The 72089-nt window shown below is 41.9% G+C and overlaps 1 protein-coding gene across 2 annotated transcripts; it reads right to left on the bottom strand.

The window, feature by feature from the left end:
• Positions 1-26986: 26986 nt before the first annotated feature.
• On the bottom strand, positions 26987-57274 carry LOC145507501 (SLAM family member 9-like). 2 transcript variants are annotated; one of them, XM_081494079.1, is made up of 7 exons: positions 57126-57274; positions 55679-55804; positions 50633-51028; positions 31887-32183; positions 30172-30300; positions 29890-29972; positions 26987-29616 (listed from the first exon to the last, which is right to left on the bottom strand). In XM_081494079.1, exons 2-7 carry the CDS (start codon positions 55749-55751, stop codon positions 29524-29526), a joined length of 1071 nt encoding a protein of 356 aa, XP_081350205.1. In that variant the 5' UTR covers positions 55752-55804; positions 57126-57274; the 3' UTR covers positions 26987-29523. The 2 variants fall into 2 exon arrangements, with proteins under 2 accessions (XP_081350205.1, XP_081350204.1); XM_081494078.1 differs by lacking the exon at positions 57126-57274 and adding an exon at positions 56930-57125.
• Between the last annotated feature and the right edge of the window lie 14815 nt (positions 57275-72089).

The raw sequence follows: 72089 nt of genomic DNA, 5'->3' as shown, positions 1-72089 counted from the left end.
GTCCTTTTCAATGCAGTCGGTATTAACTACAGGGATTTTAATCTGTTGGCCTGTCACTTCCAAAGCGCTTCCCTCTGTTTATTTGGCTTCTGTTTGGAGGTCTCTTCAGTATCTAATTTCCGCCCTGCAACAAAGGGGTGGAGGTGGTCTCTTTAGGTTCGCTGTTCAATCGTGCTGTGGGGAGGAAGGAACACTGCAGTCCTGCCGTGTGTGTGTGGTGAGCTCGCAGTGTCTCGGCCGCACTGGGTTTGCCCCGGCTCACGGCGTGTGTGCTTTCCCCGTCTGCCCTGCTCAGGCTTCAGGTTACTTGGCCGGGGAGTGGGCCCTGAGATGCGTGCACTTCCCAGGTCTAAGCTGCTCAGGTTCAGGCTCCCGGTTACTCCACAAAGGTGCAGACTCAGTTTCGCCCGCGGCTTGTGCCGTTCCCGGTCGGAGCTGCTTTGGCGAGCGCACTCTCCCCTGTTGGGGCGGTGCCGCTTATCACCTCCCTGGGCCCCGCCTCGGTTTATGGGCGTGCCCGGCTCCGGTGTGCTTTGTGTCGGTTCTGGGGAGCTGGTCTCTGGCTGCGACCCTCCCGGCGGCTGTCGACCCTCCGGGATCTCAGGCAGTCTTTGCTTAGAAACTGGGAGCCTGTTTGCAGTTTGGTAGGGGGTGCCCTCTCTGGGGCCGAGTTTGCCCCTTTCCGGCTCTGGCTGGCCCCGCCTGCCCGCTGTGTCCGGCGGGGGATGGGGCGGTCCGCAGCCGGCTAGCTCTTCTCTGGTATCGCTCAGTCCTTTGTTCTGTGAGCGGGCCAGCAGTGCCTTAGAGTTGGGCTTTTCGCGGGATAGTTCTCTCTCTCTGGCTGTCCCACAGTTTAGGTTACTATCTCACGTTAGCTCCCTCAGATTGCCCTCAGGGCACTCGGGCCCAGTCCTTACCCTAGGCAGTGCCGCCCGCTCCTCTCCGTTCAGCCCCCACTTGCTGGTGGCGGATGATGCGAGCGTCTGGGGTTCTTTGCTGGGAGTTGCTTTAGGCACGTAATCTGTGGGTTTTATTTATTTTTTCTCCCAGTTACGTTGCCTTCCGAAGTAAGAAATCTTCCCCCACACCCGCTGGTGAGAGGGTTTCCTGGTGCTTGGAAATTTCTCCTCTTTTACGACTCCCTCCCCGGGACGGGTCTCCATCCCTAACTCTTTTGTCTCTCTTTTTATCTTTTATAATTTCTCCTACCTCTTTTGAAGATAATGCGCTGTCTTTGTGGAAGCCTGACGTCCTCTGCCAGCCTTCAGAAGTAGTTTTGTGAAGTTTGCTCAGCGTTCAGATGTTCTTTCGATAAATTTGTGGAGGAGAGAGTGGTCTCCCCGTCCTATTCCTCCGCCATCTTAGCCCCGCCCCACTAAGTATGCTTCTTGTGATGGGAGGTGATAGAACTTTCTCAAGCATTGGGGATTCAGAGGGGCATTTCTTCTCTATAGGTATAGATTCCACCTAAGTCTGTAAGACCTTATTATTTTACTGTTTTGTTAGACGAGTAGACTTTAAGGACATAGATGTGACAGAAATGAATCACTGACATCTTTGGAAGGGAATGAGATTGGCTAAAATAATGGTCACTAAAGGAGTATCATTTGGCCACCCCTCAAATATGAAACAGCTGAAGTATCAGGCAAGGAAAACATAAAAGGGTCTGTTGCTTTGTTACTAGATGGCTCATTAACAGTTATCGTTGCACAGATGTTATTGTAAAGGTCTGCTGATCAAAGAAATCAAGCTTTTACTAGAAATATAGGATAAGAATGATGCTTTGGGGTTGAACTGATGTGGATTTGAATCTTCTGTTATAGATCAGCCTTCAATCTTGGATCTACTCTTCTAAGCCTCATTTTTCTCATTTGCAAAAGGAATTTAACAATCATATCTGTTTCATGGAGTTGTTTGAGGATTAATGAGATATTGCATATCAAGTGCTTAGTCTTAGTGTCTGTATAGCAAGCACTCAATAAATGCAAAACTTCCTGAAATATGCCAGGGAGCACCTAGATTAGGGGAAAACATGTAGAGCAGATGTCAGGATATAAAAGACCTATTCAGACACCTAAAAATAAATTTTATTAGAACAGCAGATTTTGACCTTTGGTGTGGCCAGCTTTAGGAATGGGTCAAAACCATTTCAAGACCCAAAGTATAGCAACACTCAGACAGAGCCATTAGTGGTAGATATTTTTTCCATGTAGGGGTGGAGGCACTGCTCTATTGCTCAGATTCTGATTAGTTTTCCTTGATCTGCCAACCCTACAGAGAATGGGGAGTGGACTTGCCTCCTCTCCGCCACAAATTCCCCAGGCCCAGGGGAAAGAAAAGGTGAACAGAGCAGTGGAATAGTTGCATTATTCTAATGGCCAGAGGCCAGCTCTCACTCCAGACCTTGATTTGGATCAGAAGGAGATCTAAATAGATGGATAGGTTTAGCCCCGGGAAAGCCATCTCTGGGAGGGAGAGCTTGTTCTACCACCCTTGTTGGGAAGTTATGAAGAGTTTGGCAACAGATATCAGAATCACTTGTGGGCTCCCAAGGACTGTGATGCCTGTGGGGGAAGCACCATACACTTCTTGATGGAGATGGTATCTCAAATAAAGGTCATGGTAAGAACAGAGCTGCTCTCTCTCGATGAATCTCCCAATGGGATGGAGTGGCCTCCATCTCATTATCACACTGGTCCTATCTCTGATTGCTGTTTGGGTTGGTGAGGTCACTAGTGAGGATAGCATACACTCACAATTCTACCCCAGGGACAGCAACCCCAGGGGCAAACATTTCTTGATTGCCTCATGTTATGGGCTGAATGGTCTTCCCCAAATTCATATATTGAAGCCTTGATCCCCAGTGTAACTGCATGTAGAGCAATGACCTTTGGGGAGATAATTCAGGTTATCTGAAGTCAAAAGAGCCAAATGAAACAGACTCATAGATATAGAGAACAAGCTAGTGGTTACCAGTGCCAGCCAGTATTTTGTAATAACTATAGATAGAATATAACTTTTAAGAATTGTGAGTGTTTTGTATACCTGAAACTTATATAATATTACACATCAACTATACCTCCATAAGGGCTTCCCAGGTGATGCATTGGTAAAGAATCTGCCTACAAATGCTGGAGACAGGAGACACGAGTTCGATCCCTGGGTCAGGAAGATTCCATGAAGTAGAAAATGGCAACCCACTCCAGTATTCTTGCCTATGGAATCCCATGGACAGAGGAGCCTGGCAGGCTACAGTCCAAGGGGTCACAGAGAGTTGGACATGACTGAGCGACTGAGCATGTGTTGTAGCTCCATAAAAAGTCAAATAAAATTATTATGAAAGAAACGACTGAATTTTCATGTAGAAACAGAGTCCCCAAGGGAAAAAAAGTAGAGCTCGCTGTTCTGTCCGTCTGTCTCTCTGTCCCTGTCTCCCTCTCGCTCTGTGCATGAACGGGGAAGAAATTATGTGAGGACACCTTAAGAAGGTGTCCATCTGGAAACTGGGAAGAGAGGACTTACCAGAAACCAACCCTGACAGTACCTTTATTTTGAAATTCTGGCCTCCTCAGTGTGAGAAAATAGATTTCTGTTGTTTTAACCACCCTGTCTGTGGTATTTTTTAATGGCAGTCTGAGCTGACTAATAAACCTCATGTTTTTTCCTATTGCATGTGTGAAATAATTTCTTTTCTTGTTTTGTGATCTGGTTGTTCCTGTACTCTAACCGCATAATAAAATGTACTTCATTTGTGCATTTGCTTACGTTTAACGGCATTTCTTTCTGGTGAGTGAAGAACGCAGCATTTGTTCAGGCAAGTGCACTATTAATAAATGTTCACATTTTTGTTTCACTGTAAACAAGCTTCCGTGCGTGCGCACCAAGTTGCTTCCCTTGTGTCCAACTCTGTGCGACCCTATGGATTGTAGCCTGCCAGACTCCTCTGTCCAAAGTAGCTCAAGTTTAAAATCTGGAAATGAATTGGTAAAGGAATTAGTGAGTATCTATCCCCAACTGCTTTATAACCCTAAGGACGGTCTTACTTTTTAAAAGGAAATTAGGAAAACGTGGTGCCACAAGGGGGCGCTGCTGGAAACCTGCTCTAGTGGTAGAGCCAACCATTCATAAAAGAAGCATCTCCTGGAGAATGGGTTCTGGAGAACAGGTGTGTTTATGGAGCATTTGTGGCCTCACTGGACACATGCACAGGGCCCCACTTACTAAATCCAGAGACTCCTGAAGTGGGAACACATCCCCAGTGCTGTGACAGCTCGCAGGCTCAGATAAGTTCAGATGTTTGTCCAGAGTCACTCAGGTAAACAAGATAAGATTCATACCTAATGAGTAAATAAGATGTGGCACTGGCCTATCAAGGGGGATCTATAACCTCAGGGACACCGGTCAGCACTGAAACAATGCTGGTCACTGTGTGTCGTTGAAATCAGAGTCGCCAGCCAGTACAGGAAGTTCCCTACTTTGGGAGAAAGAGGCCCCACACCGACCATCGTGAGTCTGTGCCCCAAAAGCCCCCTTGGGGAGAGTCCTTGATAATGGGAAGGAGGTGTGTGGGGTTCCTGGTTTGATACCTCTCCCCAGGAATCTTTTCAATTGAAGTGTAGTTGACTTACAATGTTGTGTTAGTTTCAGGTGTACTGCAATGTTGTGTTAGTTTCAGGTATACAGAGAATTATCAATTGATAATCAATTGATAATTGTTGATAATTAATAATTGATAATTAATTCATAATTATCAATTATCAATAATTAATTACCAATGATTCAATTATATCTCTCTCTTCTTTTTCAGATTATTTTCCATTGTAGATTATTACAAGATATTGAATATTGTTTCCTGTGTTGCACAGTAAATCCTTGTTGCTAGTCTATTTTATGTGTAGAAGTGTATGTGTGTTAATCCCATACTTCTAATTTATCCCTCCCCACTCTCTTTCCCCTTTGGTAACTATACATTTGTTTTCTGTTTGTGAGTCCGTTTCTGCTTTGTATATAGATACACTTGTATTATTTTTTAGATTCCACATATAAATGATATGATATTTGTCTTTGTATGACTTACTTCACTTAGTGTGATATTCTCTAGGTCCATCCATGTTGCTTCAAATGACAATATTTTATTCCTTTTATGACTGAGTAATATTTCACTGTGTATATCTACAAGATCTTCTTAAATCATCTCTTGCTGGGCATTTGGGCTGTTTCCACATCTTGGCGATTGTAAATAGTGCTGCTGTGAACACTGGGACACATGTTTCTTTTCAAATTAGAGTTTTAATATTTTCTGCCCAGGAGTGGGATTGCTGGATCATATGGTAACTCTATTTTTAGTTTTTAGAGAAACCTCCATACTATTCTCTGTAGTGGCTTTACCAATTTACATCTCCACCAACAGTGCAAGAGGGTTCCCTTTTCTCTACCTCCTCTCCAGCATTTGTTATTTGTAGCCATTTTGATGATGGTCATTCTGACTGGTGAGATGTGATACCTCATTGAAGTTTTGACTTGCATTTCTCTAAATATTAGCAATGTTGAATATTTTTTCGTGTACCTGTTGGCCATCTGTATGTCTTATTTGGAGTAATGTCAATTTAGGTCTTCTGCCCATTTTCTAAATTTTTTTTTTTTGATATTTAGATACATGAGCTTTTGTATAGTTGGGAAATTAACCTATTGTTAGTCACGTTTTTTCAAATATTTTCTGGGGAGTCTTTTTCTTTTCTTTCTTTTTCCTCTTTTTGTTCTCTTCTTTCTTCTTTTTAAACAAATAAATTACTTAGGTTTTACTTTACCTATTATCCTTGATATATTTTTGTCAGCAAGCATGTGTCACCAAGAGTCTGCCTATTATTGAATTACTGTGAAGATTTAGAGCTCTGGGACCTTGAAGTACTGTGGATGACTGTGGTCTTTGAGATCCTTCCTCTCGGAGTGAAGAGAACCCTGAACAGGATTAAGAAGATGAGGCCAAGAAAGAACTACTAAGGGGACCTGTGGAGTCAGGAGGGCTTCCCTGGTAGCTCAGATGGTAAAGAATTCGCCTGCAATGCAGGAGATCCTGGTTTGATCCCTGGGTCGGGAAGATTCCCTGGAGAAGGGATAGGCTACTCACTGCAGTGTTCATGGTCTTACCTGGTGGCTCAGATGGTAAAGAATCTGCCTGCAATAGGGGAGACCTGGGTTCAATCCCTGGGTTGGGAAGATCCCTTAGAGAAGGAAATGGCAACCCACTCCAGTATTCTTGCCTGGACAGAGGAGACTGGTGGGCTACTGTCCATGGGGTCCCAAAGAATCAGACACAACTGAGTAACTAAGGGCAGCATGGCATGGGGGAGGCAGGAAATGATATTAGGTTCTGGGAAATGGGGCTGGGAAGAGGGGTCGAGAGCAAGCAGAAGGGCAACACTTATTGAGTGTGTTTGTTTATCTAATAACACAGAACTCATCTCCATTTTACAGATGAGGAAACTAAGGCAAATGACAGCTAGTACCTGGCAGAACTGTCACCTGAACCTGATACCAGTGCCCCATGTCCTTCCATGGTATCCGGCGGCCTCTCAGAAACCATGGTCTTGATTCTCACCAGACCCCCACCACTTCTCTTCTCTAAACAGTTTCCCTCAAATTCAGGAACAGGTGTGTGCCTTTTGGGCAATTCTGAAATCATCCATCGGGTGGGGATACTATCTGATTGTGGCTCAGACTGCCTCCCCTGGGAGGTTGGCAGTGGTGAAGTCTGTTGGGATTGCCCTGTGCTGGGTGCTTTTCACCATATGTACTTAGTTCTTCCAACAACTCTGGTAAATAGATATTATCTTATTTTCTAGAGAAAAATGTTGAGGATCTGCTCACAATTATCCAGCTTGTGGTAGAAGTAGGAATGGAATCAATATGTGTCTGTATGTAAAGTCCTGCCTCCCAGTAGGCTGGGCTCCCAAAAACAAAGTTGTTCTGTGCTCTCAGGATACACAGTCTGGTGGGCAGGGTGACGAGGAAGGGTACTCCACTTAAGCCTGGACTGGGGTGTCTAGTGAAGGAGGAGAGTTATCCAGGATGAGGGTTATCCAGGCCTTCACTTTGGCTACTGAAGGGATAGTTAGGTAAAATAGAGTTAAAATCACTCCTGTAAAAGATACATGCGCCAAATGTTCACTGCAACATTGTTTACAATAGGCAAGCCAGGGGGAAGGGATAGCTAGGGACTTTGGGAAGGTCATGTACACGCTGCTATATTTTAAATGGATAATTAGCAAAGACCTATTGTATAGTACAGGGAACTCTGCTCAATATTATGTGACAGCCTGGATGGAAGGAGGGTTTAGGGGAGAATGGATACATATATGTGTATGGCTAAGTCCCTTTACTGTTCTAGCACAACTTTGCTGAAACTACCACAACATTGTTAATCAGCTACAGCCCAATACAAAATGTTTTTGGTGTTAAAAAAATTAAAAATTAAAAAAAGCAAGAGAAAACCTCTTCTGTGAATCCCTAGGATGCTTCTATGGTACAGACCCATGGACCACCCTCGGGAAGTCGTCCTTCTGCCTTGGGAGAGACTGCCTTTTCCTCCTGGTAAACAGTTGTCTGTGTTTTTGGGCAACGCTACATGAAAAGGTTTCTGTAGACTGAAATGTTAGATTCCCCCCAGACAGCGACGTGCTAGAAACACCTGGAGCTGGCTTATGAGAGCTGGGTTTATGCATCTTTTCCTGAGTCTGTGCTCAGTGTCAGCATGCTGGTGGTTTGGAAGGAGCCACAGAGGGGGGTATCCACCCCACTGGGATTGGCAAATGCTAGGGACCAGAGCCTTCTCCTCCTGAAGAGCCAGCTGTTAAACAGTTCCTGGCTCAGACCTGCTTCTGGGGAAGATGGGTGGGAGCAGAGAGATAGACCACTGGACCCACGGGAATCCGTGGATTTACAGCTTCTATCTCAAGCTCACGCCAAGCCTTCAGTTTGTGAAGAGAGTAGACTGTCCTAGAGTGGAATTGCTGCACAATTGAAATTACTATTCTCCTGTCTCTGTTTTACTGTTACTGAGGGCAAATAACTGAGTATGGAACATGCATAAACTGTGTCTCCACTGGAAGCAAGATGGTGGACATGGACTGTAAACATTTGCTGAGTGGAAACTGATCATGGCTTCCATGTGCTGCTTAGCTGAAAGCTGCTTGTCTTATTTAAGAGCATGTGTGACACCCCAGCATCTTCATAGGAGGGATGGGACAAGGGTGAGTCAACAGGACACCAGCTCTCAGTGCTAGCCTTGACTTGCACCAGCCTGAGAGTTGGCCGACTTCTTTGCTTCTGTAGTTCACATGAAGTCCTCCCCCCACCCCCGGCCCCAGTTCCTCAGAACGTGACTGCATTTGAAGACAGGGCCTTCAGCAGGGCAATTAAGATAAAATGAGGTATGGATGTGAGAGTTGGACTATAAAGAAAGCTGAGTGCCAAAGAATTGATGCTTTTGAACTGTGGTGTTGGAAAAGACTCTTGAGAGTCCCTTGCACTGCAAGGAGATCCAACCAGTCCATCCTAAAGGAGATCAGTCCTGGATATTCATTGGAAAGCCTGATGCTGAAACTCCAATACTTTGGTCACCTGATGTGAAGAACTGACTTATTGGAAAAGACCCTGATGATGGGAAAGATTGAAGGTGGGAGAAGGGGACAACAGAGGATGAGATGGTTGGATGGCATCACCGACTCAATGGAGATGAATTTGAGTAAAGTCCTGGAGTTGGTGATGGACAGGGAAGCTTGGCGTGCTGCAGTCCATGGGGTTGCAAAGAGTTGGACGTGACTGAGCAACTGAACTGAACTGAGGTCATAAGAATGGGCCTAATACAATATCACTGATGTCCTTACAGGGAAAAGACATTGGACACAGACATTTACAATGGGAAGACTATGCAAAGACACATGGAGAAGCCCATCAACCAGATAAGGAAAGGGTCCTCAGAAGACACGAACCCTGCTGACACCTCATCTCAGACTCCCAGAATCCAGAACTGTGTGAGAAGATATCTGCTGCTTGGGAAGCCTCTCAGCCTGAGTACTTTGGTAGAGCAGTCCTAGAAAATGATTATACTGAGAGTGGGGCCTGCTTGCCCCTCCTGTTCACAGGCCTGGGCATAAGAAGAGGGCAGGTGGACAAGCTCCACTGATGCTTGGTTATATCACAAATGATCAACAACTTGCTCAAGTGCTACGGGAGCTCAGCACAGAGAGCACCTAATTCATCTGGGAAAGGATGGGGTAGGGCTCCAGGGGACTGTCTGAGCTGCATCTGGAAGGGTTGGTGGGTGTTTGGCAGGGGTGGGAGGGAAGGATCTTACTCCAGGGAGGGGAAGCAGGTCTGCAGGCTAGAGGCTGATGATGGGGGTTCTTTCTTAGAGCCATAAGAAATGTTGTGTGACCTCGAAAATTGGGAGGTTTTCCTGTTACCAGCTGACGCTGGGGCTATCCTTCCTCTCTGTGCCCCCAATGGGAGGGTCTCAAAGGTCTGTGGGCACAGTTTCAGGGACTGTGAATTGGGGATATTCAGAACCCACCTACCTCCCTGTGGGGTGTTTGGTGTGACATGAGCCCCAGGGGTGGGAGGAAGGTTGTGCTGGCTGTTGTGGTCTGTCCTTCCCTCGTTGGATGGAAGAGAGATGCTGAGAACATGTCCAGCCAAGAATCAGGAGGAAAATCTTGTAATAAAGGAAGCCCAGAAGAAGGGGCTCAAGTTTGCGGTTGGGATGAGATTACATGGGAGTGGTGCATGGGAGCTGGACACAAACACGGGGTGAGTGCAGTTTCTCCATGGGGGTGGAGGGGCTTCTCCAGGCTTAGGAGGTAATGTACTTGGTGTGACTGATGGGATGGATGTTAAGATTAAGATGAAAAGACCCTGTGAAGGCTGGACCATGAGACTCTCTAGGAGGACAGTTCACTGCCCCAGGGTGGAGGGCAGGTCCACCAGCTTGCTGCTCACAGATAGTGGGAATCTCCAGGCCCTGCTGGGAGACCAATCAGCTGAGGCTTCTCAGGCCAGCAGGCTTTGCAGGTCTGGGTTGTGGCTGGAGGTGCTGGCCTGTCTGTGACTCACTGAGTGCACGGGGAGGTGACTGTGGTGGGACGAGGGCTGTGTTGGGGACCCAGAGGAGGCTGACATGCAGCCACAGGCCTTAGCTTTTCCGCCTGTGGTGATGCAAGGGAGGCAAGAGGCTGCCTGGGACAGGCCTGGCCTTCCTCCCCCTCAAGGTCTGAAACCCTCTTGTGTGGGAGATTCAGTGCACCGAGAGGGACCTGAATCTGAAAAGGCTGTTGGTCTGAGAGGGCGGGGATCTGGTCTGAGGCCTGGTTTTGGCACATGCTGACTTTCTACACCTTGGGTTAAAAAGATAAGCTATATGCATCCTTAGTTTCCTCATCTGTTTAATGGGAAGGTAATCATGGTACATACTGGCCTCTCGCAGGTGAAAGATCTTTTGCACTGGAAAGTACTAGACAAGTGGGGGGCATTGATGGTTTAGCTCTCTGGGTGCCCCTGATGGACTGGACACCAGGGGAAATGTCTGTCGTGTAGATTCAGCAAGAACAGGTGAAGCCGTGCCCCATTTATCACGGGTCAGACTTCTCCCCTCTTTAACTCTTTAAAATTAATGCAGGCCAGGGGTCCAACGTCATTGCCATGGGCACAAGGACCTTTCACGCACTAGAATGGTTTCTGGTAGGCTGCTCAGCCTTTCAAAGACAGATATTTCTTTTTTTTTTTGACTGAAAGTAACTTATTTTATTTTTAATTTTTTAAGACTTTTAATTTTGTTCTGGGGTATAACCTTTTAACAATGTTGTGATAGTTTCAGGTGAATAGCAAAGGGACTCAGTCATACATATACATGTACCCATTCTCCTACAAACTTTCCTCTCATCCAGGCTGCCACATAACATTGAGCAGAGTTCCCTGTGCTCTACAGTAGGTCCTTGTTGTTTATCCATTTTAAATATAGCAGAGTGTATAGTTCCATCCCAAACTCCCTAACTATTCCTTCCTGCCATCCCTCCCACTGGCAGCCATAAGTTTGTTCTCTAAGTCTGTGAGTCTTTCTATTTTGTAAGTTCATCTGTATCATTTTATTTTTAAGAATCCACATATAAGGAATGTCCTACGATATTTCTCCTTCTCTGTCTGACTTACTTCTCCCAGAAGAGAGATACTTCTTAAATTGTCTCATACAGAGCCAAGCAATTGTTTCACCTTTTTTGGTAGCACAGTAAACCACATTCCAGATTTATTTTAAAAAGTACCTTACAAGCAAGACATGTAAAAAGTTAAAGTACCATATATAGCAGATTCTGCAGTGACTATCCTGAGACCATGCTTATATTTAGCATTTTATCTCCGCTCCATAAGTGTGTGTTGAGTTGAAGAGAAAGAAGTCACTGTAAGGAGTGTCCCCATCTTCCCAGCTGCTCTGTGTCACCCTGACTCTTTTGGGGGCCTGTGAAGGGAAGCTCTGAGCCCAGGCCACAGAGAGAGAGATCATGTTTCCTTGAGAATGAGCTTTGTCCTGGGGTCTTTCTTTGGAAAGGCCAGAGTTGTCCTGACTCTTCAGGTCAGCTTTGAGCCTAGTACCTGATGCTCTCAGCATCAGAGATTGAGCTGGAGAGTGGAGAGGGTGTGGGAAAGAGGCTGCCTGAATGGCCTGAGTGTGACCCCAACAGCCAGAACCTACGTCACATGCAGCTGTGGCTGTGCTCCTGACACAGGACAGTCCTTAGTGTTTGTGAGTGATGAGTATTCCTACTTTTGGGTCACTTCCTCACTGATTTCTGCCTCTCCTGAGCTCCTGGTCTGCATTACCAACCCCTGGTGGTCCTGTAGGTCCCTTATGCTTAGGTCCCCAGACTGCACTCCCCTTCCTGCCCAGAGTGTCTGAGGCCCAGAGCCCTCTCCCTGGACACTGGGTACCTTCTCGCCTTAACCCCTCACACCCAGTCCTTTGCTGAGTGATTCTACTGCAGTGGTGTCTCTCTCTCCTATCATCTCTGTGCTCCATCACTGCCCTGCCACAGCCCCCCTCTCTTGCCTGCATTTTACAATGTCTCCTGTCTGGCCTTGTGCTCCCAGTGTCTCCCAATAGGTGATGCCGCCCTGATCAGTCCTCCTGAAGCATCCTCTGATCCTATCTCACCTCTGTTCAAAGATCTTCACTGATTTCCAGTTATCCACAGAATTTATTTCAGATACCTCAGCCTGGCTTTCATCATCTGCAGCCCTACTACCTACAGTATGGTTCTCAGACCTGCAGCTTCAGCATCACCCAGGATCTTGTAAGAAATGCAGAGTCTCAGGCCCCCTAGAGTTACTAAGTCAGAATCTGCTCTTTAACAACATTGCCAGGTGAATTGTGTGCACATTCAAGTTGGACAAGTGCTGCTTTATAGTTTGATTATTTTCTTCTTAATATTGGGTTGATTACAATGTTCATTTGGGTTTTTCCATACCATCTTACTTTTTGGCCAACCTAGTATATTTAATCAGATATTATATATATATATATATGTATACACGCACACATAGCATACATATATGTATGATCAAGTTACTCATGCATACAGTTTTAGAAAGCATACTGAAAAGTTTCGGCACCATGCTGGCCCCAATTCCTCTCCCCAGAGGCAACCAATTCTATTATTTCTGGTTTTAGTTTTTCTCTGATTACCTCTGTGTCTCTAGGTAATACTTCTAAGGGTATTTCTGGAATTTTCAAACTGAAGCATTGCCTAATGACTTCTTGTTAATCTATGGGAGATTTACTCACTGATTCCCTCTCCTGTCCAACCTGCCTCCTGTTCTGCCTGTCAGTGGTTGGAATTGATCTTCGTGCTGCCAGCTTTCATCATGTGTCTGGCGGGTCCTTTGTTTTCCTCTTAAGTTTGGAAAGGAAGCAGGCAGCTCTGTGGACAGTCAGACTCCATCTTAGGGTAGGAAAAGGGACTGGCTTTTATGCTGGGTAACCCATAAATGTTAGAATGAGGAGGCTTTCCTGAGATCCAGTACCCACAGTTGTCTCCATGCCATGCATTCCGAGTTTTTGGGTTTTGTTTTTGTTTTAGAAGAGTCTTGTTGTTGTTGTATGAGAAGGTAATTCCTGGCTCCTGGATAGTCATGCCTGGGTTGGGGGAGGGTTGTAGGGTGACTATTTCATTCCCAGACCACCCAGTATGTTGGTCCCCTGTTTCAGCCCCATTCTCACCCCACCCTCCTTCCTACCTGGCTCTCTGAGCTTGGAGTCCTTGTGGTTCCTCTGGGCAGATGGCTCCATCCTCTGCTATGTCCATACATGTGTGTTCTAGGTTAGTGATTCTCAAACTTGGCTGCACACTGGGCTCATCTGAGTCATTAACAGAGCCTTGTTCCCTGGGCACGATCCCAGAGAATCTGATGTTCTGGGTCTGGCTCTTCCTTACTAGGCAACCATTTTCCTTGTCTCTCAGATTCCAGGCATCTCTGGTCTGCTGAGTAGCTGCTTCCCTGTCCCTCTTTGTGTGACTGATACTCCTAAAATACATTTACTATAGTTTTACAGTTCCAGGGAAGGAGAGAACACACATACATTTACTTGGTTCATGAATATCTTGAACAAGAAGTCCAAAACCTAATTTCAGTCTACACGTCCAACACCATCTCCAACCACTCCTTTATGCTCTGTAATTTAGCAAATACAAACTCCAAAACTGTTTTCTTTCACCCATCTTCACATTGTTCTTTCCCCACATCTGTGGCATCACTCTTGCCTCTCCCTTGTTAACTTCTAAGCCCAGAGAAGAGCTATGGCTCAGCTTCTGCATCTCCTGACCTTCCTTCTGCTCCGAAATGGCTCCAACAGATTCAAGCTCCTCACTCTCACACAGCCACAGTCAGAGGCAAAAGTCAGTTGGCAACTCTGGGCAGGAGTTTCTCCTGTCCCTCCTTCCTCTTGTCAGAATGAAAGTCATTCTCAGAAGCTCCCAGAAAACTTTTCTTACCTATCATTGGCCAGAACAGGGTCACCTGCCCATCACTCACAAGATCAGGCGAATACCCCACCTGCATCCCAGATGCCAGGTATCTCATCTTGGCAGTAGGACCAATCAGGTCTCTGTTAGTAAGAAGAGGGGAGGCTCTGAGGGAGGAAGTGGATGGTGTTGATCATAGTATTTTATCTCTCCATTCCTTCTGTGTCTTCCTTGGGGAACTAGTTATCTACATGTTTGATTCCCATTGTCAGTCCATTTTGCTCAATTGTTTCCCTCTTGTTTTCCATGTTATTTTCTCATCCTGTTTTGCACATCACTGATAGAGTTTTGTGTTGTGTTGATTCTGTTCTTTGTATTTTTAGATTCTGCAAAAGAATTAATTCTTTCCCCAATTATTTTCTGAGCTGCTGGGTCCTCCAACCCTCTTAATATTCTGATATTTTAGTTCATCTTTCATCTCTTGTTTCATCAGTCTTTTGCAAACTCTTGTTTCTTTCTTTTACTTTGTAGGATCAAATATTTGTGTAGGTCTCTGCTAGCTTTTTTTTCTTTTTCCTGCTTTTTCATCTTTGATTGGAGTCTTTCTGTTTGTTCTGCTGTTTGCCTCGGCAAACCTGTGTATTTGGATTCCTTTTGATTTTGCCTTCTGTCAGGACCCTGAAGTCTGAGCACATGAGTTAAAGATCTGTATGTAATGGCTTGTGTTCTTTGCTTGGTCTCCCAGCTGCCTGGTGAAGGTGGGAGGAGAGCATGGGCTCTGGGCAATGGGAGTTGGAGAACCCTGCCTGCTCCACTTGCTCCAGATCTATGAAAACCACAGAGAAACAGTCTCCTCTGGGTGGGGTCTTCCTGTTTCACGAGGAGTGCCTGTGTGATTCTGTTCTCTTTCCCCTCCTCCCCATCAGACTGGGCCGGCTGTGTGATGTGGCATCCTTATGGTTCATGGGCTTTTTGTCTACTCACTCCTCTGCCTCTGTATCTGCTGCCGTTCCCATCTGGGTCTATTGCTCCTGGAATGGCGTTTCTCAAACTGGTGTGTTTTATAGTCTTGGGATCCTGCAAGAACTGTATTAGAATGTTTATATTTTATGCTTTCATTTCAATAATAATCTGGTGATTAGTATGTGTATGTTTGGGTCCTGCAGGTGCCCACCTTATAACAAAGGCATTTTCAGGGCTGCATTTGCTTTTGTGTTAAGGCATCTTCATGGGGGGACCAGATAATGGCACAGACCACCTGGTGCCTGGTTCACATGGAGGAGACAGGTGGCAGGACCTGTCCTGAGGTAGGGCAGGGCAGAGTGACAATAATAACCTGCGGTTTTAGCGCCGCTCTTTATGCTGTGAGTGTGTTGACTCAGTAAGTCTGCCGACAGCTCTATGAGGAAAGGCCTGATGACTCCCCTCTCACAGCTGAGGAGATGGAGGCACTGGGAGGTCCAGGGCCTTGCTCGAGAGTGTGCAGCTGGTAAATGGTGTGAGGGTGTGACCCAGGCAGCTGGACCACAAAGCCTGATTTCTTACCCATTATGCTGTAAGACTCAAGTACATTTGCTCAAGGGTTAATTCAGCAAAAACCAGTTTGCTCAAAAACAGTTTATAGAAAAATCCATTTTCTAAATAGGTAAATCACAGGATGAGCAGTTTGATGAATTTGACAATTTTATAAAATATTTATTTCTATCAATTATTGATAAATTTATAATGATTTGAATCAGATGGATTACCAGAGCCTGTGAGAACTTTGGGGAGCAAAGACCCCAGGGATCTGGCTTCAGATTGCCTCCCTGGCCTCAGACTCCCAGTCTCTCTGCTTGTCAGTCTCCTCATCTCTCTGCCCTGCAATCTTCCTTCTCAGACTGTCTTGTAAACTGACTTCTCTTTCTGTCTCCTGCAGGGAGCTGGGTAGAGAGATATGAAACATTGCTTTAGGTACTCTTAGGAAGAAATAATGAAACCTGCCAGCCAAAATAGCAGAAATCTTTGAAAGCTGTTAACCATTTCATCCAATATGAATTGCTTTAAGTTTTACATATAGTTTAAAAATAAAAAAGTTTCTTATAAATGGATACCTTGATAATTTTGATGACTTTATGACTCATTCACCAAATTGGCATCTGGCAAACTGGCCTTCTTCTGCCCCTGAGCACCTCTCCAATAGGCAGATTATGTTAAAAAATTCCTGTTCTGCAGCTGTCAGGGACATGTCTGATTTGTATGCAGAACTATGGTATTCTATCTTTCTGGCAGCAACTTATAAAAGTTCATTAGTAATAATGTAGTAAATACCTACTATGGGTGCAAATACCCAATGAACAACTTTCTTTTCTATAATTCCAGTAATAAGTAGGTCAATATTTATTCAATAGAGATTTTAATAATGGTGCATTGTTATTTTTTTTCAGGTCAATAAAGCAATTTACAGATATATCAATTGCTACCCGGTTGAGTTTGGTTAAGATGAAGTTGTCTGTTTTGAATTAGTGAAGAAAAACTTTAATCAAATGTTGTACAACAAAGGCATGTGAAGTGGCATTCTTTGTGTTAAAGTTAAAAAGTAAATTAAACATATAACCTGATGTGAAGCTACAGTTTTTTCCTCCTGATCCTAGCATGAATGATTTAATTTCACCGCCCATCTCATTATACTAGAGTTGCGCTTGTTTTTTCTCCCTCAGACTCCCATAAGAGAAATACATTCCAAGATGGAGAAGGTACAGAAGACTCTGGGATCACCAGAATTCAGAGCATGTTCATGCTCTGTGAAGTAGATATAATTCTTATCCATACTATAGAAAGGCTACAAAAATTACATAACCTGTCCAGGGTCACAGTGTGTGGTGAAGCCCCCACAGCACTGTAAATTCTTTGAAGACAGGGGTTTACTTTAGTTTTCATTGAACTTTCCCCTTACCAGCACCTAGTGGGCACTCTGTCTAAATGTGAGGAGTGAGTGAGGAAATGAAAAGGAAGAGACTGTTCGGAAGAGAGCCCCATGGATGCAAGCAGAGGTCAAGAGGGCATTGGTGGAATGGGGCAGCTGAACTGATATTACACCTCCTTTTTTATTTAAATTTTTACTGGAATATATTTGATTTACAATGTTTATTAGTTTCAGGTTTATAGCAAAGTGGATCAGTCATACATATATCCACTCTTTTTTAGATTATTTCCCATATAGGCCATTACAGAGTGTTGAATAGAGCTCTCTGTGCTACACAATAAGTCCTTATTAGTTATGTGTTTTATATATTGTGGAGCTTCCCAGGCAACTCAGTGGTAAAGAATCCACCTGCCAATGCAGGAGATGCGGGTTCAATCCCTGGGTCGGGAAGATCCCCTTGAAAAGGAAATGGCAACCCACTCCAGTATTCTTGCCTGGAAAATCCCGTGGACAGAAGAGCCTGGTGGGCTACAGTCCATGAGGTCACAAAAAGAGTCGGACATGACTTAGTGACTAAACAACAACAATTTTATGTATAGTAGTGTGTATATGTCAATCCTGATCTCCCAACTAATCCCATCTTCTCTCCTCAACTGGTAAGCATAAGTTTGTTTTCTGCATCTGTGTCTCTTTCTGTTTTGCAAATAAGTTCCTTTGTACCATGCTTTTAGATTCTACATATAAGCACTATCATATGATGTCTTTCTCTCTCTGACTGCACCTCCTTTTTAACATTAGTTGTTTCTAGTCTGTAGCCCTCAGGAAAGTAGGGGACTTGGTATTTTATGATGCCTTGGCTTAAAGCTCCTGTAAGGCCTCCCATCCCCTGACCACCCTGTTTAATTCCTCTATGTAATCAAGGTGATGCTCTAGGCTGATGGGGGAAGGGTGGTATTGGGTTGTACTGACTGCAGGTTCTCACATTGCTCAGAGGAGGGTTGAACTATGGTTTATGTACTCAGAGGTGGTAACTAGCCTTTGAAAGGGCAAGTCTGGAATGCAGCCAAAAATGGACATCTATCAGCCTGAACATGTGATTAAGTCCCACCCATCCAGGGTGAGGGCCAGAGTCTGGAGGGCACGAGCTTTCCAGGACTGGGGGCAGGGTACCCTGAGTTCCTTAGTCCTTATTCCTCAGATCCTTCTCCTCTCCTGCTTGGATCTGATGTTTAATTCAGTCTACTAGGCTCAAAGATGTTGGGAAATGGGTGTCTCCCTGCCAGTCCTACATTGATACCCTGGGCGATGCATTAGCCTCCATATATTGCTCCAATTTCTGGACTTGCAGGTTTGAAGACTATAATCTATAATGAGGCTGTGCACATTCACTGAGGTGGGGACCTTTTGGTTACATCACATAAACTATTTTAAAATACTTCTCAGTTCCCCTATTTTCCCCGAGACTTCCCAGTCTTGCCCTCCCCTAGTCTTCGCTAGCTCATTTTCATCACCTTTCTAACAGATCACACTCACACCTCCATGGACAGATGTCCTCCAGGTATAAGGTTGCTTTCTTCTCCTCTGCAGGGTTATCCTGTCCACACAGGTGAGGTGGCTGTTCCTCAGGGTCAGATTCTTGGAGCTGGGAACTGGCCCCAGTGTTCTTCTCTGCTCCAGCTCCCTGGGGAGACCCTGGCTCAGCCAGGTCACTGTCAGGTTTCTTGTGTTTCCTGGGTCTCACATTCTGGACTGATATTGAACCAGCCTACTGTGTTAGTAGATGAATGAATCTGGATCTGGGGATGGGTTCTTGGGTGAGAGGGGACAAAAGAGAAACTGGGTTTCAGGGTTGGAGACACAGCCAAGTATTAAGTTATCTATTGCCACTTTCACCCATGTGATGCAGCTATGGGAGGTTTCTAACTACAGACCTGGGGAAGAAATCTACTCCCCCTGGCCTAGTGGGTTCTGACTCCCAGCCCTGGGGTAAATGGTTGACTTCTTTCTGTGCTTAGTTAAGCCTAGATAATTAAATAATTATGACTTATATAAAATTTTATAATTTTATGTATACATGAAAATGATATATGACAATTACATAATGTATATAATATGATGTATATAATAACCATGATATGGGATGGGTTGAGAATATAGTGGGAAAATATGTTTAAGTTCTTGTTTTGTACAAAGGGAAAGCATAATACTGATTATCTTTAAATGTTGAAGTAAAAATTGAAGTTTAGTAACGAGTAGGATAAAAATACAAGGTGGTGTTCAACAGAACGCCAGTCCAGGTTCGAAGCATGAGGCAAGTGCTCAGGGCTGGTGCAATGGGATGACCCAGAGGGATGGGATGGGAAGGGAAGTGGGAGGGGGATTCAGGATGGGGAACACATGTAAACCCATGGCTGAATCATATCAATGTTTGGCAAAAAACACTACAATATTGCAAAGTAATTAACCTCCAACTAAAACAAATAAATTAATAAAAAAATACAAGGTGGTAAAATTTATAAACTACTAGAGAAGTCTGTGTCAAAGATAGATTCAACACAATCCTTATCAAGCTGCCAATGGTATTTTTCTCAGAACTAGAACAAATAATTTCACAATTTGTATGGAAGCACATGAAAACCTTGAAGAGTCAAAGCAACCTTGAGAAAGAAGAATGGAACTGGAGGAATCAACCTGCCTGATTTCAGACTATACTACAAATCTACAGTCTTCAAGACAGTATGGTACTAGCACAAGGACAGAAATATAGATCAATGGAACAAAATAGAAAACCCAGAGATAAGTCCATGCACCTATGGACACCTTATCTTTGACAAATGTGACAAAAATATACAATGGAGAAAAGACAATCTTTTTAACAACTGGTGCTGGGAAAATGGGTCAACCATATGTAAAAGAATGGAACTAGAACACTTTCTAACACCGTACACAAAGTAAACTCAAATGTATTAAAGATCTAAATGTAAGACGAGAAACTATAAAACTCTTAGAGAAAAACACAGGCAGAACACTAGCTGACATAAATCACAGCAAGATCCTCTATGACCCACCTCTCAGAGTAATGGAAATAAAAACAAAACTAAACAAATGGGATCTAATTAAACTTAAAATCTTTTGCACAACGAAGGAAACTATAAGTGAGGTGAAGAGGCAGCCTTCAGAATGGGAGAAAATAATAGCAAATGAAGCAACTGACAAGGAATTAATCTCCAAAATATATAAGCAACTAATGTAGCTCAATATCAGTAAAATGAACAATCTAATCAAAAACTGGGCCAAAGAACTAAACAGACATTTCTCCAAAGAAGACATACAGGTGGCTAATAAACACATGAAAAGATGCTCAGTCACTCATTATTAGAGAGATGCAAATCAAAACCACAATGAGGTATCATCTCATGCTGGTCAGAATCAGTTCAGTTCCGTTCAGTCACTCAGTTGTTTGTCTGACTCTTTGCGACCCCATGAACCACAGTACACCAGGCTTCCCCATCCTTCAGTATCTCCTAAAGTTTGCCCAAATTCATGTACATTGAGTTGGTGATGTTATCCAACCATCTCATTCTCTGCCACCTCCTTCTCCTTTTGCCTTCAATCTTTCCCAGCATCATGGTCTTTTCCAATGAGTCAGCTCTTTGCAGCAGGTGGCCTTGGAGCTTCAGATTCAACATCAGTCCTTCCAATGAATATTCAGGGTTGATATCCTTTAGGATTGACTGGTTTGATCTCCTTGCAGCTCAAGGGATTCTCAAGAGTCTTCTCCAGCACCACAATTTGAAAGCACCAATTCTTCATCACTAAGCCTTCTTTATGGTCCAACTCACATCCTTACCTGACTACTGGAAAAATCATAGCTTTGATTCTATAGACTATTGTTGGCAAAGTGATGTCTCTCCTTTTTAATATGCTGTCTAGGTTTGTCATAGCTTTCCCTCCAAGGAGCAAGTATCTTTTAATATCATGGCTGCAGTCACCATCCACTGTGATTTTGGAGCCCAAGAAAATAAAATCTGTCACTCTTTCCATGTTTTCTCCTTCTATTTGCCATGAAGTGATAGAACTGGGTGCCATGATGTTAGTTTTTGAATGTTGAATTTCAAGCCAGTTTTTCATTTCCTCTTTCATTCTCATCAATAGATTCTTTAGTTCCTTTTCACTTTCTGCCACTAGAGAGGTACAATCTGCATATCTGAGGTTGTTGATATGTCTCCCAGCAATCTTAATTTTAGCTTGTGGTTCATCTAGTAGGTACCTACATGTAAAAAAAAGGAATACATTTGAATGGATTGTATCCCCTTATTAAAAGGCCAAGATTCTAGATTAGGTAAAGTCAGCTGTATGCTATTTACATGATCTAATGACACAGAAAGATAAAAAGAAAGAGAGGGGGGAAAAGATAGACTGGAAAATTATCTGTTATACCCCTTATCCTTGATTTGGATACCCATCTCAGAAAAATACAATTCTCCTAGTTAGCTTCTTTTTCCCCTTTGCCTTTAGCTTCTCCTCTTTTCTCAGATATTTGTGAGGCCTCTTCAGACAACCATTTTGCTTTTTTGCATTTCTTTTTCTTAGGGATGGTCTAGATCACTGCCTCCTGTACAATGTCATGAACCTCCATCCATAGTTCTTCAGGTACTCTTATCAGCTCTAATCCCTTATATCTATTTGTCACTTCCACTGTATAATCATAAGGGATTTGATTTAGGTCATACCTGAATGGCCTAGTGGTTTTCCCTACTTTCTTCAATTTAAGTCTGAATTTGGCAATAAAGAGTTCATGATCTGAGCCCACAGTCAGCTCCTGGTCTTGTTTTTGTTGACTGTGCAGAGCTTCTCCATCTTTGACTGCAAATAATATAATCAATCTGATTTCGGTATTGACCATCTGGTGATATCCATGTGTAGAGTCTTCTCTTGTGTTGTTGGAAGAGGGTGTTTGCTATGACCAGTGTGTTCTCTTGGCAAAACTCTATTAGCCTTTGCCCTGCTTCATTTTGTACTCCAAGGTCAAATTTGCCTGTTACTCCAGGTATTTCTTGACTTCCTCCTTTTATATTCCAGTCCCCTATAAGGAAAAGGACATCTTTTTTGGGTGTTAATTCTAGAAGGTCTTGTAGGTCTTCATAGAACCGTTCAACTTCAGCTTCTTCAGCATTACTGGTAGGGGCATAGACTCGGATTATCATGATATTGAATGGTTTGCCTTGGAAATGAACAGAGATCATTCTGTCATTTTTGAGATTGCATCCAAGTACTGCATTTCGGACTCTTTTGTTGACTATGATGGCTACTCCATTTCTTCTAAGGGATTCCTGCCCACAGTAGTAGATATAATGGTTATCTGAGTTAAATTCACCCATTCCAGTCCAGTGTAGTTCGCTGATTCCTAAAATGTCGATGTTCGCTCTTGCCGTCTCCTGTTTGACCACTTCCAATTTGCCTTGATTCATGGACCTAACATTCCAGGTTCCTATGCAATATTGTTCTTTATAGCACCACACTTTACTTCCATCACCAGTCCCATCCACAACTGGGTGTTGTTTTTGCTTTGGCTCCATCTCTTCATTTATTCTGGAGTTATTTCTCCACTGATCTCCAGTAGCATATTGGACACCTATTGACCTGGGGAGTTCATCTTTCAGTGTCCTATCTTTTTGCCTTCTCATACTGTTCAGGGGGTTCTCAAGGCAGAATACTAAAGTGGCTTGCCATTCCCTTCTCCAGTGGCCCACAGTTTGTCAGAACTCTCCACCATGACTCGTCCATCTTGGGTGGCTACACAGCATGGCTCATTGCTTCACTGAGTTAGACAAGGCTGTGGTCCATGTGATCAGATTGGCTAGTTTACTGTGATTGTGATTTTCAGTCTGTTTGCCCTCTGATGGAGAAGGATAAGAGGCTTATGAAAACTTCCTGATAGGATAGACTGACTGAGGGGGATACTGGGTCTTGTTCTGATGGGCGAGGCCATGCTCTGTAAATCTTTAATCCAATTTTCTGTTGATGGGTGGAGCTGTGTTCCCTCCCTGCTGTTTACCTGGGGCCAAACTATGGTGGAGGTAATGAAGATAATGGTGACCTCCCTGAAAATATCCCCTGCATGTACTGCTACAGTCCATGCCCCCAACCCTGCAGCAGGCCACCACCAAGCCACGCCTTTGCCAGAGACTCCTGGACACCCACAGGCAAGTCTCCTGTGGGGTCACTGTTCCTTTCTCCTGGGTCTTTCTTCTGTTGTGCCCTCCAAGAGTCTATTTCCCAGTCCTATGTAAGTTCTGGCAGCTCTTTGGTGGGGTTAATAGCGACCTCCTCTAAGAGGACTTATGCCATACCAACACCCAGAGTCCCTGTCCCTGCGGCAGATCACTGCCAACCCGTATCTCCACAGGAGGTGTTCAAACGCAGTTCTGTCAAAGTCTCTGTGGGGTCCCTGGGCCCTGGTGCACACAAGGTTTGTTTGAGCCAACTGAGCGTCTCTGGCAGGAACGGGGTTTGATTCTAAATGCGAATTTGCCCCTCCTACTGTCTTGCTGAGGCTTCTCCTTTGCCCTTGGACGTGGGGTATCTCCTTACAGCCGCTCCAGTGCCTACCGTCTTACTGGAGTTTCTCTGACCTTGGACGTGGGGTATCTCCTCTTGGCCGCTCGCCGCTCCTTTGATTGTGTGGATCACAATAAACTGTGGAAAATTCTGAAAGAGAGGGGAATACCAGACCACCTAACCTGCCTCTTGAGAAATCTGTATGCAGGTCAGGGAGCAACAGTTAGAAGTGGACATGGAACAACAGACTGGTTCCAAATAGGAAAAGGAGTATGTCAAGGCTGTATATTGTCACTCTGCTTATTTAACTTACATGCAGTGTACATCATGAGAAACGCTGGGCTGGATGAAGCACAAGCTGGAATCAAGATTGCTGGGAGAAATATCAATAACCTCAGATATGCAGATGACACCATCCTTAGTGGCAGAAAGTTTAGAAGAACCAAAGGGCCTCTTGATGAAAGTGAAAGAGGAGAGTGAAAAACTTGGCTTAAAGATCAACATTCAGAAAACTAAGGCCATGGCATCTGGTCCCATCACTTCATGGCAAATAGATGGGGAAATAGTGGAAACAGTGGCAGACTTTTTTTTGGGGGGGCTCCAAAATCACTGCTGATGGTGATTGCAGCCATGAAATTAAAAGAGGCTTACTCCTTGGAAGGAAAGTTATGACCAACCTAGACACCATATTAGAAAGCAGAGACATTACTTTGCCAACAAAATTTCATCTAGACAAAGCTATGGTTTTTCCAGTAGTCATGTATGGATGTGAGAGTTGGACTACAAAGAAAGCTGAGCACAGAAAAATTGATGCTTTTGAACTGTGGCGTTGGAGAAGACTCTTGAGAGCCTCTTGGACTGCAAGGAGACCCAACCAGTCCATCCTAAAGGAAATCAGTCCTGAATATTCATTGGAAGGACTGATGTTGAAGCTGAAACTCCAATACTTTGGCCACCTGATGCGAAGAGGTGACTCACTGAAAAGACCCTGATGCTGGGAAGGATTGAGGGCAGGAGGAGAAGGGGATGACAGAGGATGAGATGGTTGGATGGCATCACCGACTCAATGGACATGAGTTTGAGTAAACTCCAGGAGTTGGTGGTGGACAAGGAGGCCTGGAGTGCTGCAGTCCATGGGGTCGCAGAGAGTTGGACATGAGTGAGCGACTGAACTGAACTGAACTGAACTGAACTGAACTAACTACTTATTGTGAATATAGATAATTTTTTTTTTTACTACTTTTCTCTTTTAACCTCCTTCCTAGCTTTGTGTACGGATGATATCCTATCTTTACTATATATCTACCTTTGGTGATTAGCTTTTTCCTTTTGTAGTTTTTATATTTTTAGTTGGGGTCTTTTCTTTTTTTTCTTAGAGAAGTTCCTTTAACATTTGTTGTAAAGCTGGTTTGTTGGTGCCAAACTCTTTTAGGACTTGCTTGCTTATAAAACTTTTGATTTCTCCATCAAATCTGAGTGAGAGCCTTGCCAGGTAACGTGTTCTTGGTAGCAGGCTTTTCCCTTTCGTCACTTTATCATGCCACACCCTCTGACCTACAATTTCTGCTGAAAAATCAGCTGATAGTTGTATGTGATTTCCTCTGCACATAACTTGTTGCCTTTCCCTTTTTGCTTTTAATAGTCTCTCTTTATCTTTAATTTTTCCTGTTTTAATTACAGTATGTCTTGGTGTAATTCTCTTTGGGTTATCATGCTTGGTACTCTGTTCTTTCTGGAGCTGGATGCATGTGACCTTTTTCAGATGAGGGAACTTTTCAGCTATTATGTCTTCAAATATATTCTATAACCCTTTCTCTTTCTTTCATTCTTTTGGGACCCCCTGTAATGTGAATGCTAGTATGCTTGATGTTGTCTGAGAAGTCTCTTAAATGGTCTTAATTTAAATATTTCTCTTTCATCTATTAAGTGTGAGTGATTTCTGCTCTTCTCTTTTCCAGTTTGCTGGTTTTTTGGTAGCATCTAATCTATTATTAACTCCTTATAGTGTAATTTTTAGTTCAGTTATTATGTTTTTCAGTTCTGTATGGTTCTTTTTTAAAAAAATTATTTATTCAACATCTCAGTGTGTTCATACATTTTTTCTTCTGAACTAAAAATTACACTATAATATTTATATAATTTATATAATATATGTAATTTATATAATATATATAATATACAACAATAGGTTAGAACATTTAATACACATAGATCCTGTTCAGTCTAAATATATAAAGATGTACTTTATTATTTTATTCCTAAACAGTATCCCTTAATGTAGATAGATTATAATTTATTTAGTCATTATAATATAGTGGTCAAGATCAGGGACCTTAGAATCTGAGTCCAACATTTGAGTCATAGCTCTGCCCACTTAATAGCTATGTGACCTGGGGCAAGTTTATTAACTTATCAGTGTTGCAATTTCCTGGGAATAACAATGATATTTGTAGCATTTGCAGGTTACTTTTTGAGACTTGATTTGCACATTTGTTTTAGAGGACAGCCTAGATTAAGTACATCTTGCCTCAATCTTATGATGAGTGCTATAGATAAAACAGAGCAGGGAGGAGTGAGGAGGTGCCAGAAGAAGGGTGCAGTATTAAATAGGGGGGTGAGGAAGACAAAATTTGTGCAAAGACCTGGAGAAAGTAAGGGAATGAGACATATAGATGCTGGAATAAGAGAATTCTAGGCAGAAACAAAGACTCTGAGGCAAGAGCATAACTGTTGTGTTAAAGGTATAGCCAAAAGCCCAATGTCCTAGAGTGGATTAAGGAAGGAAGGGAGTGTGGGAGATGGGGTCAGGTGCTGTAGGGCCTTGCGGGAAAAGTGAGAGTGAAAAAAGAATACTCAGCTAAGGAGTAATGAAATGAAACATGTTTGAAGGGATCACTCTTGGTGGCATTTTGTGAATAGTCTTTAAGAGACCAAGAACAGAAACAGGGAGACTGTGAGACTATTGCAGTAGTGCAGAAGAGAGATGATTGTCATATTGGATCAAGTAGGTAGTGACAGGTAGTTATATTATGTGTATGTGTTTATCTATATAACGAAAAGAAAATCAGTATTTACTAAGAGAGTTTGGGGTATAAAAAAAGAATGAAGTCAAGAGTGACACCAAGATCTGGTAGCCAGAACAAAAGGAAGGAGAGAGGTAATATTTACTGAATGGATGTATATGGAAAGTATGTTTAGGGAGTTCAAATTTCAACATTCTATACATCCAAATGAAGATGTCATGTAAGTAGTAGATATTTTAGGTAGACAATGTGGTTAAAAGAATAAGAGAATGGAATACAAGAATCTTAATGAGAATTATCTCAAAGGCACATGGTGATCGGTTGGGTGTCTGGGATGAGGGAGAAGGAGTCGAAATGAATGAAATTATGATTCCCTGTGACCCAAATCACTTACACTCAGGAGACTTTGTGGAAGTACTTAATATCTGTGGATTATATGTCTTCATCTGTATGATAGAGATCTTTGCTCACAGAATTTTTAAAGGCATAAATGAGAGACTTATGGAAAGTTTATTGAATGTTGAATGATTTTATGAATAACATTGCAAAGGGGAAGCTGGTCTGAAGATGTGGTGATGACATCCACACATACCTTACAAGGAAAGACCGAGACCCAAGGGGCAGAAACATCTTCCCTTAAAATGTCTCATCTGCATCAGAAGTCAAGGTCTCTCATTCTGTGTTTCCCACCCACCAAGGCCACATTGTCCACTTCAGGAGTAATTCCTTTTTAACTACCAGTTGCTCCATATCAGTGAGGATACTAAGGCACCTTAGTCAGAGTCTGGGATCCTTGGGAGAGGAAAAATTGGAGGATATTCCCACCTGAACACTCGAGAATTTCAAGGTCTTCAGTGACTAACGGTGAAGGGGTGAGCTATGAACTTTGTTAGATTAGGTTTTGCTGTACCACTAACTAGTTTGAGATATTGGTTTTCTGTCCTGCAAAATGGGAATAATAATACCAATCTTAGAGTGTCATTGTAAGAATTAGAAGAATAATATTTCTAAAATGTATGGAACAAACCCTGGTTCATTACAGGTTCAGAAAAAAAAAGGTCTCTTCATTTTATCTTTGTCTAATTTTGGTGGAGTGGGAATGGCTACTGGATGGTCCCATCTTACAATGCTCTTGGGCTTATGGGCACTAATGCCCAGCCATGACCAGTTACCTGAGAAGTCCATGAGGAAATGGAGCCTATCTCTCCCTCAGTTTTCTGCTCCACCTGAGGAAGAGATCAGAAATGGTGTCCTATTACAGATTCCCCACCTCCTCCCTCACCTGTTCACCATCCAGCAGACTCTTAGTATTGCTTCACAGTGCTCAAGCCCTGAGCAGGGACTATGTTTAGACAGTCTGAAGGCAGATATGAGGCAGCTGAACTGAGGTGAGCAAGGAGGAGAACCAAGTGACCCAGGAATCTGGGCCAGCTGAGAAGCCACAGGAACTCACAGTGCTAGATTGAGCTAACTTCTGACCCAAGAGCTGGGACCCAAGGCAGGAAGCAGGGGCTTCCAAGAGGTGAGGACCTCCAGAGAAAGGAGAAGCTCCCCCACACCAAAGTGCAGCTGAAACAGGTCTTTGGGCAGTGTGAGGCTGTTGGTGGAGTGGGGATGTCCCCACAGGTGGGGTTGCTGGAGGTCATCACGTCCATTTTTGATTCCCTGTAGACTCACTACCGGAAAAATCTTCAGCAACCACTTCTTTGGGTCTCAGTCTGCTGAGTCCCCCTGGGAGTTGGGAAGAAGGGTTTCTTAGACCTTTCACAGACAGAGGGGCTTGTCCTTGTCTCCTTGGCACTGGTTTCCTGTGGCTCCAACACCCTCCTGAGGAAGCCTTAGATGAGTCTAGCAGGTAAGACTCATGACCAATCTCACAGCAGACTGTGGCAGGGCCTCAGTTATGTCCAAGGTGTTTGAAATGTCAGTATAGGAGAGACCATTTCTAAACCTCTGTGAACCAGACAGGCTTCATGGAACATGTGGTTAGGAAGAGGGCTTTAGGCAGGATGGTAGGGTTCCAGTAGTCAGGGGTGGGAGCAAGGAGCAGGGAAAGGGAACCATTATTCCCGACAGAGGGATGTGAGTGAGCAAAAAAGAGGCTGACCTAGAGAGGCCAGCAGGACTCTTCAATAGAAGCAACCAAAGTGGTCTATTTCAGATCTTCCCACAAAATTCACTCTTCCTATCCCCTGGAAGCCTCATCAAGGATGGTTGGAGGATACTGACATTCATCTTCATGACCAAGTACCCCTATTCCAGAAAGGGACAGGCTGGAGCTATTTTTCTAAGAATGCAACTCCTGACTTTGAGGTTCTAGGATTATTTTCTGAGAAATATAAGTCTTGGAAGGGGGTGAAGTGGTACAGATTCCTCTTTCAACTTTAAAGGAAGGTGGGTTTGGGGCCCTTGGGCCGAGTTGAGGCCAAAGTCCAGGTTAACACAAGTAGCCAAGAATAAGGTATATAATGTACTCTAGACACTCTTCCCAATACGAGTGTGGGAACACAGACTTTGCCCTGTGTGAGACACAAAGAAAGCCTCGGGCCAGTCCTCTGTGGGCTCCCACCTATATGTGCTGCCTCCATGGACCCCCAACTCAGTATCCAACACCAAGTTCCTGACTCCTTCCTCTGTGGCATGGACCATCTCCACACAGTCCCCATGCCTGGAATCATGTTCTCAGAAAGACATACACCAACCACACATCAGAGGCTATGGGGATTAACACAGTCAGGAAGGTCCTCTTTGGGAAGCTTCAGGAGGAGAGGGGTAAGAAGTTGAGTCAATGGCAGAGGAGAAGTGCTTGTTCTGCAGCTGTGAGGATACTGAGTGGGAGGGCAGCTTGGAGAGGCATCAGAGGAAGTGGTAGAACAACACAGGCCCAGGTAACTGTGGCCAGGAGGGTCAGAGTACAGCAAACCAAAGGCAGTTGGAACTGGACCAGAGGTGGAAGAGGCAGGTGTCTGCAGGGATCAAGCTCCTGGTGGAGGTGTCCTAGGAATGTCAGTTCTTCTGTTTCCTCCAATTAAATTATCTTCACGGCTTGACCTGGCTTACAGACCTCACTGTAGATAGTAGTGAGAGGTCCCCTTTCTTTCAGATGCTGTTCTCTGATAACCTGGGAATGAAAGACAAAGGGCTCCTGAAACAGCTGAGGGATAGAGGAGCCCTAGAAGGATCAGAATAGAACCAGTGGATGACATGCAATGCTTATAAATTCCCCTAAGTGCCCAGCATTATATCGGTCCCAAGCGCAAATTTTCTTAGTTAACACTGTTGATTGTCTGGAAAGTGTTAAAGAGGCAGTAGGAACAGAAACATCAGTGACAAGATTTGACAAACCCAGGCCAGGCAGTGAGAGACCTGGGAGAGCACAGTGCCCAGCTCTCACCTTGTTTGAGCTCTCTCGAGATTCCTTCTGGCTCAGCTCTACAAACTGGATGCTATCATAATCATCATCTTGTGATCTTGCACCTGAGAGATAGGCAGAGTGGAGCTTGAATCTGAGCCTTGGAAATTTGTACCCTCACCCACTGCTATGGACACAGACCGTGGCCAGACCTACTAAACCCTCTGTAGGGACATTCTCAGGCAACAAACTGTAGGAGAAAGGATATCAAGAACGCAGTGAGAAAGAGAGGTATGTGGGCATAAAAGGAGAAGGGCAACCTGCCTCTTCCAGTCTCCGTCTTCTTCCTACGTATCTTCCAAAGGTACAGCCCGCCTCCGAGGATCAATAACACAGCCGCAACTGCCCCAAAGATGCCTGGCAGGAGGTCATCATTGACCTGTTTGGCTGAATCTGTTTTCCTCAAACACAGAAGGCAAATAAGTGAAAGTCAAGAGAGAGCTTGAGATATTCATTGCCAATGGAAGATGACAACAGGTGGAGAAGTCTAAAGAGTCCTGGTTCAGAAGATGAAGAGGGAGAAGTGTAGCAGTTTCATTCCTTCAACCATGTCCTAAGCTCCTGCTTGGTGACAAGGGCACTGAGATGAGTAAGATGGGGTGGAGAGGACTGGGAATATATCAAAGGCTGCTAGCCAGAGGGATTGCAGTAAAACAGAGCTTTACCCCTTGCAAAGAGGTCCTCAGGGAGGACCTTCCAGAAAAGGTGATGCATAAACTGACCTTGAGGGATGAGTAGCAGTTTCCCAGATATTCAAGGTGGGTACAGCATTCCAGGAAGGAGAGATACCACATTTGGGAAATGGCAGTATCTAAAGCCAGCCCCTGGGAGTTGCCAGCACCTTATTGCAGCAGGCAGGACTGGGCAGGGAACGAGATGTAAGCGAGGGGGATTAGTGAGGGTTTATGGGTAATTCTGAGTATTGAAAATTACCTGACACTCTAGCCTTGGGGTACAGAGGTCCAATTAACAGATGTTTTAAGTGATCCTGACATTTCAGACCCCTGCACCAGCTCATGGAGGATGGTTTACAGAGGGTGAGACTGCACACAAGATAAAGTTATTCATTCATTCAATGCAACTTTGATTACATAAACTTTGGCCAGAAGCTTGTGCTTGCACAGGGATTCAAAGGAGAACAAAACATGGCTCTTGCCTTCATAGTGTTCCTGTCCATGGAGGAGACAAATCCATAAACAGATAATCACCACTCAGTATGGGGGTGGCCACAGACACCCTGAGGGAGTCGATGCCTGAAGGCAAGATGGCTACATTATTGCAGGGCTCTGTGCAAAATGAAAAGGCAGACTCCTTGTTAAAAAATTATTAAAATTTCAAGACATCAGTAGATTTTTAGACAAATTAGCAGATTTTTAGACCAATCATGGGGCCTATCTTAGGGCAAGGCCATGTGTGAATGTATTTTCACATGCCCACATATCTGCAGTGGCTGAGGAGAATGAAGTCGAGGAAACAGGGTGAAGAAGGGCTGATGGTCAAGGAAACAACATGTCCAGATGTGCAAAAACTTACAAAAGCAGGGCACATTCTGGAATGACAAACAAGGAATTCAGTGGTAAATGTATAAATAAGATCAGAAATGTGGACAGAGGAGCGTCTGAGCCCCTCCATGACATCCCACAGGAAGTCATGGAGGTGAGACTTGAGGAAAAGCCACAAATGACCCAGTATGATCACTTTCCTAAAGACCAGGCTGAATGCACAATGAATATTGGATAGTGGTGGAGAGAGGTACTGAAAAACTACTACCTGGACTGGCAGGGGCAAGCAAGTAGGTCATGGATGTGAGACACACTCAAAAGCAAAAATAAGTTAGATGTTTTTCCTAGACTCCTGTGTGAAGTGGCCAGATAGAAAGCAGTGCTAACAAAATGGTGGGAAGAAAAACTCTGAACCCTCAGACCACAGAGCTATCTGAGCTTTGAAAGTGCTCCTCCCCTCTGGCAGATTGCACTCACCATGGACGCAGACTCTTCCAAGGTCGAAGGAGGCAGTTTTATTTCCCACTGGGTTGCTGACCACACAGATGAGGCTGGCATGGTGCTGGCCTCTAGGCAAGCTCACAGCCAGGATGCATGAGTTGGAGGCTGGTTCTAATGTCCTTCTCTGCTCACATTCTTTGGGGAGGCCGTTGTTCTCCCAGGTCACATTCAGGTCTTCTGTGGCCCCAGAGGCCCTGCACTCCAGGGTGATGTTGCACCAGTCTGGTGTGATGGATGTTGGCCCCATCAGAATCTGGGGAAAGGGCACAGGCTCTGGGGTAGGAGGCAACAAAAGAATTAAATTTCACATATGTGGAAAACATTACATGCCACAGTTTAATATCTATTACCTCATTGAAGCCAAGGTGTATAAAGAAAGTGAGTGAGTGAGTGATAGTCGCTCAGTCATGTCTGACTCTCTGCGATCCCATGGACTGTAGCCTGCCAGTCACCTCTGTCCATGGAATTTTCAAGGCAAGAACATTGGAGTAGGTTACCATTTCCTTCTCCTATAAAGAAAGTGGGTGCATTTTATACTTAAAACATAATTTTCCTAAAGCTAAATATTCACCAAGAACTTGGAATGGGGCCATTGGGTTAGGCCCTATGTAATTTCACTAGGTTTCACAAGCCTTAGGAATCATCCACAAGAAAGTAAAATTTGGATTCCATTTTCTTAGGGCCTATTATTTTTTTAAAATTGGATTTTTACCAGAAAAGAAAGAAGTTTGTGAGCTTGGGACAGAAGGGCTTGTCCTGGTTCATGGCCTGTGTCTCCAGCTGAGATGAAGCACGGGACAGCACAGATCTTATGGGGAAGGACATGTGGTTAGTTCTGGAAGGCCAGAGAAAGGCACTAGGCTTCCAAAACTAGGGAGACATTTGTGGGAGATGCAGTGGTAGCAACCAGAAATGACAATTCCAAATGTGGTTAGAACATGTCACTGAACTTGTGGTATAGACAGGAAGAAAAGTGACAGATTTACAAGCTGTCTTAGAAATCCCATGGAGACTTATGAGTTGTCTTCTCCATAGAAGGATATTTCCCTATGCATGGAGGTTCTTTAGGAAAAGACAGTGTTCACTAAATGGGTGCCTTAATAAGCATTGCAGTGTAAACTTTCTCTGTGCTTAAGTAGCATTTAAGAGCTAAATTGTGGCGTTTTTTCTGAGTGAGGCCATTAATGGATTGGCTCTGAGCGAGAAGACAGTGTACAGGGGATACTAATTACACTTGGATTTCCAAATCATGGTACAATAATAGCCCCTCAAAGATGTCCATGTCTTAATCCCTGGAACCTGTGGCTATGTTACATTACATGAAAAAGGGGAATTAAGGTAGCAGATAGAATGAAGGTTGCTAATCAGTTGACCTTAAAATAGTGAGATTTTCCTGGATTATCTGCATGGGCAAAATGCAACCATAAGTTTCCTTGAAAGAGAAAGAAGGCACTGCTGCCATCAAGACACCAAGATATATGATTTAACAACTACCCATGGGCAGAAATACCTCTATGAGATCTTCAGAGTTCAGTTTGGGGATTCCAGCACTTTGATGAAACAAAAATCCTAGTTCAGCCATCAGGAAAGGGTAGGAAGAACAGTTTCATTTTACCTCATCATCTTGATCCCATGCCAGCATGACTCAGTGCTGAGAGATACCTCTAGACTGTGACTTTTCCCACAGGAGAAAGAGGGAATGAAGTGATAGTCTAGCTTCCCCATAATTTGTGAGACACTGCCTGGGAAGCTGGCTTCTGTCTCACTGTACCCGGAACAATGAAGACATTATTCGAGGGTGCATGCACATGTGCTAAGTCACTTCAGTTGTGTCTGACTCTGCTAACCTATGGACTGTAGCTCACCAGACCCCTCTGTCCATGGGATTCTCCAGGCAAGAATACTGGACTGGATTGCCATGCCCTTCTCCAGGGGATCTTCCCAACCCAGGGATTGAACCCACATCTCTTATGTCTCCTGCATTGGCAGGTGGGTTCTTTACCAAACAAATGTAAGTGGAAGGGCATCACAGCAATTTGGACACATGGCCCTGAAAACTATTTCTCACATATACTCACAGATGGTGGTCAATGCAACCCTATACCCAGAAACTCACATACTCTGGCAGCCAGCATCCCACATGTCTCTATAGCTGAAGCCTCACATTTGTTGAGCTTTACAGTGAAGACTCTTGAGAGTCCCTTGGACTGCAAGAAGATTCAACCAGTCCATCCTAAAGGAGATCAGTCCTGGGTGTTCATTGGAAGGACTGATGTTGAAGCTGAAACTCCAGTACTTTGGCCACCTGATGCGAAGAGTTGACTCATTGGAAAAGACCCTGATGCTGTGAAGAATTGGGGGCAGGAGGAGAAGGGGACGACAGAGGATGAGATGGCTGGATGGCATCATTGACTCGATGGACATGAGTTTGGGTAAACTCCGGGAGTTGGTGATGGACAGGGAGGCCTGGTGTGCTGTGATTCATGGGGACACAAAGAATCGGACACGACTGAGTGGCTGAACTGACTGAACTGACAGTGAATGTCTTTTTTTTTCCCCCCTTAAAGCCAGCCCTAAAAGACTGGAAGAAGAGGCTGCTTACTCAAATACACAGACACCGATGCAAGGCTACAAGAATGGAGAATCAGGGAAACATGACAATACCAAAGGAGCAAAACTAACTCCAATAATCAACCTCAAAGAAATAGAGATCTATAAAATGCCTAACAAAGAATTCAATATAGTAATGTTAAATAAGCTCAGCAAGCTACCAAAGAACACAGACAGACCACTAAGCAGAATTTGGAAAACAATTTGTGACCAAAATGAGAAGTTCAACACAGAGATGGGAAACATTCAGAAGAACCAAACAGAAATTCTGGAACTAAAAATATGACTGCATTAAAAATTCAATAAGGGGTCTCATCAGCAGACTTGATCAAGCAGAAGAAACAACCAGCAAAGTTAAAGATAGAGCATTTGAAATTATACAGTCAGAGCAGGAAAAGTAAAAAGAGTGGAAAAAGTCTATGGAATACCACAGGGAAGTCAATACACACAATATGGGAGTTCCAAAGAGAAGACAAAGAAAAAAAGTAGAAAGCTTATTTAAAGAAATTATGGCTGAAAAATTCCTAAGTCTGGGCAAGTAAATGTACATTCAGATTCATGAAGCCCAAAGGTTCCATGATGGTATAATCAAAGAAGTATAAATCAAGACATGTAATAATTGAATATTCAAAAGTCAAAGACAAAGATAGACTTTTGAAAATATCAAGAGAAGAGCATCATATACAAGGGAATCTCTATAAGAATATCATCAAAAGAAGAGGAGGAAAAGAAAGAGGAGGGGAGACAGGAGGAGGAGGGAGGCGGGCGAATAGAAGAAACGGCAGCACCAGCAAACATCTACGGGCATCAATCCTCCAGGGTTGTTTTAAGTGCTTTACATGTATTAGCTTATTACAAACACTCCAGTGAAAGATACTGTTTTTATTCACATAATACAAGAGGACACTTAGGCACACCAAAATTGAGTAAATAGAGATTCCATGGCCAATAAGTGGCAGAGTCAGGAAGGTTATTCTTGAGGTTACCAACAAGACACTGTTCATGCCCTTAGATGATTTGTTAATGTCTCTTGGCACTATTATTGAGTTCTCGAGCATGGTCACCTCTAGAAGTGGTGCCTTACTCAATGCAATGCAATGGTTATAACCATTAAGGCCAGAGCTGGGAGATACAGAAGGACTTTCACTCAGAATGGGCAGAAGAAAGTGAGACCACCATAAAAATTTGTTGACAATAGCTTCAAGCAACATGACATGGCTTGGAGAATTTGGTAATTAGCATCGACAAAAGTATCCTTTTATTATGAGAGATACTTTTGACTGAATAAGGGATATGGTCAGTGTTCTTTTCTACACTCATAGTTACAGCCGTCAGCCACTAGAAGTCTTTGCAGATGACAAAAAAGCATGGAGAAGACGTCATTTGTTCAGCTTCTCTGTATACTTGAATGACAGCTTCAATGTTAGCACTTCTGTAGCTATAGTGCAATCTCTTGGAAGGGTGGGGCCATTTAATCTTTGCCTGCACAGTGTCTAGAACTCAGCAGTCATTTAGATATATGACTTAATATTCATTTAGGAAGAATGATTATTAAGAGCCAATAAACTGCAATGGATACAAGAAATAACATAAATGTCTGGCCTCTAGGCTTTGGGGATCAGAAAGGCTTGTGCTCTGGGTCCAGGCTCTGCCACCTCCTGGCTGGGTGATTAAAGAAATCACTTAAGCATTCTAAACCTCAATTTCCTTACTTATAGAAGGAGAGAATTACAACATATATTTCTTGGAGATTTTTTTTTTTGACCTCAAGTCATTTCTCTCTCTCTTTTCTTTTAAAATTTATTTTAGTTGGAGGCTAATTACTTTACAATATTGTAGTGGTTTTGCCATACATTGACATGAACCCACCACGGGTGTACATGTGTTCCCCATCTTGAACCACCCTCACACCTCCCTCCCCATCCCATTCCTCTGGGTCATCCCGGGGCACCAGCCCTGAACACCCTGTCTCATGCATTGAATTTGGACTGGCGATTCGTTTCACATATGATAATATACATGTTTCAATGCCAGTCTCCCCAGTCATCGCACCCTTGCCCTCTCCCATAGAGTCCAAAAGACTGTTCTATATGTCTGTGTCTCTTTTGCTGTCTCGCATATAGGGTCATCGTTACCATCTTTCTAAATTCCATATATGTGCCGTTAGTATACTGTATTGGTGTTTTTCTTTCTGGCTTACTTCACTCTATACAATAGGCTCCAGTTTCATCCACCTCATTAGAACTGATTCAAATGTATTCTTTTTAATGGCTGAGTAATATTCCATTGTGTATATGTACCACAGCTTTCTTATCCATTTGTCTGCTGATGGACATGTAGGTTGCTTCCATGTCCTGGCTATTATAAACAGTGCTGCAATGAACATTGAGGTACATGTGTCTCTTTCAATTCTGGTTTCCTCGGTGTGTATGCCCAGCAGTGGAATTGCTGGGTCATATGGCAGTTCTATTTCCAGTTTTTTAAGGAATCTCCACACTGTTCTCCATAGTGGCTGTACTAGTTTGCATTCCCACCAACAGTGTAAGAGGGTTCCCTTTTCTTCTTGGAGATATTTTGAAGATGCGATTATGAGGTAAGAATTGAGAGTATGAACTGTGGAACAGACTTGCAATGATTTTGAATTTTTGCCCTGTCTCTTAATTAGATAAATGATCCTCGAGAAATTATCTAAACTCACTGCATCTAAGTTTTCTCATCTGAAAAATGTGATAATAATAGTATTTACCTCATGGGGTTTTTGTGAGGACTAAGTTAATACATATAAAGTGCTGAGAACAATGTCTGTCACATAGGAAGTTCTGTTTAAATGTTCAGTCTTAGAAATGCTTTTAAAGCTCATGACACACTGAAAATGCTTGATTAATGGTTGCAAATAGGAAAAGGAGTACGTCAAGGCTGTATATTGTCATCCTGCTTATTTAACTTATATGCAGAGTACATCATGAGAAACACTGGGCTGGAGGAAGCACAAGCTGGAATCAAGATTGCTGGGAGAAATATCAATAACCTCAGATATGCAGATGACACTACCCTTATGGCAGAAAGCGAAGAGGAACTAAAAAGCCTCTTGGTGAAAGTGAAAGAGGAGAGTGAAAAAGATGGCTTAAAATTCAACATTCAGAAAACTAAGATTATGGCATCTGGTCCCATCACTTCATGGGAAATAGATGGGGAAACAGTGGAAACAGTGTCAGATTTTAGTTTCTTGGGCTCCAAAATCACAGCAGATGGTGATTGCAGCCATGAAATTAAAAGTTGCTTACTGCTTGGAAGGAAAGTTATGACCAACCTAGATGGCATATTAAAAAGCAGAGACATTCTTTTGCCAACAAAGGTCCATCTAGTCAAGGCTATGGTTTTTCCAGTAGTCATGTATGCATGTGAGAGTTGGACTGTGAAGAAAGCTGAGTGCCAAAGTATTGATGCTTTTGAACTGTGGTGTTGGAGAAGACTCTTGAGAGTCCCTTGGACTGCAAGGAGATCCAACAAGTCCATTCTCGAGATCAGTCCTGTGTGTTCATTAGAAGGACTGATGTTGAAGCTGAAACTCCAATACTCTGGCCACCTCATGCGAAGGGTTGACTCATTTGAAAAGACCCTGATGTTGGGAAGGATTGGGGGCAGGAGGAGAAGGGGACGACAGAGGATGAGATGGCTGGATGGCATCACCGACTCGATGGACATGACTTTGGGTAAACTCCAGGAGTTGGTGATGGATGAGGAGGCCTGGCGTGCTGGGATTCATGGGGTTGCAAAGAGTCGGACATGACTGAGCGACTGAACTGAACTGAATAGTGTATTTTACTGGTAATAGTCAACATTAGCTGAAAGGATGGGGCATCTACTGTGAAATGTGAATAAATTGCAAATTGCTACATTGTTATGATTTTAATAGTGCTATTGTCTGTTTCCTGTTAGTGACACTCTAAAATGTTCGCTCATCAAAAAAAAAAAAGAAGAAGAAGAAGAACATCATCAGATTTCTCAGCAGAAACCTTATAGACAAGAGAAAATGGAATGATGTATTCAAAGTACTGAAAAAACCCCACTGGTAACCAAGATTATTATACCTGGTAAGAGTGTCCTTTAAAAAAGAAGAAGAGATAAAGACTCTCCAAGACAAGCAAAAATTGAGAGAGTTTTTCATCATTAAACCTGCCTTATAAGATATGCCAAAGGGAGCTCTTAATGTTGAAATAAAAAAATGCTAAAAATGTACAAAATCATATAAAAGTATGTATCACTGACAATATAGATAAATGTAATATGCAATGTTGCAATAATATGTAATTGTGCTGCATAAGTCACTTTTTAACTTTGATGTAACAGTTAAAGACAAAAGTATTCGGAATAATTATAATAGAAACATATGTTAATGAGTACAAAATATAAAAAAATTTAAATTGTGACATAATAACATAAAATATGTGTGTGTGGGTAGAAGTAAAAGTGCAAAGTTTTTGCATGTGATTGAAATTAAATTAGTTGTTCAAAATAGGCTATTACAAATATGTTTTATCTAAGCTGCATGGTAACTACAAAAAGTATACCTAAAAAAGATACATGCAAGAAAAAGAGAAAGAAACCAACGCACATTAATAGTGAAAAATCATCAAATTGCAAGGGAAGACAGTAAGGGAGAAAGAATGGAACAAAAGAACTACAAAACAGATTAAACAAAATGACAATTATAAATAAACAAATGGGTCTTAATTAAACTTAAAAGCTTTTGCACAGCAAAGGAAACCATAAACAAGATGAAAAAAGCCCTCAGAATGGGAGAAAATATTTGCAAATGAAGCAATAAAAGACTAATCTTCAAAATATACAAGTACCTCATGCAGCTGAAAAAAAAAATCAATCAAAAAACGGTAGAAGACCTAAATAGATGTTTCTCCAAAGAAGACATTCCCGTGACCAACAAACACAGGAAAAGATGCTCAACATCGCTCATTACTAGAGAAATGCAACTCAAAACTATAATGAGGTATCACCTCACACAGGTCAGAAGGGCCATCATCAAAAAATCTACAGACAACAAATACTAGAGAGGGTGTGGAGAACTTGCACGGTTGGTGGGAATGTAAATTGACACAACCGCTATGGAGAGCAGTATGCTGCTGCTGCTGCTGCTGCTGCTAAGTCGCTTCAGTCGTGTCCGACTCTGTGCCACCCCATAGACGGCAGCCCACCAGGCTCCGCCATCCCTGGGATTCTCCAGGCAAGAATACTGGAGTGGGTTGCCATTTCCTTCTCCAGTGCATGACTGGGAAAAGTGAAAGTGAAGTCGCTCAGTCATGTCCGACTCTTAGCGATCCCATGGACTGCAGCCTACCAGGCTCCTCCGTCCATGGGATTTTCCAGGCAAGAGTACTGGAGTGGGGTGCCATTGCCTTCTCCAGAGCAGTATGGGGATTCCCTAAAAACTAAAAATACAACTATCGTATGACCCAGTAATTCCACTACTGGGCACACACCTGAGAAAACCATAATTCAAAAAGATCCGTGGCTTTTTTCACTTGTAAAAATACATTTATGAAAAAAATACATTTATGATTCATCCACTTGCTGCATGCATCAAGTATGTTACTTTTATTGCCAACTAGAATCCCATTGTATAGATATAACATAGCTTTTAAAAATTTTGTTTGTTTTTGACAATTGTCTTTTAGCAAAACATCTTGGTTGTTGCTAGTTTGGAGTGATTATGAATAAAGCTACCCTAAACATTAAAAAATAATTAAACTTTAAAAAAAGACCTATGCACCCCAATGTTCATAGTAGCACTATTTACAATAGCCAGGACGAGGAAGAAATCTAGCTATCCATCAACAGATGAATAGGTAAAGAAGTTGTGGTACACATATACAATAGAATACTACTCAGCCATAAAAGAAAATGAACTTGAGTCATAGTGAGGTGGATGAACCTAGAGCCTGTTATCCAGAGTGAAGTAAGCCAGAAAGAGAAAAACAAATATTATATATTAACACATATATATGGAATCTAGAAAAATGGTACTTATTTGCAGGGCAGGAATAGAGATAAAGAATGTAAAGAATGAACTTATGGACACAGTGGGGGAAGGAGAGGGTGGGATGAACTGAGGGAGTAGCACTGACATATATATACACTGCCATGTGTAAAATAGACAGCTAGTGAGAAGCAGCTGTAGAACACAGGGAACTCAGCTGTAGGTCAGTGATGACCTAGAGGGCTGGGATAGGGGGTGGGGTGGGAGGGAGGGTCAAGACAGAGGGGATATATGTATACTTATAGTTGATTCATATTTTTTATGGCAGCTACCAACACAACATTGTAAAGCAATTATACCGCAGTAAAAAAATATCCCCCCAAACCAAAAATGAATTTATAAATTCTTATGATTAACATTTACTTTAAATATAGATTAAGCTCCCCAATAAAAGACATAGAGTGACTGAATGAATAAAACAAGACTTAACTTTACATATATATGATATACAATATCAATATATGATATCTACAAGAGACTCACTTTAGTTTTAGGGGCATACATAGGCTAAATGTGAGGGATGGGAAAAGATATTCCATGCAAATGGGAACCAGAAGAAAGTATGGGTGGCTACACTGATAGCAAACAAAATAGACATTAAATCAAAAGCTATCATGAAGACAAAGGAAGTCCTTACATAATGATAGAGGGTCAATTCAATAGGAAGATATAACAATGATAAATATCTATGCATCCAACATCAGAGCACCTATAATATATAGAGCATACAGTGACAGAAGAAATAGATAGGAATAGAATGATTGTGGACTTGAATACCCTGCTTTCAAGAATGGATAGAAAATTTAGACAGGAAATCAAGAAGGAAACAGCAGACTTGAACAATACTATAGACCAAATGGACCTAACATATATTGTATATATGTATGTATTTTGTATGAAAGTTGCTCAGTTGCATCTGATGCTTTGCGATGCCATGGACTATACATTCCATAGAATTTTCCAGGCCAGAATACTGGAGTGGGTAGCCTTTCCCTTCTTCACGGGATCTTCCCAACCCAGGGAATGAACCCAGGTGCCCCCCATTGCAGGCAGGTTCTTTACCAGCTGAACCACAAAGGAAGCCCAAGAATACTGGAGTGGGTAGTCTATCCCTTCGCCAGTGGATCTTCCTGACTCAGGAATCGAACAGGAGTTTCCTGCATTGCAGGTGATTCTTTACCAACTATATTATTAGAACCAAATGGATCTAACAAACAGAATATTATACCCAAAGCAGTAGAATTCATTTTCTTCTCAAGTGCACACAGTACATTCTCCATGATACATCATCATATGTTAGGCCATGAAACAATACTTAAGATTTAAGAAATCATATCAAATATCTTTTCCATCACAATGGAATGAAATTAGAAAACAATAAATGAAGAAAAATGGGAAAATTTACAAACACATGGAAATTACCAGCCCATTTTTGAACAACTGTTGAGTCAAAGAAGAAATCTTAAGGGAAATAAGAAAATATCTTGAGTAAAAGAAAAGGAAAAAAATATCCAAGCTAGGGATCGAACTCAGATCTCCCGCATTGCAGGCGGATTCTTTACCAGCCGAGCCACAAGGGAAGCCCATAAAACCTACAGAAGGAAGCAAAAGAAGTACTAAACCAACAAACACATGAAAAGATATTCAACATTGCTCATCATTAGAGAAATGCAAATCAAAGCTACAATGAGGTATCACCTCACACAGGTCAGAATCAGTTCAGTTCACTTCAGTCTCTCAGTCATGTCCAACTCTTTGCAACCCCGTGGACTGCAGCACGCCAGTCCTCCCTGTTCCTCATCTTTCCCCAAAGTTTGCTCAAATTCATGTCCATTGTATCAGTGATGCCATCCAGCCATCTCATTCTCTGATGCCCTCTTCTCTTTCTGCCCTCAATCTTTCCCAGGATCAGAGACTGTTCACAGTTGGCTGTTCACATCAGATGACCAAAATACTGGAGCTTCAGCTTCAGCATCAGTCATTCCAATGAGTATTCAGGGTTGATATCCTTTAGGATGGGCTGGTTTGATCTCCTTGCTGTCCAAGGGACTTTCAGGAGTCTTCTCCAGCACCACAGTTCGAAGGCATCAATTATTTTGCATTCTACCTTCCTTATGGTCCAGTTTTCACAACCACACGTGACCACTGGGAAGACCATAACCTTTACTATATGGACCTTTGTTGGCAAAGTAATGTCTCTGCTTTTCAACACACTGTCCAGGTTTGTTATAGCTTTTCTGCCAAGAAGCAATTGTCTTCTGATTTCATGGCTGCAGTAATTACCCACAGTGATTTTAGAGCCCAGGAAGAGGAAATCTGCCACTACTTCCACATTTTTCCTTTCTATTTGCCATGAAGTAATGGGGGCCAGATGCCATGATCTTAGTTTTTCTTTAATTAGTTTACTTATCTATTTTTTAATTTTACAATATTGTATTTGTTTTGTGATACATTGACATGAATCCACCACGGGTGTATATGTGTTCCCCTTCCGAAACTCCCCTCCCACCTCCCTCCCCATCCCATCCCTCCGGGTCATCCCTGTGCACCAGCCCCGAGCACCCTGTATCATACATCGAACCTGGACTGGCGATTCGTTTCACATATAATAATTTACATGCTTCAATGCCATACTCCCATATCATCCCGCCCTCGCCCTCTCCCATAGAGTCCATACAGATGGCTAACAAACACATGAAAAGATGCTCAATATCACTCATTATCAGAGAAATGCAAATCAAAACCACAATGAGGTACCATTTCACGCCTGTCAGAATGGCTGCTATCCAAAAGTCTACAAGCAATAAATGCTGGAGAGGGTGTGGAGAAAAGGGAACACTCTAACACTGTTGGTGGGAATGCAAACTAGTATAGCCACTATGGAGAACAGTGTGGAGATTCCTCAAAAAACTGATCTTAATTTTTTTAATGTTTAGTTTTAGGTCGGCTCTTTCACTCTCCTCCTTCACCCTCATCAAGAGGTTCTTTAGTTCCTCTTCATTAGAGTGGTGTCATCCACATAACTGAGGTTGTTGATATTTCTCCAACCTGTTTTGATTCCAGCTGTATCTCATCCAGCCCGGCATTTCTAATGATGTGCTCAGTGCATAGGTTAAACAAACAGGGTGACAGCAGGCAGCCTTGTCATACTCCTTTCTCAAAAGCTACCATATGACCCAGCAATTCCACTACTGGGCATATACTCGGAGAAAACCATAGCTCAAAAAGACACATACCCCAGTGTTCACTACAGCACTATTTACAATAGCCAGGACATGGAAGCAACCTAGATGTCTATAAGCAGATGAATGGATAAATTGTTACCTATACAATGGACTATTACTCAGCCATGAAAAGGAACTAATTTGAGTCAGTTGTAGTGAAGTGGATGAACCTAGAACCTGTTATGCAGAGTGAAGTAAGTCAGAAGGAGAAATACAAATATCACGTATTAACACATATATATGGAATCTAGAAAAATGGCACTGATGAACCTAATTTCAGGGCAGGAACAGAAATTTGGAAGTAGAGAAGAAACTTGTGGACACAGTCGGGAAAGAGGAGGGTGGGATGAATTAAGAGAGTAACTTTGCAATATACACATTATTATGTCTGAAATAGATAGCTAGTGGGAAGTTAACACAGCAAGCACAGCCCGGTATTCTGTGATGACCTAGAGGGGTGGGCTAGGTAGAGTGGGAGGGAGGATTAAGAAGGAGAGAACATATTTATATTTATGGCTGATTCACGTTGTTGTAAGGTAGAAACCAACACAACATTGTAAAGCAATTATCCTCCAATTAAAAAATAAATTAAAAAAAGCAGTACTAAGAAAGAATGTTATAGTGATAAACACATTAAAAGATAAAGTTCTCAAGCTACTTAAGTTTACATCTCAAGGAACTAAGAAAACAAAGAAAAACCTAAGCCAGAAGTTGGCAGAAGTAAGGAAGTCATAAGCATTATAGCAGAAATGAATGAAATAGAGACTAGAAAGACAATAAAAAATTCAGTGAACCTAAGAGTGTATGGGAAAGATAAGCAAAATTGACTTAGCAAGACAAGAAAAAAACAAGGAAGAATCAATTAATATCAGAAAATGAGGTTACTGGTGCACAGAAATAAAGAGATCATAAGAAACCATTATTAAAAATTATATACCATAAAACTATAAAATCCTGAAAAAAAGGATAAATTCTTAGAAACATAGAGCCTATACAGTTTGAATCAATAGAAAGTATGCAACTCGAACAGATCAATAATAATAAATAAGGAGTTTTAATTAGCAATCAAAAACTTCCCGATAAAGAAAGTTCCATGACTGAATGGAGTCACAGGTGAATTTTATCAAATCACATACCAAAGAATTAATCTAACCCTCTTAAACTCTTCCAAAAAAAGTAGTAGTATAGGTAACACATTTAAAGATGTTGGCATATCCTAAGCCAAACTAACACACCACACAAAAAATTATAGCCCAATGACCGTGATGAACAAAAATGAAAAATCTCCACCAAAATACCAGCAAATGGAATTCAACGAAATATTAAAAGGATCAAACACCATGACCAACTAGGATTTAATCTAAAGATGCAAGGATGTTTCAGAATATGCAAATCAATAATGTGATATACCACATTAAAAAAATGAAGAATAAAAATCACACAATAATTCAATAGATGTGGAAAAAGCATATGACAAAAAACAATACTCTTTCATGATTTAAAACTCTCAAATTAAGAATAGAAGGAAGCTACTTTAACACACTAAAGGCCATATATGAAAGCCTAAAACTAACATCAAACTCAATGATTGAAAGCTTTTCCTCTAACATTAGGAACAAGGCAAGTGTGTCTGTTTGCTACTTCTATTCAACTTAGGACTGGAAGTTCCAGCAACAGCAATCAGGCAAACAAAAGAATAAAAGGCACCCAAATTGGAAAGGAAGAAGTAAAATTATTTTTATTGCAAATGACATGATCTTGTATGTAGAGAAATCAAAAGATTCCACAGAAAAATCCTTTTAGAACTAATAAGTGATTTCAACAAAATTACAGGATGCAAAATCAACATATGAAAATCTTTTGCACTTCTATACACTAACAATGATCTATCTGAAAAGGAATCAAGAAAACAATCCCACTTACAATACAATCAAAAAGAATAAAATACCTAGGAATAATCTTAACTAAGGACTGAAAGATCTGTGCACCAAAAACTATAAATATTGATGATAGATATATACACACAAATATATAGAAAGACATTACATGTTCATGAATTTGAGGAATTAATATTGATGAAATGTTCACAGTACCAAAGCAATCTATAGATTCTGCCCAAACTGCGTGAATATAATTAAGGAGATTTTACAAAAAGAGGAAAAAATCTTGAAATTCATATGGAACCACAGAAGATCCCAAATAGACGCAGCTTAGAGCAAGAAGTACTAAACTGGAGGCATCACATTTCCTTATTTCAAAGTATGTTATAATGCTACTTAAAACAGACATAAAAACAGACATATAAACTAATGGAACAATAAAAATCCCAGAAATAAGCCCATGCATATATGGTCAACTGATCTTTGACAAGGAAACCAGGAATACACAATGGGGAAAGGGAAGTCTTCTCAAAAAATGGTGCTGGGGAAACCGGATATCCACATGCAAAAGAATGAAATTGGACCCCTACACCATATAAAAAATAAATTAAAAATGGATTAACAACTTAAAAGTAATACCGGAGATTGTAAAACTCTAAGAAGAAAGCAAAGGCAAAAATCTTTCTGACACTGGCCTTGACAATAATTGTTTGAATATGACAACAAAAGCATAGACAATAAAGCAAAAATAGACAGTTGGGATTATGATAAACTGAAAAGTTTTTGCACAGCACAGGAAACATCAACAGAGTGAGAAGGAAACCTACAGAAATGGGAGAAAATAGCTGCAAACTCTATATCTGATAAATGGTTAGTATCCAGATTTTATAAGGGACCCATACAACTCAATAGAAAAAAACCTAAATAATCCAGCTAAAAATGGGGAAATGAACTGAATAGACATTTGTCAATAGAAGCTATAAAAATGGCCAACAGGTATATGAAAAATCACTCAACATTATTAATCATCAGGAAAATGAAAATCAAAACCACAGTGTGTGCAAGAATACTGGAGCAGGTTGCCATTTCCTCCTCCAGGGGATATTCCTGACCCAGAGATCAAATCTTCATCTCCTGTGTTTCCTGCACTACAGGCAGATTATTTACTGCTGAGCCACAGGGAAGTCCCAAACCACAGTGAGTATAGTCATATACCTGTTGTAACGGCTGCTACCAAAAAGAAAAAAAAGATGTGTTGCTGATGGGCTGGAGAAAAAGGGATATTCATACACTGTTGCTAGGATTGTAAATTGATGCAACCATTTTGGAAAATAGTATAGAGTTTCTCAAAAATTAAAAATATAACTACTCGCTGTTGTTCCGTTGCTCAGTTTTGTGTCCAGCTCTTTGCAACCCCATGGACTGCAGCATGCCAGGCTTCCCTGTCCATCACCAACTCCCAGAGTTTGCTCAAACTCATGCCCATTGAGTTGCTGATGCCATCCAACAATCTCGTCCTCAGTTCAGTTCAGTTACTCAGTCGTGTCCAACTCTTTGCGACTCCATGGATCAAAGAACGCCAGGCTTCCCTGTCTGTCAACTCCCAGAGCTTGCTCAAACTCATGTCCATCGAGTCAGCGATGCCATCCAATCATCTCATCCTCTGTCATCCTCTTTTCCTCCTGCCCTCAATCTTTCCCAGCATCAGGGTCTTTTCCACTGAGTAGTTCTTTGCATCAGGTGGCCAAAGTATCAGTCCTTCCAATGAATATTTAGGACTTCCAATGAATATTTCCTTTAGGATGGACTGGTTGGATCTCCTTACAGTCCAAGGGACTCTCAAGAGTCTTCTCCAACACCACAGTTCAAAAGCATCAATTCTTCAACGCTCAGCCTTCTTTATGGTCCTTCTCTCACATCCATACCTGATGACTACTGGAAAAACCAGAACTTTGTCTATGACTTATAACTACTCTATGATTCAGCAATTATACTGTTGGTATATATCTAAAGGAATAGAAATCAGGATTTCAAAAATATATCTGCACTTCCACGTACACTGCAAAATTTTTACAATATGCAAGACATGGAAACAACTTAAATGTCCGTTGCCAGATGAGTTGATAAAAATGTGGTATATACATACAAAGGAATATTGTTGTTGGTTAACCACTAAGTCATGTCCAACTCTTTGCAACCCCCTGGATTGCAGCATGCCAGGCTTCCCTGTCCTTCACTGTCTTCTGGAGTTTGCTCAAACTCATGTCCATTGATTTGGTGATGCCATCCAACAATCTCATCCTCTGTCTCTCCCTTCTCCTCCTGCCCTCAATCTTTCCCAGCATCAGGATCATTGCCAAAGAGCTGGCTCTTTATATCAGGTGGCCAAAGTATTGGAGCTTCAGCTTCAGCATCAGTCCTTCCAATGACTATTCAAGGTTGATTTCTTTAGGATTGACTGGTTTGATCTCCTCACTGTCCAAGAGACTTTCAAGACTTCTCCACCATTATTTGAAAGCATCAATTCTTTGATGTTCAGCCTTCTTTATGGCCCAACTACTCTCACATCTGTACATGACTACTGTAAAAATCATAGCTTTGACTAGATGGACATTTGTTGGCAAAGTAATGTCTCTGCTTTTTAATATGCTGTCTAGGTTTGTCATAGCTTCTCTTCCAAGGAGCAAGCATCTTTTAGTTTCATGGCTGCAGTTACTGTGTGTGGTGATTTTGGAAACCAAACAAATAAATCCTGTCATTGTTTCCACTTTTTCCCTGTCAATTTGCGATGAAGTGGTGGAACCAGATGCCATGATCTTAGTTTTTGAATATTAAATTTTAGGTCAGCTTTTTCACTCTCCTTTTTCACTTTCATCTAGAGGAATATTATTCAAACTTAAAGAAGAAGGAAATTTTGCCTTTTGTGACAAACATAGATGAAGCAGTAGGACATTACACTAAGTAAAATAAGCCAGAGAGAGAAGAACAAATACTACATGAAACCACTTATATGATGAGTCTTATATTTTCAATCTTATAGAAGCAGAGAGTGGAAGGGTTCTTGCATCGATCTGGGAGGAGGGTGAAATGGGTAGGTATTAGTCAAAAGGTACAAAGGTTCAGTTACACAAGATGAATAAATCCTAGAGATCTACTGTATGGCATAGTGCCTAAAGTTAGCAATACTATATAATATACATAAAGTAATTATGATGCCTATAATTAATAACACTGTAGATTACACTTAAATTTTGTGCTGTTACATAAGCAACGACAACAACAATCAAATAAAGAAGGCAGGAGGAAGCTTTTGGAGAGGATTAATCTGATTTTTTGGCATAAGTTATGGTGATGGCTTCACTAGTATATGTGCATGCTCAGTTACTTCAGTCGTGTCTAACTCTTTGTAACCCTATGGAATGCAGACTGCCAGGCTCCTCTGTCCATGGAATTCTCCAGGTAAGAATATTGAAGTCGGTTACCATGTACTCCTCCAGGGGATCTTCCCAACCCAGGGATCGAACCTATGTCTTCTGTGGCTCCTGCACTGCAGGTGGATTTTTTACTGCTGAGCCTCTGGGGAAGCCCATACACACACACACACACACACACACACACACACACACACACACACACGAAAATTACTTATAGTTCTTTTGAAAAATAATACTATATAGTTAATATAAACTTTATTATAATTTACAAGCCCATCAGATATATCTGATAATGTCTTAAAATTTTTTGAGGAAATATCTTGAGACATTCCCCTAAAATAATTCACAGATTCAATCTCTCTTAGAAATGGAAGGAATTTTAAGCAATCATCTGGTTCAGTGAATGCCTTAAGAAAAAGAAAGAATTACTGTCACTTTTTAGATCAAGTTACATGATGTTAAATGACTCACCCAAGGCCACCTAACTAGTATTTCTTTTCTAGTCAAACAGATCTCAATACCTATTTCATGTGCAACTTTAAGATATTCAAGTGCAAAATAATGCACTGAGAAATCCTATTACAAGGTTGGATACATTAAATATGCACAGCTCTTTGTATGTCAATCAAACCTCAACAAAGTGTTTTCTTAAAAAATATTAACTTCATACCTAGTTTGAATTGTTTGACCCTGTTACCATTGTTTATTGGCCTAAACATTTGGTATCTTAATTTCCTTTCTCAAGTGGCCTCTTGCTTAGTATCTATGTATGTTGGCAACTGCAAATGTTCAAGGATGCTTAACTTCTTTATAAAAAATTTCCTTGTTGCTATCAAGCTGTTGTTGGTGTCATTGTTAACTATAATGCTGAATCTAGTTTATTTGTCACAGATCACAGTAAAAGGCATACTGTAAAAAAAAAATTAAATACTTCTCATCAAAAATGAAGTGAAAAAGACAAGCAGAAGAACAGATCAGATGAATGCAATGTGAGATGAATTTGATGATTTGATAATGAATGAAAGGAGGATACCAGCCAAGGAAATCAGGTATCCACTTGAAGGTGGGAAAAGCAAGAAATGGATTCTCTCCTGAGTCACCAGGTAGGAATACAGGCCTGCCAACACCTTGATTTTCCTCCATGAGACCCAAGTCTGACTTATGCCTACAAAATGGTAAGATAATCAATTTGAGAGGTTTGAAGGCCATAAGTTTTTCTGGTAGTTTGTTACAGTAGTAATAGAAAACAAATAGAGAAATTAAGTAACTCAGTTTTAGAAAGAACAATTAATGTTACCATATAAATTCCCATTTTCCTCCCTTAAAATACTGAAGTGATTTTCTCCCTTTTGTGAATCTCAAGTCTGCTCTCGTTTTGTGGCTAACATGCACACCTTATTATTGGGTGAGAAAACGGAGTCTGAAGGTTGGGGTCTAAATAAAATCTTACAAAATGGGGTCTATGTGACCCTCCTAGACAAAAGAAGGAGGGAAACCATGGTGAGGAGGTGTCACTTACCATAGACAGTGAGGTGGAAAACCTGGGTAAGTTCTACTCCTCCCCGGAAGGTGGCTCGAGCCCGATACTGCCCACTGTCCTCTTGGGTCAGGTTCTCAATCTTCAGGGACATTACATTGGGCACATGGACCCTCTGCTGATACTTGTCCTGGAGGCTGACCCAGGTGGGAGTGTCTGCCCCATGGCGGACTCGCAGCAGGACTCTGTAGTTTGACTCAGGGCCAAAGCCCCACACGACCTCCTCTGGTTCAGCTTCTTGCTTCTTGGTCACATGAATCAACACAGAACCTCCTCGGATCCCCTGCAGGGGAACGTGGGCTCCAGAATCCTGAACTCCAGAACCACGTACTCCAGAACTCCTGGCCCCAGTGCTGCAGATGCCTAAAGGATTGGAAACTGGAAATATGTTTATTTTATCAATAATAAAGGAAAGAACCCACACAAACCTCTTTGTAAAGAAATCCACCCAGGATAATTCCTTGATTCTAGTAAGACAGCCAAGTACAATTAATTGAAGCAACTTTTGGAATCAAGTCCTCTTTCTAATGAAGTCTAACATTGACTAGGTTACATAAATTTGCTAAGCTGACATTTCCTTACCGACCTCATAAGATCAGTATAAGTTAAATGACATCACAAGTGAAAAGCACCCAGCCCATTTTCAGGCACAAATTAGGTGCATAACTGTAGAAGGCGCTTCTAAGATGTCTCCTTACGTCCCTCCCTCCTTGTGTTCTCACGTTTGTTTAACCCCTTTCCCTGGGGTGTGGACTGCACCTAGTGACTTGCTCTCAGGAATGGGCTGCAGCAGACACAATGGGTGTCCATCAGTGAGTTTAGAGAGCACAGGACTGCCTTCCCTCCTGCTTACACTCACACACACTCTCTCTCTCTTTCACTCTCTCCCTCGCTTGCTCTGAGGAATCCAGCTGCCAGGCTGTCAGTTGCCCTACTGGGGAGACCCATGTAACAGGGAACTGAGGGAGCCTCTGGTCAACATCCAGGGAGGAGCTGAGGCCCTCAGTCCAACAGCCACTGGAGCTGCCTGCTAGCAGATCTTTCCCAGATGACCCTGAGAGGTTGCAGTGGGCCTTCCTCGATCACTTTCCTGCAGAACTGTGACCAGTGGGCACATTCCCCTCAGGGACACCCCATCCTGAGCCTACCCTCCCTCTTCAGACACAGGCCCCAGGGACCGGATACCCTCTGCCCTTCTGGGGACAGGGTAGGAGAGAACAGGACCAAGGAAAGTAACACAGAACAGCCTTACCCTGAAGGGAACAATAATTTGCTTTTTCCGGGAGGTCAGGATCTGCCTGGGTTGGCCTCTGCCCACCAGGGAAAAAAGTTCTCTCTCCAAATGAGTAAGTTCTCTTCATATCAAGCCTGCCTTCCACTATTGTACTTATACCCATTCCTGGCTCTCATTAGAGGCAGAGAATGGCTCAAGCCAGTATTCATATATATATGTGTATTTCAGATATTTCTTTGTATTTATTTAATCATTTATTCACTGAATTAGGCATCTCCCTGGGGTCAGGCCTCCACCCCAGTCCCTTCAGCTCCACAGGCCTGGAGCCTTACATTAGGCTTAATACTGCTTTACTATACTTTCAGAGGATGGTGTGCAAACAAAGTTCCATAGACTGTGAAAGATGATGTCTTTCAGGAGGTGGTCCAAACACCCCTCTCAGGAGCAGAGGCAGAGAAAACAGACGGCCATACTGGATTCCAAAGGGGATGCTTGAAGAAGAGCATCCCTCATTCCATGCAGGGCCAAGAAGTGGCCACAGTAATGGTCCAGGGTCTCCTCTTTGAAGGTACCCTGAACAGGTTCACTGCTGTGAGTCCCTGTCATGACACAGGACTAGGACAACATGGGATGAAGAGACAGAGCAGAGGCCTTGATGTACACACAGGAGAGTCCTCTCTGGGGACAGAACATCAAGCTGGGAAGGGCCTTAGCGGGGCATCTGCCCAGGCCCCTCCTGTCACAGAGGAGGCTCCCCAGGGGGTGAACTTGCCCTGGGTCACACAGGGCAGAGCCACACCTGGCACCAGGGGTCCCCTCTCCCAGCCCAGTGCTTCTCCCCTGCAGGAGCTCCCAGCAGCTCCCTACCATGTCCCTGTCCTCCCCAGGGGCTTCTCTCCCAGCACAGCTGTCTCATCACCAGGATCTGAGCAGCTCCTGGAGGCTAATCCTCCAACTTTCTCTCCTGGGAAAGGGGAAGCAAGTAATTACAGGGGTTTAGCAGAGCAGGGGGTAGCTATCTGGGTGGCACTGGAAAGAACCTGCCTTTCAATGCAGGAGACATAAAAGATGCAGGTTTGATTCCTGGATCAGTAAGATGCCCTGAAGTAGGGCACGGCAATCCACTCTAGTATTCTTGCCTGGAAAATCTCATGGACAGGGGAGCCTGGCGGGCTACAGTCCATGGAGTTGCAGAGTCAGACGCGACTGAAGCCACTTAGCATGTACACACAGCAGAGCAGGGACTTCTGGCCCTCAGAGAGTAAAACAGTAGCCCTGCCAGACCCTACGCTTGCTGGAAATGAGGGAACCAGGGAGAGAGGAGGCTCAGCCCTCAGGCTGCAGGGAGGATGGACTCAGAAGCTGGTGGTGAGCACCAGCTGTGAGGAAGATGAAAGAAGACATAGAAAAAGAAGGCAGACAGTAAGAGCATTGTGAACTACAAAAGGTCTAATCCTGAAGAAGAAAATTAAGCCAGAAAAGCTGTGGTTATAAACAAGAGAGTAAAGTTTATTTAAATGATATAAAATTTAAAAATCAACACAAAATTTTATTCACATTTCTGACCCTTCCTTTGCCATCACGCCAGAAGATCAATAGCTGTTTTCTCTCAACTCATAATCAAACCCACCTGTACCTTTGCACTGTCTCCTCCGTCTCCATGACTCTCTCTAGATGTCAGTGATGGTAGGGACCCTTTCTTCTTTGTGTTCTGCCAGTAGACACAGGGACACATTGAGGGCATGAAGGAGACTATTGCTATGGTGAGTACATCTTCCCAGGACCTCACCAGTAGCTTCTGTGTCTCTGGGAAATTACAGTGCGAACTGAACTCACCTTCAAGCTTCCTTTCCCACTACTTCCAAACTCATGTTCAGAAAAGGGTTAAAGATTTTAAGAACGATAAAGACAAAGATACTTCACCCACAGCATCACTCCTCACCACCCATCCCTCCAAATGTGTAGAGTGATTTAACGTTCTTTCCAATGATGCCTCTTCCAGTTCACCCAGGGTGCCCAACCTCCACTGGGAAGTGTCCATCTCATTCAGTACCATGGAGGTTGGGGCCAAAGGGGCAACAAATTCCACTCCTTCCCAGATCCTGGGTGACCTTGATAAAGTCATTTTCCTTCTCTGTGTGTAGATTGTCTCATCCCTAACATGAGAAATTCAAACCATTTTTCTCTCTTTCTCTCTTTTTTTCTCCCTTCATCTCACTTTGTCTCCATCTGTTTATTTTTTATTTGTGAATTTCTAGTCCCAGACTTTAGATAAGACTATAATTTTGAACATATTTTTGTAGTTAAATTACACTGGAAAATTGAAGAAAGTCTACATTTACAGAAGCAATCTAGTTAAATGGGATATAGGCCTTATTTCAATGCCCTTTATTAATATATAATATAATATAATTAATATATTAATATAAGTTGGCCCGTTTTTACAAATGCTCTCTAATTTGTTTAATTTTATCCAGAATTCACAATCCACTATATTTTCTTCTTTTCTTCATTCGTTTGTATTTAATTTTTATATATACAAATGTCTAATCTTTCATAAATTTATAGATGTATCCACATCATTCCTGTGCATTTTCTAAATTTATTTATTTTTAATTGAAGGATAATCGCCTGGTACACATCCTTCTTTAGAGCATTTTCTTTTCTTTCAGTTCCTCTTTTTTGCTCAACTCCTTATTCTCTCCACTTTTTCTTCTCCCACCTCCAAACTTTTCTCCCATTTAAATCCCCTGTTAGTCATCTATTACCTTCTCTTCTGCATTTTCTCCTACTCTCATAAATACATGGGTGTATAGATGATTTTAAATATCAAAGATTGCTGTTTCATTTACAAGATTAGGATTTTATTATATACCGTTTTCTGCATCTTACTGATGGAAATCCATGCATCTGACACTATCAAAAATTAGAAATACCTTCCAGCCAATTGGTAGGCTTTTTTTTTTAAGGCTTCATAATACGCCACTGTACAGAAACTTCCCATCTTGTTCAATCATTTCCAAATTGATGTAAAGATTCATTGTTTCTAGGGTTTTGCCCTAAAACAGTGCTTTGCATTATAGAGGGCATCCTCCCAGAGAATTTGTTTTACTGGGAGGTAATTTTTCAACTTTTCAAAATGAAAACTAACACTGAGGTGGAATGCAAAATTTATAAACTCTTTTGAGATAAACTGGAGACTGCAAGGACCTTCTCCTTTGTGAAGGTCTGCTAGGATCTGCACCCCAAACCCTGGTGGAGAGTGCGTGTTCACTATCCTTTCCTAGTACAGAAGCCCAAGGAGCCTGACTAGAGTTGCTTCCTCTGGCTCAGATGTGGGGCTCTAGTCAACCTCCTCCTCCACAATGCCTTGTATAAGCTTCCAGGGCCCCTCTGAGTCTAGACCAGGAGAAGCTCATGCCCTTGCCCTCTGCCCCGAGGAGCCATGTTCTTTGTCTCCCTCCCTCTCCCCAGGACCCCGGTCAGGCTCTCTTGGCTTCCCTGTTACTGCAGCAGAAGCAACCTCACCTCCTTGGAAATGGTTTTCTTAATGCAGACAAGGCTCCCTGAGCTCAGGGGTCCCAGACTTGCCACAACCACAAAGGCCATATTATTCTTTCCTTGCACTCTGGGGCTCTAAACCAAGTACACTGCATTTGAAAACTTATAACAGAGTTGTTTTCCCTTTTTGTTCAACAAAGACGTCAAAACCTAAAGAGCCTTCCAAGTGGTAGGGCCCTGCTTTGCTGGATTTATCCGACATCCCTCCCTCCCCAGGAGCCCAGGCCACTCACTGAGAAGGAGACTGATGAATCCCAGGAGCCAGGAGGCCCAGCAGAGGTGGAGGTCTTCTGAGCAGGGCCTCATTGCAGGTTGCCTGCCAGCCTGTTCAGCTACAGAGGAAATATTGATGAAGGTAGCTGCAAGAGAAGAGAAAAGCTTAGGCCCCAGCTTCCCACCCTCAGGGTGGAGCTAACAAATTTGTTTCTAGTCGACTACTGGCCAGCATGTTAGTTCTCTGTCAGTCTATGTCTCCTGTATTGGCAGGCGGGTTCTTTACCACTAGCACCACCTGGGAAGCCCAAGCTCTGTCAGTCTAGAGAAACCCCTTTAATCTTATCCCCAGCATATACACTACACACTCAGTAAGTAATTTTAAAAAGAATGTATAAATAATCTCACTCTGTGATGTGCCTGGTTTACTGTTGGACAGATCTCACTCAGTGAAGTCACAGCTGGCTTGGAGTTCTCACATACTCTTCCGCGGTTCCCTGGGGTAACAGCTCTGCCTCGGGCAGCCCAGCTCACCAGTGCCAGGCTACGGTCAGGCACAGAAGTCATGCTCCACAAAAAGGCTGGGCTAAACCCCATCTTGGGCTTCCCAGGTGCTCAGTGGTAAAGAATCCACCTACCAATGCAGGAGATGTAGGAGATATGGGTTCGATTCTCAGGTTGGGAAAATCCCCTGGAGAAGCAAATGGCAGGCCATTCCAGTATTCTTGCCTGGAAAATTCCACGGACAGAGGAGGTTGGCAGTTTACAGTCCATGGAGTTGCAAAAGAGTTAGACACGATTTAGAGACTAAACAACAACAAAGCCCCATCTTGGCTTTGTGGCTGCTCTCTTTTCCATTTAATGGGTCAAATTTTCTCTCTAATGTTTCAGAAACTTCAACTCTCAGTTTCCTATGTAAGAAGCTGTGGCAAGGAACAAAGTTCTTCGAGGGAAGTGTCACTTCTCACATCCCAACACAAATATTGGCATTTACCTATTGCTTGCATCTGTATGGCCTTCCCAGCTGTCACCAGTGCTCCTTATATAAACAAGGCAAAGCCAGACCCCCCACAGAAATTGTGCCACAACCAAGCATTTCCCTTTAGTCTCTGCCAGCTCTGTTCCTGCTCTCACAGAGGGGAAGAGATAGACATCTACACCCTCCTCCTGGCCACAGCCTCAGCTGTGTCAGCCTCCACACAACTGGCTGAGGGTCAGGCCCTGGCTTCTTCTCCCCATGCTGGATACCCCACATTATCCGAGACTCTCACCTCTCTTGTTCTGGAGGAGCAGCACCATCCTCTTAACGTACCTCCTTCTCCTTCCCATTGAGGCTTCTCCCTCAGCTGCTCAGGCAGAAAGCCCCAAAGCTGGGTCTACAAGACTGGCCCCATGACTTAGATAGTCAGCTCTGCATATTAAATCCTTTATGGATGTAAAACCCTCCTCCAAGAAGGATGTTATTACCTGTAAAAGGTCACAGAGCTAAACAAAGGGCAAGACCTGGACTCTTGACAACAAGCTGAAGACACATCCCCCCAGTCACAGCCCCTTTTCCATTCCACTCAAGTCTTCTGAAGTCTAGTCTGTGCTCCTTCCAAAACTTGCTGTGCAGTATCCCAGACAAGAGAATATTCAAAACTAGTTCTATTTTCCCCTTACTCCACCTAATAGCAGACAAATCAGCTTAAAATGTGATTCGTGCATCCTGTGGTCAGAAACTATTTATATTGAATGAAAATATGGGCTGCTCATTCACTGGTTGCCTTTAGGGAAATGGAGAGCAAGTCACAATTCCCTCCTCCACTGGTCCTCATGATTCTCATGAGAGAAATCCTAGCGTGGGAACATTTTAGTTATGAAAACTATGTGGGTGATGGGCAGTGGGAAGGAGGACCTTGGAGAGGGGAAACCAGCAATGTCACTGGAGACCAGAGACACTGGGAGGAGAGTCAGTCAACAGATAATCCATGTTGGTAAAACGTCAGCGACTTAAAAAATATCCAGAGGTCTGATCTTATTTTCAGCATCCTAGCCATCCTGTGCTAAGACATAGCACATACACATGGACATATTCCCGACAGATGCTTTGTAAATGCTTTGGTAAGAGTTTATTACATGAAACTACTTGGTACTGGTAATGTTTTGGGGAATAAAGGAAGACACACTTGGCTCTGCTGCAGCCAAGTATATACATGTGTATATATGGGGTACAGGATAATAAAGAAATGTAGAGCTGAGTGAGATGGGAAGCCTTGGAAAACCAGTCAGAGAAGTGACCATGAGAGTGAAAATTCCTAGGAAATGCCAGAAATTATAGGAAGGCTCTGAACCTCTAGAAAACATCATGAGTGGTCAGGTCTATCTTATTTGAATTGCACAGGATAGGACACCCCACCTAAGGACTGCATTACATGAAGAACTTGTTGTTCAGTCGCTAAGTCATGTCCAACTCTTTGTGACCTCATGGACAGCAGCATGCCAGGCTTCCTTGACCTTCATTATTTCCCAGAGTTGCCATCCAACTGTCTTGTCCTCTGTTGTCCCCTTCTCCTCCTGACCTCAATTTTTCCCAGCATCAGGGTCTTTCACAATGAGTCAGCTCTTCCCACCAAGTGACCAAAGCAGAAGATTTATATGTGTCATTTCAGCTAATCAAAATTATTTTCTGAATTAAATTCTCAAAACAACCCTATTACCTAATCATTACATGTGTCTTATAGAAGAGTATCCAGAATGTCTAAAGCAATTACATAACTTGTCCAAGGTTATATTTTAAGTAAGCAGCAAGCTGTTTACACACTGTCGACATCAGCTGAGCCATGGACTTGACCAGGAGGGAGAGAAGACTATAGATTTTGAGAAACTCAAGTTTTAACTGAGAGAGAAAGGACTTCAGTATGGAAAGGATGATTGCTGCCTGATGTAGAAGGAAACTTAAGCCCCAGGAGTAAGAAGGACTAAGTACTTAGATAAAAGATGTTGGTAGAGAGGATCTGAGTTATGATCTTCTCCCTGACCATTCTGCCTGGCTTGAGAGAGAAAAGCCACCATCCCAGCCTTTAGCATTTGCAGCAGAGCACCAGGGGCATTTCAGAGCTGGGCTGGGGAGGAGAGCAGATGGCAGCAGTTGCAGGGTGACAACTTGCCTTCATTGTCCATTTTCTCCTCCTTACCTCTTGCTCTATAATCAGGTATCTATTTGGTGTTAAAAGTTATCAGATAAAACCAATGAAAATATATAGCAAAGCAGAAACAGACTCACAGGTCTAGAAAAGGAACTATTGGTTACCAGTGGGGAGAGGGAAGGGGAGAGGGACAAAATGGGGGAATGGGACTAAGAGATACAAACTACTATATAAAAGAGGTAAGCAGCAAGAATATATTGCACAGAACAGGAAATTATAGCCTTTATTTTGCAATAAGTTTTTTGTTTTGGCTGTGTGTGGGCTTTCTCTCTAGTTGTGGTGAGTGGAGCCTACTCTTTAGTTGCGCTGTGGAGGCTTCTCAATTCTCTCGTTGTAGAGCATGGGCTCTAGAGTATGCAGGCTTCAGTAGTTTGTGGCACATCAGCTTAGTTGCCCTGCAGCATGTGGAATCTTCCTGGACTAGGAATCTAACCCATGACCCCTGTACTGGCAGGCAGATTCCTAACCACTGGATTAACAGGGAAGTCCTGTAATAACTTTTAACGGAGTATAAGCTATCAATATATTGACTCATTACGCTGTACACTTGATACTAACATAACATTGTATATCAACTATACATCAATAAAAATTATAATAAAAATTATAAACAGGATGAAGGGTGGTTTCAATGGGCCAAATATTAATTGGATCATGGAGAAAGCAAGGGAGTTACAGAAAAACATCTACTTCTGCTTCATTGACTACACTAAAACCTTTGACTGTGTGGATCACAACAAACTGGAAAATTCTTCAATTTATGGGAGTACCAGACTTCCATACCTTTCTCCTGAGAAACTTGTATGCAGGTTAAGAAGCAACAGTTAGAACCAGACTTGGGACAACTGACTGGTTCAAAATTGGGAAATGCATATGACAAGGTTGTATATTGTTAAATCCCTGTTTATTTAACTTATATGCAGAGTACATCATGAGAAATGCTGGGATGGATGAATTACAAGCTGGAATCAAGATTGCTGGGAGAAATATCAACAACCCCAGATATGCTGGAGACACCACTCTAATGGGAGTAAGTGAAGAGGAACAAAAGAGTCTCTTGATGAGGGTGAAAGAGGAGAGTGAAAAAGCTGGCTTAAAATTCAACTTTCAAAAAACTAAGATGTGGCATCTGGTCCCATCACTTCATGGCAAATAGATGGGGAAAAAGTGGAAGCAGTGACAGACTTTATTTTCTTGAGTTCCAAAATCACTGCAGATGGTGACTGCAGCCATGAAATTAAAAGGCGCTTGCTTCTTGGAAGGAATGATAAGACAAACCTGGACAGTATATTAAAAAGCAGAGCCATCACTTTGCTGACAAAAGTCTGTCTAGTCAAAACTATGTTTTTTTCAGTAGTCATGTATGGATGTGAGAGTTGGACCATAAATAAGGCTGAGCACTGACAAATTGATGCTTTCAGACTGTGGTGCTTGAGAAGACTCTTGAGAGTTCCTTGGACAGCAAGGAGATCCAACCAGTCAATCCTAAGGAAAATCAACCCTGAATATTTGTTGGAAGTACTGATGCTCAAGCTGAAGCTCTAGTACTCTGGCTACCTGATGTGAAGAGCTGACTCAGGAAAAACCCTGATGCTGGAAAAGACTGAAGACAAAAGGAGAAGGGGATGAAGAACATAAGATGTTTAGATAACATCACTGACTCAATGGACATGAATTTGAGCAAACTCTGGGAGATGGTGGAGGACAGAGAAGACTGGTATACTTCATTCCATGGAGTTGTAAAGAGTCAGACATGACTTAGTGACTGAACACATAATATACACAGCACACACTGAAAAACTTTAGATGTGATTAGAAAACAATGAATATTTTAACATGTGTATTAAAATGTGGAGGGTAGAAAATTTAGGATCATACAAAATTCTCTCCTTCATAGACTAAGTGAGAAAACCAACTACACTTTTGGATATCTTTTTCAAAATGCTCGAAATTATCCAATGGTTTGCAGCAACCTGAGGAGCATCTAGTCAAGATAAATGGCTGAATCACATACAGAACAGTATTATGAACCAAATGTTTGTTTTCTCCCAAAATTTTTATGTTGAATCACTAACATCCAATATGATGTTATTTGGAGATGGCAATTGGGAGGTAATGAGGTGGATGAGGTCAAGAAGGTGGGGCCCTCATGATGGGATTATTGTCTCTATAAGAAGGGACACCATCTGCAAGTCAAGAAGATAACCCTCACCAGAAACTGATTCAGTTACTACCTTGATTTTGAACCAGACCCATAACTGTGAGAAATAAATGTCATGTTTAATACCATTCTATGGTATTTTGTTATAGCATCTCAAGATGACAAAGACAAACAAGGAGCTTTAACAAAGACAAACAGAATCATTGCCAATAAATTGTCATGATATCAAGTATTTGGTGATAAATTGGAAGACTTCGTTTGCAAGGAAGTCTGTATTTGACCTAACTCAGAGCTCTTTCACTGTGAAATGGCTTTATCCAGTGGCAACCCACTCCAGTACTCTTGCCTGGAAAATCCCATGGATGGAGGAGCCTGGTAGGCTGCAGTCCATCGGGTCGCTAGGAGTCGGACACGACTGAGCGACTTCACTTTCACTTTTCACGCATTGGAGAAGGAAATGACAACCCACTGCAGTGTTCTTGCCTGGAGAATCCCAGGGACGCGGAAGCCTGGTGGCCTGCCATCTATGGGGTCGCACAGAATCAGACACGACTGAAGCGACTTAGCAGCAGCAGCCGCAGTGGCATTCATCAAAGCAATTATGAGCATTTTTTTCATTTTGTGGACACCTGAGGAGTTGGATAATTGGTAATGCAAACAAGAGACTAATATCTTAAAAGGAAAATCTTGGTAACGATACGTTCATAAATGCATTGGAAAGTTCTGACATATCTCAGGAATCTATAAGTCCAAGAAAATGCATACAGCTGTGTACATTTTCAGAAAAACTCTGAGATGGTCCTATTCCCTAACTTGCAGCTGACCTTGGAGATCATCATTGCAAGTAGAAACTGAAGTCTAAGGTAGAGTTGTGAACTGTATAAATGAGTGTTGAAGACAAGCCCAAAATTCACACAGAGATCTTCACCAAAAACTAAAAGATGTATTAATTTTAGACATTTAAGGAGATTTCCTTTCAACACTAGTTGCCTATTTTTTTTTTTAATGGAGCAAAACTTTAGGATTGACACATGTATTTATTTATTTTTATTAATTTATTTATTTTAGTTGGAGGCTAATTACTTTACAATATTGTAGTGGTTTTTGCCATACATTGACATGAATCAGCCATGGGTTTACATGTGTTCCCCATCCTGAATACCCCTCCCACCTCCCTCCCCATCCCATCCCTCTGGGTCATCCCAGTGCACCAGCCCTGAGCACTTGTCTCATGCATCGAACCTGGACTGGCGTTCTGTTTCACATTTGATAATATACGTTTCAATGCTATTCTCTCAGATCGTCTCACCCTCACCTTCTCCCACAGAGTCCAAAAGACTGTTCTATGCATCTGTGTCTCTTTTTCTGTCTCTTATATAGGGTTATCGTTACCATCTTTCTAAATTCCATATATATGCTTTAGTATACTGTGTTGGTGTTTTACTTTCTGGCTTACTTCACCCTGTATAATGGGCTCCAGTTTCATCCACCTCATTAGAACTGATTCAAATGTATTCTTTTTAATGGCTAAGTAATATTCCATTGTGTATATGTACCACAGCTTCCTTATCCATTCGTCTGCTGATGGACATCTAGGTTGCTTCCATGTCCTGGCTATTATAAACAGTGCTACGATGAACATTGGGGTACACGTGTCTCTTTCAATTCTGGTTTCCTCAGTGTGTATGCCCAGCAGTGGGATTGCTGGGTCATATGGCAGTTCTATTTCCAGTTTTTTAAGGAATTTCCACATTGTTCTCCATAGTGGCTGTACTAGTTTGCATTCCCACCAACAGTGTAAGAGGGTTCCCTTTTCTCCACACCCTCATCAGCATTTATTGCTTGTAGACTTTTGGATAGCAGCCATTCTGACTGGTGTGAGATGGTATCTCATTGTGGTTTTGATTTGCATTTCTCTAATAATGAGTGGTGTTCAGCATCTTTTCATGTGTTTGTTAGCCATTTTTTGTCTTCTTTGGAGAAATGTCTGTTTAGTTCTTTGGCCCACTGTTTGATTGGGTCGTTTATTTTTCTGGAATTGAGCTGCAGGAGTTGCTTGTATATTTTTGAGATTAATTCTTTGTCCATTGCTTCGTTATATTTCCTCCCATTCTGAAGGCTGTCTTTTCACCTTGCTTATAGTTTCCTTTGTTGTGCAAAAGCTTTTAAGTTTAATTAGGTTCCATTGTCTTTTTTTTTGCTTTTATTTCCAATATTATTTGCCTATTAAGCCATCCAATCAGAAACTCCACTGAACACACACAACAAAATTCAGAATATTTTCAGAAAAGTCAAAGGAAAAGTCAACTTTTAAATAAAAATAACAAAAATTTACAAACAGAAACAGCAGCAACAACAAAGAAATTAGAATCATAACATGATAGAAGTGTTAGCTAATGCTGTCATAGTAATTTTATTGCAATCACTATATATATTGACTTGACATATTGTACACTTTAAACTTACAAAATATTACATGTCAATTATATCTCAATTTTAAAAAGTCCTTTTAGGGAGGAGATTCTGATCTCCAGAGTTGTTGCATTTTATCATTTTAAATGTATAATTTCCAATAAAACATACAAGACAAGGAAGCAAGAATATATGATCCACACACATAGAAAAAAACAATCAGTAGAAAATATCCCTGAGGAAAACCAAATATGGAGCTTACCTGGTAAAGACTCTAGATTAGCTGTTTAAATAAGTTCAAAGAACTAAAGGAAATCAAATATGAATAACAAAAAGAAAACATAAGATCAAAGTATCGTCAATAGTAAGTGTCATTAAAGATATAGAAATTAAGATAAAGGACCAACTAGGAATTCTGGAGTTGAAAAATATGATAACTTGCAGAAAAATCACTAGAGGAACTCAATAACATTTGTAAACAGGCAGAAAAAAAACCCCCAACAAATCAAAGATATGTCAATTTAGATAATCCAGCCTGAAAAATGGAAAGAAAAAATAATGAAAAATAAACAGATTATCAGAGACCCGAGGGACACCATGACTATATCAGCACATATGTAACAGATTCTCAGAAAGAGAGGCAAAAGGAAAAGGACCACACAGAATATCCAAAGCAATAAATGGTGGTAAATTTCCCAAAGTTAATAAAAAAAAATCTGCAGAGTAAAAAACTCAACATGTCAAAACAGGATAAATTCAAAGAGGTCTGCACCTAGGCATATCATAACCAAGTTATCAAAAGACAGAGAACCTTGAAAGTAGAAATAAAGAAGTGATTCATCATATTAAAAAGGATTACCCTATAAGATGAACAGTTTATTTCAGAAACCATGGTGGTGGGAAGACCTAAGGAGGACAAATGAAGGTGTTGGGAGAAAAAAGTCAACCAAGATCTTGATAACAGCAAACTATTTTTTAAGTATCAGTTAAGAGACACTCAGATAAACAAAAACGAATAGTTTTTTACTTGCAGATCTGCTTTATCAGCCTAAAATAGAAGACAATGTACAATAAATAAAATCATATAAACTAAGGAAGAGTACCAGTAGAAAAAACAAGAAAAGGTAAATATAAAAAAGAATGTGAAGTAAGTCAGAAAGAGAAACACCAATACAATATATTAATGCATATATATGGAATTTAGAAAGATGGTAACGATGACCCTATATACAAGACAGCAAAAGAGATACAGCTGTAAAGAACAGACTTTTGGACTCTGTGGGAGAAGGTGAGGGTGGGATAACTTGAGAGAATAAGCATTGAAACAAGTATATTATCATATGTAAAAAAGACTAGTGCAAGTTTGATGCATGAAGCAGGGGACTCAAAGCTGGTGCTCTGGTAAATCCAGAGGGATGGGATGGGGAAGGAGGTGGCTGGGGAGCTCAGGACAGGGGTGACACATGTACACCCATGGCTGGTTCATGTCTATGTATGGTAAAAACCACCACAATATTGTAAAGTAATTAGCCTTCAATTAAAATAAAATAAATTTTTAGGAAAGGACTGTGATTATATTTTGGTCATTTATTATCTTTTTTCTTCAATCTTATTTAAAAGACAACTTGCAGAAAGTAACTAAATAAATATGTGTTAATGGGCACACTAGATAAAAGATGAGCTTAGCGCAACAGTTCAGTTCAGTTCAGTTCAGTCTTCAGTTGTGTCTGACTCTTTGAGACCCCATGGACCGCAGCACGCCAGGCCTCCCTGTCCATCACCACCTCCTGGAGTTTACCCAAACTCATGTCCATTGAGTCGGTGATATCATCCAGCCATCTCACCCTCTGTCATCCCCTTCTCCTCTTGCCTTCAATCTTTCCCGCATCAGGGTCTTTCCCAATGAGTCAGTTCTTCCCACCTGATGGCCAAAGTACTGGAGTTTCAGCTTCACCATCAGTCATTCCAATGAACACTCAGGACTGATCTTCTTTAGGATGGACTTGTTGTATCTCCTTACAGTCCCAGGAACTCTCAAGAGTCTTCTCCAACACCACAGTTCAGAAGCATCAATTCTGTGGCACTCAGCTTTCTTTAGCGTTCAACTCTCACATCCATACATGACCACTGGAAAAACCATAGCCTTGACTAGACGGACCTTTGTTGGCAAAGTAATGTCTCTGTTTTTTAATATGCTGTCTAGGTTGGGCATAACTTTCCTGCCAAGGAGTAAGTGTCTTTCAATTTCATGGCTGCAATCACCATCCGCAGTGATTTTGGAGCCCCCAAAATTAAAGTCAGCCAGTTTCCACCATTTGCCCATCTATTTGCCATGAAGTGATGGGCCCGGATACCATGACCTTAGTTTTCTGAATGTTGAGCTTTAAGCCAACATTTTCACTCTCCTCTTTCACTTTCATCAAGAGACTCTTTAGTTCTTCTTCACTTTCTGCCATAAGGGTGGTGTCATCTGCATATCTGAGGTTATTGATATTTCTCCCAGCAATCTTGATTCCAGCTTGTGCTTCATCTAGCTGGGCATCTCTCATGATGTACTCTGCATATAAGTTAAATAAGCAGGGTGACAATATGCAGCCTTGATGTACTCCTTTTCCTATTTGGAACCAGTCTGTTGTTCCATGTCCACTTCTAACTGTTGCTTGTTGACCTGCATACGGATTTCTCAAGAGGCAGGTCAGGTGGTCTGGTATTCCCATCTCTTTCAGAACTTTCCACAGTTTATTGTGATCCACACAGTCAAAGGCTTTGGCATAGTCAATAAAGCAGAAATAGATGTTTTTTGGAACACTCTTAATTTTTTGATGAGCCCGCTGATGTTTGCAATTTGATCTCTGATTCCTCTGTCTTTTCTAAAACCAGCATGAACATCTGGAAGTTCACGGTTCACGTATTGCTGAAGCCTGGCTTGGAGAATTTTGAGCATTGCATTACTAGCGTGTGAGATGAGTGCAATTGTGTGGTAGTTTGAGAATTCTTTGGCATTGTCTTTCATTGGGATTGGAATGAAAACTGACCTTTTCCAGTCCTGTGGCCACTGCTGAGTTTTCCAAATTTGCTGGCATACTTAGTACAACAGTAGCAGCAAAAATTAAGGAGAAACGGGTACATAAGATCAAAGATTTTGTATACTGTGTGCGTGCTAAGTTGCTTTAGTCGTGTCTGATGCTTTGTGACCCGATGGACTGTAGTGTGGCAGGTTCTTCTGTTCATGGGATTCTCTAGGCAAGAATACTGGTGTGGGCTGCCATGACCTTCTCCAGGGGATCTTCCAGACCCAGGGATTGAACCTAAGTCTCTTATGTCTCTTGCATTGGTAGGCAGGTTCTTTACCCCTAATGCCACCTGGAAAGTCCATTGAACTTAGCTGGTATTAACCTGAACAGTTCAGTTCAGTCGCTCAGTCGTGTCCAACTCTTCGTGACCCCATGGACCACAACACGCCAGGCCTTCCTGTCCATCACCAACTCCCGGAGTCTACTCAAACTCATGTCCATTGAGTCGGTGATGCTATCCAACCATCTCATCCTCTGTCGTCCCCTTCTCCTCCTGCCTTCAATCTTTCCCAGCATAAGGGTCTTTTCAAATGAATCAGCTCTTCACATCAGGTGGCCAAAGTACTGGAGTTTCAGCTTCACCATCAGTCCTTCCAATGAACATTCATGACTGATCTTCTTTAGAATGGACTGGTTGGATCTTCTTGTCCAAGGGACTCTCAAGAATCTTCTCCAACACTACAGTTCAAAAGCATCAATTCTTCAGCACTCAGCTTTCTTCAGAGTGCAACTCTCACATCCATACATGACTACTGGAAAAACCATAGCCTTAACCAGACAGACCTTTGTTGGCAAAGTAATGTCTCTGTTTTTTAATATGCTGTCTAGGTTGGTTATAACTTTCCTGCCAAGGAGTAAGTGTCTTTATTTCATGGCTGCAGTCACCATCTGCAGTGATTTTGGAGCCCCCAAAAATAAAATCTGACACTGTTTCCACTGTTTCCCCATCTATTTCCCATGAGGTGATGGGACCAGATGCCATGATCTTAGTTTTCTGAATGTTGAGCTTTAAGCCAACTTTTTCACTCTCCTCTTTCACTTTCATCAAGAGACTCTTCAGTTCCTCTTCACTTTCTGCCATAAGGGTGGTGTCATCTGCATATCTGAGGTTATTGATATTTCTCCCAGCAATCTTGATTCCAGCTGTGCTTCATCCAGCCCAGCGTTTCTCATGATGTACACTGTGTATAAATTAAATAAGCAGGGTGACAATGTACAGCCTTGAAGTACTCCCAAACTTTTATAAATTAGGATGTTAATGACAATGCCCAGAAATAAAAAAAAGTTGTGAGGAAATAATGTGAATAATTGTATGACAGAATTTGATAATCTAGATAATAGAGAAATTCCCAGAAGAACACAAATTATCAAAATGAACTCAGGAAGAAATAGGAAATCTAGAGAGATCTATAACAAACAATGAAATTGAATAAATATTCAAAGCACTTCAATTGTGAGGTGAATTATAACCCATCCTCTCATCCTTACTTTCAAATGTTGAAGTCCTAACTCTCAATATGACTGTATTTGGAGATAGGGTCTTTAAGAAGGCAGCTAGGTTAAAAAGATTCTAAAGTAGGGCACTACATCTGTATCACTGTGCCCTTTTGTGAAGAGGGATGTGCACACACAGAAAAAGTCCATGTGAAGACATAGCAAGAAAGGGACCTTCTGCAAGCCAGGGAGCAAGACGTCAAGAGAAATCAAAACTGCCAGCATCTTGAACTTCGACTTCTAGCCTCCAGAACTGTGAGAAAGTAAATGACTGTTGTTTGAACCACCCTGCTTTGGTATTTTGTTATGGTAACCCTTAGAGTCTAAAACTCGAAGGGTTTTTCCAGTAGTCACATATGGATGTGAGAGTTGGACGCTAAAGAAAGCTGAGTGCCGAAGAATTGATGCTTTTGAACTGTGGTGTTGGAGAAGACTCTTGAGAGTCCCTTGGACAGCAAGGAGATCCAACCAGTCAATCCTAAAGGAAATCAGTTTTGAATATTCATTGGAAGGACTGATGCTGAAGCTGAAACTCCAGTACTTTGGCCACCTGATGTGTGAAGAACTGACTCATTGGAAAAGACCCTGATGCTGGGAAAGATTGAAGGCAGGAGGAGAAGGGGATGATAGAGGATGAGATGGTTGGATGGCATCACCAACTCGATGGACATGAGTTTGAGCAAGCTCTGGGAGTTGGTGATGGACAGGGAAGCCTGGCATGCTGCAGTCCATGGGGTTGCTAAGAGTCAGACGTGACTGAGTGACTGAACTGACTGAGAATCTAAAACATTTCATAGAGTAACTTTATCTGTGACACTCCCAACTAATTCTATGAAGCCAGAATTACTCTGATCCAAAACCAGATAAAAATATCAAAGGAAAACTACAGACCAATATCCTTCATTGAAAGTGAAAGTGAAGTCACTCAGTTGTGTCCGACTCTTTGCGACCACATGGACTGTAGCCTACAATGCTCCTCCATCTATGGAATTTTCCAGGCAAGAGTACTGGAGTGAATTGCCATTTCCTTCTCCAGAGGATCTTCCCAACCCAGGGATCGAACCCAGGTCTCCCGCATTGCAGGCAGACGCTTTACCGTCTGAGCCACCAAGGAAGCCCTAATAAAGATTAAAAAGTACCCCCAAATTAAGTAAACAAAATCCACCATTACTTAAAAAGGATTACACAGCATGACCAAGTGGGATTTTTCTTAGGGATTCAAGGGTGATTGAATATGTGAAAACTAATCCATATAGACTATTCTACTAGTAGGTTAAAAGGAAAACACTGAAGATAAACTTAGTAAACAACAAGAAAGTATTTGACAAAGCACAACATCCTTTTATTAAAAAAACTTAATGAAGGAATCGAGGAGAAATTCCTTACCTGATAAGGGTATCTATGAAAATTCATAGTTAACCTCATACTTAGTAGTGAAAAACTGGAAAGTTTTCCATCTAAGGTCAGAGAAAAGAGAGTCTGTTCTCTCCACTTGTATTCAGCATTATATTGTAGATTATAGCCAAGACAAGTAACATAAAGAATGAAATTAATTTACTATTATTCCCAAATAATAACTGCTCTTCCTGTGTGAAGACGGTACCTCTCTGCACTACTCATACTGGACTTATCCAGATGATATGTTTTGATCAACAGAATGTGAGCAGAAGTAACATGTACCACTTTTAACTAGAAGATTTAAGACTAATCAAATAGTCTCAACTTTGCTACATTTCTCTCTGCCTTGTTGTTGTTGTTCAGTCACTAAGTCGTGTCTGACTCTTTGTGACCCCATGAACTGCAGCATGCCATGTTCCCCTGCCTTTCACTCTCTCCCGGAATTTGCTCAGATTTGTGTCCACTGAGTCAGTGATGCTACCTAACCATCTCATCCTCTGCTGCCCTCTTCTCCTTTCACTTCAATCTTTGCCAGCATCAGGGTCTTTTCCAATGAATTGGCTTTTCGCATCAGGTGGCCCAAGTATTAAGCTCTCTCACCCTTTCCACCATTCAGGACACAGAGAGATTTCCATCTACAAATTAGGAAGCAGGCCTGGTTTATTAGACACTGAGTCTTCTGGTACCTCGATCTTGGAAATCCTAGTCTCTTGAACAGAGAGAAATAAGTGTTTGTTTTTTAGGTCATCCAGTCTACAGTGTTTTGTTGTGGCAGCATGAACAGACTGAGACAACATCCCAGAGAATGGGACAAAATATTTGCAAGTTACTTATTTGATAAGTCTAGTGTCTATATTATGTGAAGAGTTCTTCTACTTCAGTAATAAAAGACAAATATTTTTTAAGATGGATGAAGGAGTTGAATATACAGTTCTCCAAAGTAGATATATAAAGGGCCAATAAACAAATATATGGAAAGAAGATGCACATAATTATTCATTAGGAAATGGAAATTAAACCCATATTGAGATACCATTTCATACCTACTGGGATGACTAGAATCAAAAAGTCTAACAGTAACAACTGTTGGCAAAAATGTGGAGAAATTGGAACCCTCATACACTGATGCTAAGAATATAAAATGGTCCAACCACTTTGAACAATATTTTGACAGTTCCTCAGCAAGTTAACCATAGAGCTATCATATGACCCAGCAATGTCACTTCTAGGTAAACATCCAAGAAAATTGAAAACAGGTTCACAGAAAATAATCAGCATTATTCTTAGTAGTCAAAAAGTAAAAATAACACAGATATTCAACAACTGATGAGTGAATAAATAAAATGTGATATATCAATCCATACAATGGCATGTTTAATATTTATTATTTCTTTATTTCTATTTGTTTTAGGTTTGGTTTGTTCTTTTTTCTTTTTTTAATAGTTTCTTGTGTTAGAAGTTTGGGTTATTGTTTTGAGATCTTTATTCTTTACCATGGGCTTTTGTACTTACATTTTTCCTAAAGTACTGCTTTTGCTGCATCCCATAAGTTTGGAATGTTTTGTGTTTTCAGTTTTTTTCATCTCAGTAAACTCTTCAATTTCCTTGTGAATTATTCTTTTGCCCTTTGGTTAATGAAGAATGTATTGTTTAATTTCCACATATTTGTCAAATTTCCTGCTGTTACTGATTTCCACTTTCATTCAGTTGGATTTAGAGGATATAATTTGTATGATTTTCATCTTTTAAGTTTATCAAAGCTGTTTATGGCCTAACATATGGCCTATTTTGGAGAACATCCCATGTACATTTGAGAAGAATGTGTAATCTTCTCAATGGTTAATAGTACCTTCACCTGTGCTTCAAGTCTGATCTCTTCTCATCTTTTTGGGAAAACTGTTGTCTTACACATTTCTTCTCTCTCTGGTGTTTTCAATTGATCCCACTTTGCTAACTCCTTTCCTGGTGCCCTTGAGTGCTCTTAGCACACCCCTTTCTTAACTTCACCCTTTATCCCATACCCACAACTACTGTCCTAATTCTGTCTCTTCCACATCACAGTCACGCTTCTACACTTGCTTCAAGACACTCACTTCTTGACCTTTCTTCATCAGGACTCCTTAGGGTATCACAGGGTGACCCACTAACACTCCAGCATTTGACACTATTGACTCTTTCTTTTGTAAAGTCTCTCTTCTTTCAATTTCCTTAATATCATACTCTCCTGGATCTCCCCTTCCTATTTGCCTTCCTGCTCAGGCTCCTTTTCTGGCTCCTCTTCCTTTACTTCTGTCCTTCCCTCAAATGTTGCTGCTTCCAAGTGTTTGGAGACAGTTGCCTTTTCATCTCAGTTCTCATTCTCTCACTGACACCTACTCCATTGTATCCTATTATCATTCACATGCTGCTAATGCCCAAATCTATTTCCCCAACACACATCGTCTGTGAAGCATCAGACCCTGCATTCAACTTTACTAGATGTCTCCACTGGGGCTCAGGCTCAATGTGTCTGATGCTGCATTTATTGTCTTCAACTTTCAACCTATTTCTGGGGCCCTGTTCTCAGTTCTAACTCATTGGAAAAGACCCTGATGCTGGGAAAGATTGAAGGCCGAAGGAGAAGAGGGAGACAGAGGATGAGATGGTTGGATGGTATCACCTATTCAATGCACATGGACTTGGGCAAACTCCAGGAGATGGTGAG

The sequence above is a fragment of the Giraffa tippelskirchi genome, chromosome 5 (genome assembly GCF_054371585.1).
Source record: "Giraffa tippelskirchi isolate mGirTip1 chromosome 5, T2T-mGirTip1v1.2.pri, whole genome shotgun sequence".
NCBI lineage: Eukaryota > Metazoa > Chordata > Mammalia > Artiodactyla > Giraffidae > Giraffa > Giraffa tippelskirchi.
The sequence above is the reverse complement of the archived record's forward strand: the minus strand, read 5'-3'. Positions and strand labels throughout refer to the sequence as shown.

Bases quoted from the DNA above. Each gene is read 5' to 3' on its own strand.
- LOC145507501 (XM_081494078.1), bottom strand. From the start codon at position 56,987: ATGGGAAGGAGAAGGAGGTACGTTAAGAGGATGGTGCTGCTCCTCCAG. The intron at 51,029-55,678 runs GTGAGTGGCCTG...ACATATTTCCAG, and splicing joins ATTCATCAGTCTCCTTCTCA to TTTCCAATCCTTTAGGCATC. The intron at 29,973-30,171 runs GCAGGTTGCCCT...CCTATCTCTCAG, and splicing joins GAAGACGGAGACTGGAAGAG to GTGCAAGATCACAAGATGAT.